The sequence below is a fragment of the Plutella xylostella genome, chromosome 16 (assembly GCF_932276165.1).
Source record: "Plutella xylostella chromosome 16, ilPluXylo3.1, whole genome shotgun sequence".
NCBI classification, from domain to species: domain Eukaryota; kingdom Metazoa; phylum Arthropoda; class Insecta; order Lepidoptera; family Plutellidae; genus Plutella; species Plutella xylostella.
The window spans coordinates 7,164,412-7,236,500 of record NC_063996.1 but is presented as its reverse complement, the minus strand read 5'-3'; positions in this window follow the sequence as shown (position 1 = coordinate 7,236,500).

Sequence of the window (72,089 nt, the reverse complement as noted above, 5' to 3'; positions counted from 1 at the left end):
GAGTAACAGACAGACAGACACATTTACTTTCGCATTTAAAATAACAGTTATAGAATTATAGGATACTTACCCCCTTATTCATAGAGAATTTATAGAACGTTTTAACTAATAAACTGTTTTGTCCCTCTCCGACAAAGAACAATTTGTTCTATGACAGAGAGGGACAAAACAGTTTATTAGTTAAAACGTCTTGTAACTTTTCTATGAATAAGGGGGTTAGGATATAAATTGAATATACGCTGTGAAGTGGGAAATTAATTGGCAGTGTGACGAACGGGGCATTCAGAGAACATCGTTAGGAAACCTGCATATCTAGATTTAGCACCTCTAGATACTCGTATTTGACCCACCAACCTGAAGATCAGCGTTGAAAATGATCCAAGCGTAGGAATGCAGTTTTAACCTTTAGGATATGCGCAAAGGTTCAATTCGATAGATGCAGGTACTTACATCCTCACAGAAAATAGAATAGAATCGCTTGCCTTTGTTGAATACTTCACTTTATGGGATGTGAGTCATACTCGTGTTGTATCGCTTTTATAGGTTGTCATTGTCACCATAATTTATTGGTCTATCTAATTGATGTGAGAATAGACTAGGTGACCTATTTTATACCTACATATAAACAGACGGTAAAAAAAAACTATTGTGAAAACTGAATAAAAGTTAAACAGATAAAATACTAGCCTTAACTAGTGTTGTTGTGACAATAGATATAAGACAATAATAAATATGATAGATTTTGCTCACGTGATCACGTCTAGTCCAAATTTCGGTGACGGCCCCCTCGATGCTTGAGAAATCCAAATAAATCTTGAGGTTCACACACAAAATTCACTTGTCCTTTTATAATTATAATAAACAAATTTGACGACCGAATAGCGTAGTGGTTAGTGACCCTGACTACTGAGCCGATGGTCCCGGGTTCGATTCCCGACTGGGGCAGATATTTGTTTAAACACAGATATTTGTTCTCGGGTCTTGGATGTGCCCGTAAAATGGCAATAGGCCCGCCCCCTATTACATTGGGACTAACATAACACTCTGGCGAAAAGTGGGTGCAGCAATGCACCTCTTCCTACCCCGCAAGGGAGTACATTAGTACAAGGCGTGAGTGCATGTGTACAAATATAATGCCTAATGGCAGCTGGTGATATTTAACTGATATTCCCCAAATTCACTATTATTCTGATAGTGGCGACCGCGCCGAGTTATAAGAGTATAACAACTAGACGAAGGCTGACAACGAGTGACTTCTTGTCAAAGTAAAATTAACCTACCCACATACAAATATTAAAAGTGTTCGACCGGTTTCGAACAGTGGTACCAAAAAATGCTTACAATCGCTAAGTTTTAGCGATGAATAAAATTTCACAACTATATAAATATTATCAATGAAGAAAGAAAATCTTAGAAACAAAGAAGTAGCTTAAATATTTGACTTTATAATTGCATACATACATAACTAATTATACTCAAGGTGAAGTCAAAGTCCGCGTTTCAGTGTAAGTAGGTATAATTATTAAATTTGTACTGTACATGTGATAGGTTGCGAGCCGTATCGCCGTATTGGAGTGAGCACAATGCTCATAGGGTAGACAGGTAGACACATCTAGAAATCTAGACGTGCAGGTTTTCTCACAATGTTTCTGTTCACCACCGTAAGAGCACTTGTGGTTTAATTGTGACAAAACCCTTATTTCTCAAGAATTCATTGGAACGTAGCCGGATTCGAACCCACTACCTGATGAGTGAAAGTCGAGATCTTATCCGTTACACCACCACAACTCCATAACACTCATACGACGACATAATTTCACTCTTCATTCACAATTTTTACATCCAACCAATGCCTGGATGACATCACTACTTCACTAGCCATTACTCGCTTCGATCAATATTCATTCATTCACTGTGACCCAGTGTTAAGTGTCGATTGCTCATTGGGAAAGTGACCGATGCGATCACAGTCCTGTGTGATCATGATCATCGCTAAATATAGACACGGTATTGCGATCACGGGGCCTACAACTGATATTGGAGGTCGTAGCTCTATTTATAGATTGTGCAATGATGCGAATTTAAGTGTTAAGGTGGCTACTAATTGGAGCATTTGCCAATAGAAGCTCTTCTAATATATTCTGATAGGGGGGCGAAGTTCCTGTACATGGCTCTCTCGAGTGGAACCTTTATACATATCCCTTTTATTTCAGCTCAGCCAGCCTAGCTCCCGAGTAAACTGGAGCAGCAAGCCTGGGTGTTGCAATAGCCGAGATAGGCGCTATGTTGGTCCAAGAATAGCTAATCTCGTTTCTGTAGTAGATTGGCAAGCTATCAGAATAATAGAGAAGCTATAGCTTCTTACTTGTCTTTATGAACGAATAAGTTATTGAATAATATGACATGAACTGACAAAAAGTGAGTCACAAGCAAAGCCAAAAAGCCCTGAAGGTCCGTTTAAAACTGAGAAAAATGCAATGTAATACATTGATAAGCGTAAAATATGTAAAATACTTCTTTTGAACAAAATAAATCACTGACAGCGTTATTTATCCAAGAAAACATCCAAATATTGGTCGCTAAACCAAGTTTCCATACAAGCCCGTGAAAAGGATGGCTCTAAAGTAAAATATCTGAAAAGTTATAGATTTACGAGCGTTCGCCACTTTTAATTACTAGAGTTTTGTTTTTAAGATTGGAAAAGTTTTGGCGGTAAATATTGGAGGTTTTTAATGTTGCTCCGAAATACATCGTTTATTTATTGGACTGGACTATTGAGGAATGGTTGCTGAACGCACCATGCCGTGTTTCAATGGGACCGTTTTTCGTGAAAGTTTCCGAACTTGTAATTAGAAAAGGATTTTTTGTTATTTTTTTTTGTTTTTATGTCCTAAGTAAGTTTTTATTGGGAGATATTCTAATCCTTACAAGTTTATGTTAACGATGATATTTATGTGGTTTTTTTTGTTATGTTAATTTCTCTGTAATTGCTGTTAAAAAGTAATTGGTAATAATAGCATGAACACTAAATAGTTTCTGCGATAAACAACAACAAAGTTGATAATAAGATAGCAGGAAATATATCGCGAAGTTATGACGAGGGAGCACTACTCAACTTAAAAAATTACTAAGTTTAACGTCATCGTGGCTAAATGATTAAGGGCTGATTTTTCAATAGTCAGATAAGTGTTATCTGAGGAATAAAATTGTTGCTGTCACATCTGAATGTTTGTATAAGACAATGACAGCAACAATTTTATTCTTCAGATAACACTTATCTGACTATTGAAAAATCAGCCCTAAGCAAGTTAAATGAGTGTGTGATATACTCCCAGCGATTCTTACTCCTTTCTCGTACCTAATTATCCCATAGATGAATTAATGAACATAGGTAAATTAGAATGTAAGTTTGAAAACGTAACTTAGGCGGACCCTAGACGTACAATAATATTGTGCAATAAGTTTTTAATCCAAGTGACGTTAGCGCAATCTTCAATATTAACCTTAAACGATATTGCGCAATATAATTGATCGCCTAGTGGCCGCCTTAATCTTATTTTTTTAACGGCATAATGCGACATTTTCCCGCGGAAACTGAAACGAAACCGAAGACGTGAAATGTCGTTAAGGCGCATCTTTTTGATCTTCTCTTAATTTCCGACTCTTTCTAATTAATACCAGTCGGAGGAAACCATCGCATTGAGAGATAAGGTCCTGAACCCGGGAAGGATAATTTTGTTTTATCGCCTTAAGGCTATAAATTAATGCGAAAAAAAAGTTTTCGCGATTTCCGAGACCGATGACTCTACGGCGTGATAAGACTGGCTGGAAAAAACGCAGCTTTAAAAAAATATGAATGACATTTGCCTAAAAAAAAATGAATCCTGGAAAACAAAGGAGCACTGCGAATGTAAGTTCCAAATTCGAAAATGGAAAAACGAATTTCACGCCAACAAGCAAGTGCAACAGTCGTGCGTTCCCAACCTATGGGTCGCAACCGCAACTATTGGCGTCGCGTGCAATTGACAGGGCCGCTCAATTTATGGCCCGCGGTGTCTGTGAACGCGCCTGTTTAATTAATTCGAGCATTCGAATTTCGAATAGTGCGAATTTTGACGCTCGTCCATTGGTCGCTGCAGTTGATGTCCGTTATTTGTTTTGTCGTTTTAATTAACGTGTGTTACCACCGTGTATTATTTCGGTTTATTTGCTCTAGGGATTTTTTTTACGGACATTTCAGTGATTGGTTTTTTAAACAGTCGTTATCGTTAGGTTAATTACGTCATGAATATTCTTCGAGTAAAATAAGCATTAAAAAATTAAAGCCAATCACAAACGCTTGGTAATCCTCCACCCTAGGCTATTTCTATTAGTAATTAAAAAAGAGAGCCCTCGAAACTTCGTTAAAAATTACCAGTGTATTTTCCGATGGCCGGCGTGAAAAATGCGGGATAAATCATCCATGAGATAAGGCAAAGAAATAATTAGCTCAGCGTCCTTATCCATTGCCATTTTCCTAATTAAAAATAAATATCAAATGAAGAGGGGGGGAGCAATCAGCTGTAAGGGCCTCGTTTGATTTTTTGAGGGGGGGGGGGAGAAAAAATTGGCGCGCTAATAAGAAAAATGATAGTAGCCGTAGGCGGCCGCCATGTTTCTTTTAATCGATTTTTCATTAAGCACTGATGAAGTTAAGGGGATCTAGGTTCTGAGGGGCCGTTTTTTACGGTTGTTTGAAGTACGAAGAGGAAATTATTGTATTTTTCTTGCGTTTTTTGATTGCGAATAAATTATTCATACGTAAGTACCTACTCACTTAGGTAAAAATTATTTCGATGATCATTAAAAATGCGACCATGTTTGTATTATGATCGGCTACATAAGATTTTACTTAGGTAAGCAGAAATTATATCCGTATTAATTATAATAAAATCGATTTATTGTTAGAGTTGTTTATTAAAAAATAAATATTTTATAATAGGTAACCTAAAATATAGTATGTATAATAATGATTAACAAAATAAAAATGCGAAAGCAGAGAATAAAAATATGCGTTAACGTTTTCAGGATTACAATTTATATGAATAAATGCATTTACATACATTTTCAAAGTGATAAAGATAAAACTAAACATCAAATACACCCTCATCCTCAATCTAGCATTGGCAGAAGTTCATTTACAAAAATAACACTCACACCTTGTACTAATGTACTCCCTTGCGGGGTAGGCAGAGGTGCATTGCTGCACCCACTTTTCGCCAGTGTTATGTTAGTCCCAATGTAATGGGGGCGGGCCTATTGTCATTTTACGGGCACATCCAAGATCCGAGAACAAATAAATATCTGTGTTTAAACAAATATCTGCCCCAGAAGGGAATCGAACCCGGGACCTTCGGCTCAGTAGTCAGGGTCACTAACCACTACGCCATACGGTCCTTAATAAATAAAAATAAATAAATACATACATTTTCAAAGTGATAAAACTAAACATCAAATGCACCCTCATCCTCAATCTAGCATTGGCAGAAGTTCATTTACCTAAAAAGTATAAGTACATAGAGCTCATCTGTATTAGATACGACTCACATTAAGGAGTTAGCCTGAGGCAGTGCTTCTTTTTAAATGGAGAGGAAAATTTTAATTTCCTATCGCGTACTCCGAAGTAGGGATGAGCCGAGCCTTGGCGTTCAAACTATCGATAGAACTTTGAAACAATTTTAGGTATTATACTCACGGGCAATGAAAACTTTCCAGTCAGAAAATCATGAAGTTTTTCCTGAACGGAAAAAACTAGCTTAATGACGCCGTCTGCAATATTGAAGTGCATTTAAAAGCTCACCCGAATACTACCAACTAAAAACGTTAAAATTTTATTAAATTTTTCTAATAAATGTATGAAACAACAATGTATGACGACCGAATGGCGTAGTGGTTAGTGACCTGACTACTGAGCCGATGGTCCCGGGTTCGATTCCCGGCTGGGGCAGATATTTGTTTTAACACAGATATTTGTTCTCGGGTCTTGGATGTGCCCGTAAAATGGCAATAGGCCCGCCCCCTATTACATTGGGACTAACATAACACTCTGGCGAAAAGTGGGTGCAGCAATGCACCTCTGCCTACCCCGCAAGGGAGTACATTAGTACAAGGCGTGAGTGCGTGTTTTTTTTTTTTTTTTTTTTAAATGTATGAAAAAATTGAGTCCATTTAGAGTCGGAATTTTGTAAGTGGAACTGTTTCTTTGCACGTGAGTGTATTATTATTGAATCCATTATTGCACAAATATAAACATAAGTACACAATGGGTGGACTTACTTAAGAATACAATGTAACTTTATGAATAAAACACAAAACATATTGTCATAATTAACAATTTACTGTGCTACCACAAAAAAACTTTAAACAGTGTTTAACTAGTGTTTAAAACGAAATTTGACAGATTTTGTAGGCTTTTGACAGCGCTAAACACCTGTTAAATACTGTCTAAGTTTTTGTGGTAAGGCCGTTAATGTTTAGTTTAATATGCGGTGTTAATGCTAAAAGCGATCTCATCCAGGCTACTTTTGGGTGGTTAAATGACATATAAAATAGATGAGGGTGGAATATTATCGGTAACAAGTGTTCTGTTCTATCTGTATACGGTGGTATCCAGTATATTAATAATAGGTATATGTAAGGACATATCATATGCTCATAAGCACAGTAAAGAGCAAGTCTACAAATAAAATGCCATTAATCGAAACCGATGATATCATCTTTAAATATACAGGATGTTTAAAAGGGTATAAACTTTAGCTGAAGGGATAAGTCTGGTCTGGGTAAGTAGATAACTTTTGTTCTACGACTTTTGAAAATTGAGGAATACAGATTTCACTTCTCTTTGACACATAATTTTTCATAATCACGTGAGTTTTTGCGAAATATGAGCAGTAGTAACCTTAATTTTTCTCTCATTTTAAAAGACAAATTTAATTATAGCACCTTTTTTCGGCATTTTATATGGCATTTTTCCAACACCCTGTAGTATCCAAAGATGTTTATCGAATTGATTGAATTGTACCACTTTGTACAAAGCAGTTCATTTATCAATGATGGTGCAGACAGCAGTGTCATAGCTCCAATTGGTTTTGTATTGCATATTGATACTTTATGATGTCACACTCATTCTATCGTGATTTTATTTTATTTATACTTTCTTTCTTATAGGCGAAGAGCGTTATGTTTTTTATGGTTTATAACAAATATTAGTGTTATTCTACTGATAAGCAAAAGTGAATTTTGAGTAGGTGGCGGTATTATGCCAACTGCACTATTAAAGTTATCTAAATTATATTTATTTGGATATTAAAAATAAACAAAACAGTGCAAAGGAGGATCTAAAGTGACATAATAATATTTCATAACATTTTCGACGCGAGAAAATGCTGATTTCAGCAATCAATACACTTAACTCTGCAAATACGTCGTTACTTAACTTCATCTTCCTTACCACTATCGATATCTACTACCCTTTATCGATATCGAATCGCTGCTACCGACACGGCCCATCCCTAATCTTAAAAATATTACTGTTTGAACGGCGAGTTCGCTTAGCGTTTTAATAAATTTGCTAAATTAAAGATTCATATCTATCCCCAGCACTAGCTGCTGCGCGCGGGCTCGCTACGACTGATGAAGCTATTAATATTGCATGGAGTTCAAAGAGCATCGAAGTTTTTTCGACTTTTTTTGCGTCTCCCGTTCCACACGAAAAGAAGTGTTTGTGTGTTTAAGTCGGATTTGAGGAATGAAATTGCTAATACGGTGTTCATGTGCTTGTTGAATTTTGTGTTTTCCTTCGATTCTTAGGTTCATTTGGTAGAAATAATATCGAATACAGTTAATTTACTATTGCCTGGCATAATAATAATACACTCACGTGCACAGAAACAGTTCCATTTACAAAAATGCAAACACCAATTGGCCCCAATTTTTAAAAACATTTAAAAGGAAATTTGTTCAAAATATTTACGTTTTTAGTTAGTTATATTCTAATGTGCCGTTAAATGTACATAAATATTGCAGAAGGCGTCGTTAAGTTTAGTTTTTTCCGTTCAGGAATACTTTTTTAATGGAACATTTTCATTGCCTGTGAGTGTTGTATTACCTAAGCACAATTTGCAGGTGTCTCCAAAGGCGTAAAGCTTAGAACTGGGTCTTGAATCTATCACGGCCACGTCCCAACAATTTGGCCGGCAATTCCTCCCGTTACCCAATTGCGTTCCGTATTTTCCCCACATGATGCTATTTCCCAGAGACCAGCACGTCCATGATGTGGTCCATTTGTCAGCGCCACGTCGGTCCATCTTTCAGACGATTGGTGGGGGCTGGTGCAAGGCACACACTTTAGTCCAGTCAAGGAATGAGGTGTAGAGTGCGTGAGCAGGTAACTCAGCGATTCCTTCAGAAACTTGTTCAGGGGGCTTAGGTTGTTAACATACCAAAAGTCCTGACTCCTAGGTGATGAGCGGGGGGGGGGAGGGGGGGATAAAGATACTAATTTTTGGTTTTTTGCTTATATCTAAAAAACGGTGCATCGGAGACATATATTACAAACTACTAAAATGAAGGTCTTAAAATTATCTAAAACTTTTATATCATATGTTTTTTTTTAATTATTAACCGTTTTCGAGCTATTAGCCTCGGAAAAAGTTAAAATTTACAAGAAAAAGTATTCATGTCAAAAAATTCATAAACATTGCATCATATTGTCTTAACCAATTCATAAACGAAAAAAATGAAGAGTAAAGAAGTTGTAGATTTTTTTATTCCCTTTTAGAATATATTACATATGCTGGTCAATGTCCAACCCGCCTAAAGTTAGAGCTATTTTAAACTTGCATTTTGGTAAAGTCACTGACATAATAATAATAATAATAATATAGCCTTTTATTTCCGAAAACTTACAAATAGTAACAAAATAAAATCTTACATAGGTATCTTATAACTACTATTTCTTAAAAACTTACACTACTATTTACAAGCATGCAGTTACAGAATGTCTCTGATTTCGGTGTGCCTTACGGCAAAGGCCTCCTCCAACTCTTTCCATTGTTGCCTGTCCATGGCTACTCTTGTCCAGTGAGCTCCTACCGTGAGTTTCAGTTCATCCTCCCACCTTCTTGCTTTCCGTCCTCTGCTCCTGACACCATCCCTTGGGTACCAAACTGTCACCTTTTTGCTCCATTTTTCCTTTTTGCATCGAAGCATATGCCCAGTCCATCTCCATTTAAGTTGATCTATACGTGATAGAATATCCGTTAGTTTGGTTTTGTGCCGTATATCTGTACTTCTGACTCTATCTTTTAGCTTCAAACCTAGCATGCTTCTTTCCATCCCTTTCTGGCATCTTTCTAGTTTTTCCCTATGGTGTTTCGTAAGGGCCCAGGTTTCACAGCCATATGTGATGCAGGGTAGGATGCAGGTATCAAAAGTCTTCTTTTTGATCTTTATGCTCAGTTCCTTACTTTTCATCACTTCTTTCAGAGCCCAGAACTTCTTCCACCCAGTCGCAATTCTTTTGTCGATTTCCTTTGACATTTGGTCATTTGGTGATATTATCTGGCCTAGATATACATATTCCTCTACATATTCGAATTTTTGTCCATTGTTTGTTATGTCTATGGGGGTTGAATTTGTCATCATTTTGGTCTTAGTTAGATTAATTTCTAGACCCACTTCACTGCTTCTGCTTATCAAAGTTTGTATCATGTATTCCAGTTTTCTTGGGTCTTCCTCCAATATAACAAGGTCATCTGCAAATCTTAGGTGATTCAGGCGTGCTCCGTCTATGTTCAGCCCCAGATGATCCCATTCCAATTTTCTGAACATTTGTTCAAGCACAGCTGTAAACAGCTTTGGTGATAGTGGGTCACCTTGTCTGACACCTCTTTCTATAGGGAAAACGTCCCCTGTGGTTTCCAGCCTAATACTAGCCTTGCTTTCTTTGTAGATGTTTTTAATGATATTTATGTAGGTGCATTCGATTCCCTGCTCTCTTAGGCTTAGCCATACATATTCATGTATGAGGCTATCAAAAGCCTTGGAGTAATCTATAAAGGCCAGGTAGATGGGCTTGTTGTATTCATTATATTTTTGTATGAGCTGTTTTATTGTGTGTATATGGTCGATTGTGCTGAAGTCTTTTCTGAATCCTGCCTGTTCCACTGGTTGGTTTTCATCGAGAATGTTTGATATTCTGTTTAGAATTACTTTTGCAAAAACTTTGTATACATTTGAAATCAGGGATATGGGTCTATAATTTCCCATATCGTCTTTTGGACCTTTTTTGTGTATAAGTATTATGTGTGATTCTGCCCAATTTTTTGGGATAATGCCTGTATATAGTGTCTCGTTAAAGACCCGTGTTAGTAACGGGCTTAACTCATTGATTGTTCCTCTCATTAGTTCGTTTGTAATTCTGTCTGGGCCGGGAGCTTTTTCCATTTTTTGACTATTTATAGCTTTTTCTACTTCGCATTGTAGTATTTGTGGTATATTTACAGTATCTTGGATTCTATCATTTTCCATAGCTTGTTCTTTTTCAGGCAGGAGTGATGGTGGTTCATCAGAACTGAGTTTTTGGTATAGTGATCGATAATAGTTAGTTGCAATATTTTTAATTTCAATGCGAGACGTTGTTGTCTGTTCTTTGTCTTTCATTTTTGGTATCCATTCTTTCCCCTTTTCTCTAAGTTCTTTGAGCGCCTTTCTTGTACCTCCTGTTTTGATTATGTGATCTTCTAGGGTTTTATTTCTTCTGTTTATTCTGTCTTTTCTCATATTTTCACGAATCTGTTTACTGAGATTAGAAATTTCATTTTGGTTTCCTTTTTTGTCTTTTTTCATTATTAAATTTCTTCTATCTTCAACCAGTTTTACAGTTTTTTCACTTAAGTAAGTTTTTTTGCTTTTGTCTATTTGTACTACTGTCTGGTTTTTAAGCTTATTTTCTATTTTCTTATATTTTTCGTTTAGGTCTATATCTGAGATTACGGCTTCCATCAAGTCTTCTGTGCTGTCTAATGAGTCCTTCTTACAATGGGTCATTTGTATTGCTTTTGGTCTAGGATTTTTTGTGCTCTTTTCTTTTAGGCAGCTGCGTACCATACGGTGGTTGGTATTGAAATTAAGGTTTTGTATTATTCCTGTGTCGCTAAATGACCTGACTTTGTTGGTAATTATGTAGTCGATTTCGTTTCTAGTCTTTCCGTCCGGGGATATCCAAGTCCATTTGTTTTTGGGTTTTTTACGGTACATGGAATTAAGAAGTGTTAAGTTTTGCTCTAGTAAGAATTCAGCCAATTTTTCTCCGTTTTTACTTCTTTTTCCTTTTCCGTACTTCCCTATTATATTTTCTTCCCCTGGTAGTCGAGCGCCTACTTGAGCGTTGAAGTCGCCCATGAGCACTATGTTATTTTCCGAGTACTTTTCCGTGATTTCTCTCAGTTTGTCGTAAAAGTTTAATATTTCCGTTTTAGTTGCTTGTTCTGTCGGCGAGTAGATTTGGATGACTGTCCACTTTTTGGGATGTTTTGGTAGGTTGAGATGCAGTAGGGCTATTCTATCCGAGATTCCTTCAAACCCTATAATGTGGTTTTTTAGTTTTATCTTTACCAAGAACCCCACTCCTCTTTGACCTGCGACTTCGCCTTTGTGGTACATGATATAGTTACTTCTCTCTTCTATTCCTTCTCCTACTCTCCGCATTTCGCTTATACCCAGAATGTCCCACTTAATGTTTTCGAGTGCTAACTCTAGCTCTTGTAAACTCTCAGGTGTTCTCAGTGTTCTTGTGTTCAGTGTACATAAATAAAGACTACTTTGTTTTTGATTCTCTTTTTTTGTACTGGTTTTAGTTGGTAAATTTGTTGGAGGGTGTTGGTCGAGGTCCCCCACGGTGACCAACCGGCTTGGGGGGTTTAAGTTTCCTTGTTTGTTATTGTTTACATTATAAATTTTCTGGTCGGTGTCAAGTATCGCCGTATTTTTGAGTGGGGGCAGGCCGTTGGATTGCTATTCCGGTCCAGTTGTCGAATTGGAATCTAACCTTGGTGCTCTTTGGTTATTATTTTCTGTTTCAACTGGCTTTGTTTCTTTGGATGCATCAGGTTTTGTTGTGTGTTTGTTCTTGCTAAAGAACGTTGTTAGGTTTGCGCTGGTCATAGATTGTTGCTCATTTTTTTGTTTTTTTCTTGGTTGATTTTTAGATGCCCCGTGGGTAGTTGTTGCCGATGATTTAGATGTTGAGTTTAATTTTTCAGTTTTTTCATTTTCAGGGCTATCCGCAAGCGTTCTCTTTTTTGTTTGATGCGTAATAGTTAATCGATCATATTGTATTCTACCTTTATTCCCTTTTTCTAACTCTTGTTTAAGTTCTGCCTGGAGGATTTTCCTTTTTTCTAGTACATCAGGCGGGAAATCTTCTTTTATGTATGCATTTACTGTGTCTAGTTTCTTCTTATTTTGCAGTATTTTAATCTTTTTCCCAAGTGTAGAAAGCGCAAAAACAATTGGTCTAGGACGATCGGTTTTCTTACCCATTCTCCGAACAAATTCTAATTCTAAAGTGTTCAGTTTAATTGCCATTTGATTTTCAATGGTTTTTTGTACTAACATTTCTAGTTCTTCGTATGATTTCTCTGTTTCTTCTATGCCAAACAATATTAAATTTCTTTTTCTGACTTCTCGTTCCAGTGTAGATAATCTTCTATCGTTTTCAAAATTTTTCTGTTTTAGCTCCTCTACTTCTGTTTGAAGATGTTGGACTTTATCATCTAGTTTTTCTAAAATTTTTGTTTCAGATTCTTTTATATCCTCTCTTATTTGGAGCCTTAGTTCTTGAAGAAGTTTGCTTATTTCACTCATCGCGTTTAATATATTTCCAAAATGCAAAAAAATATTAGCAAAAAGCTCTTCAATATAATTTGCTTCGGCTCTACACTTCGGATTTATATATCTCTACACATTTGGGGTGACTCTACATAAAATTCGGTGAGACTCTACATTAGATTATGTGTGACTCTACATTTGTTGTCTATGGTTGGCTCTACATAGATGTTGCACCCTCTGGCGGTGAGTAGCAGAATTTCGTCTTGGTACTACTTCTTGTTTTAGTTCGTGCAATCACCAGTAGGTGGCAGGATTTTGTTTACCACTAAATCAATTATTTTTTTGGATATAAAAATCGGGATATGCAATTTTATGGTTGCTTTTACATGTAGGTTTATTGCACTTACTTGTAAGTGGTAATGGGTGTTATAAATTCGTTCGGAATATGTTTATTTTCTTCGACCAATAGGTAAATGTCAATAAATTGAATATTTTGGCACTGTTCTAACGGCTGTTACGCCTGTTAGGAATTCACTATTTTTCAATATTTCACTACTGTACTGTTTCTTATGATCACTGGTATTCTGTTTTATGAACTTTTCAGCATCACACATATAAGATAGTCACTTTTGCAGTAGTTAATTGTCAATAATTTGAGTATTTTGGCACTGTTCTAACGGCTGTTACGCCTGTTAGGAATTCACTATTTTCCAATATTTCACTACTGTACTGTTTCTTATGATCACTGGTATTGTGTTTTATGAACTTTTCAGCATCACACATATAAAATAATCACTTAATTTCTAATAAAATGAAATTAGATTAACGGAGGTAAACAAACACGACAGCCCGCTTCAGTGTTGCCACACCGAAAAAAGTCACTGACATAGCTCACCGAATTAGTAAGCTTAAGTGTGAGTAAAATAGCTGTAACTTTAGGTAGGTTGGACATTAACCAGCATATGTATATATATTCTAAAAGGGAATTAAAAAATCTACAACTTCTTTTCTATTCATTTTTTTCATTTATGAATAGGTTTAGACAATATGATGCAATGTTTATGAATGATTTGACATGAATACATTTTTCTTGTAAATTTCAACTTTTTCCGAGGGTAATAGCTCGAAAACGGTTAGGAGTTAGAAAAAACATGTGATATAAAAGATTTAGATAATTTTAAGAACTTCATTTCATTAGATGAAAATATTTCTCTCCGATGCACCGTTTTCGAGATATAAGCTAAAAACCAAAATTTCGTACCTTTATCCCCCCCTCCTCCCCCCCGCTCATCACCTAGGAGTCAGGACTTTTGGTATGTTAACAACATAAGCCCCCTGAACAAGTTTCTGAAGTAATCGCTTAGTTACCTGCTCACGCACTCTACACCTCATTTTGAGTCATTTATTGACTGGACTACTTCTACATGTTTCCTATTAGTAGGGGCATCCAGTTTAGGTTATGTATATGTCGCAGGCAACTGGTTTAATCTCCTGTTTGATTGAACCACTAGCCCGTTCATTGGATGGCGCTGTTCAGTTGTATGACTAGGCCGAACGTTGATTGTACAAGCGTCACAAAACGTCCAACTAGTTAGCTGACTTAAAATCAGTCAGGTGGTGAATAAAACAAATATGGCGTCTAACAGCTAACAGCTGACACAAAAAGCACCTATATTGTTAGGTTTTTGCAAATAAATTAGCTTTAAAGTGCGTTATTTGTGTTAAAATAGTGTGACAACATGGATTTACCTATTATTACGCCGCGGGCGGATAGTTTCAAAGAAAAAAAGTGGCGAAACTGGATAATTATGAACATCAATATGAAGGTACGTTTATTGTTATTGTTTAGTTAATTTGTGAGATAAGAGCTTAGTAACATAGTCTTTTTGTTGACTCTTGTCGGGTGATGTTCACCCTAACCAGACATTACAAAGTTTCTATACTATATCCCATTCAACGACTTCGCTGAATGACGTTCAGTCAAGACGTCGAACGTTACAATCAACGACTTGACGAGTTGTCCTTTAGTCATACAACTGAATAGCGCCATCCAATGAACGGGCTAGTGGTTCAATCAAACAGGAGATTAAACCAGTTCCCTGCGACATATATAGGTTTGAAACACCGTTCCCATCCGCCAATTACCTTTCTACAATTATTTAAATATACCCCCTTATTCATAAAGAAGTTACTGGACGCTTAAAGCCTCGTATTCACTAGGCGACAAATTGTCGCAGAACCTGTCTAGGCACATGTCGTCTACGTGTCGCCGCGACGTCGCGCTCTGTTCTGCGACGTCGCACGCGACTATACAGCGACATCTACGTGTCGCAGAACAGGTTCCGTGTTTTGGCTCGCGAGACAGAACTTCCTGCGACATCAGTCTAGCGCATAGAGTATATTTTTTTTACTAGGTCTAGCGACCGCTGTTGCAGAGTGTGGACGCGTGCGCGACTTCTGTATCACGACATGTTACCAAAATGTTCTGAGAACACGCACCGTAGATGTTCTGTAACAGTCTCAGAACTTGTGCCCTAGTGAATTCAAGGCTTTAGCTATTGAACTGTTCTGTCACTCTCTGACAGAGACCAATTTGTTCTTTGGTGATATATTTGGTGCTATTGTCACTGGAACCTTTTCATTGCCCGTAGGTGTATTTCACTACAGTAATATACCTTAGACCAGCTCTAGTATTTATCACCAACACAATAAGGAGAAGAACGTCATAAGATGAATAAACGCTAGCTTCCATGACATGCGCCCGGCTCAGGGGTCAACTAGCCAAACAATTTTATCGTGAGGCGAAGTGTTTTGTCAGATCAACCCCTTAGAGAGTTCAATGCTCGTTTATTTTATTCCCGTGTTATTGGCTCATCTCAAATTGGTATGTATTAGGTGATTTGCGGGGATTCACGCCATATTTTATCGGCTGCCTTTTTGTTGAGGTATTTTTGGACTCTTTTTTATTTTTTTATAAGAAGGTTTATCTGTTGGATCTGCTGGTCATCAATGATTTTGTATGATAACTGATGGTTTAGCAGAGAGTGTACTCAGGGCCTATTTTTTTGTTATCTTCATCAACCTGTAATATTATCACTAGCTAGAAATGGCCTCTGGCAAGGCACCACCGCACCCTGTATTCGACCTCCTTCATCCAGCCACTACCATGCAGCTACCTGTCTAAGGCCGTCTATTAAAAGTAAGCTGTAAACTTATAACCTCTTACTTTTCTACACTTTTCCGATCCAGCGCTAATAAGCGCGGGAAATATATCCACAGCGTTTAAACTTCCGTGCAAAGAAACAGTTCCACTCACAAAATGCCAACTCCAAACGACCCCAATTTTTTCAAACATTTAATTTAAAAATTTAACAAACTTTTACCGTTTTTAGTTAATAATATCCTGATGCTCTGTTAAATGTACTTCAATGTGGCAGAAGGCGTCATTAAGCTAGCCTTTTCCGTTTAGAAGTTGGTGTTTTTCTTGGTGGAAACTTTTCATTGCCCGTGAGTGTATAAGTTTCTGAATTTGTGTACCAGTATAGCTTGAGTGCAAATATAGCTATAAAAGATAGGTACTTCTACCTACACATGGAAACATAACTTAACAAAACTTACTACACAAATATATCGATACATATCTAAATAGTGTGACTAGGGAGCGGAATCCAAAAACAACTTACCCTCTTAACATATCAATACCATAACTTGAGGAAACTGCCAGATATACACAAATCAGTCTGTTCCGTGATGGCAGACCTTTTAATCTTGGATTTAATGTACAAATTATGTAGACGTTTTGTTTCTTTCACAACAATATTGCAGAAATGATATATGAAATTAAGGTAACTTCAAGTAATTTGCGTATCTTCACCTACTATAAACCCTAGGACTTGAGACCTCTGTTCTCTCTATGAGTGCCAAAACACTCTGTCATCTACCTTCCTCCATCCTTCCACCTCAAGTTTTAGCAGAGAAGAAGAAGAAGGATATTTATAAGTAAGAAAAAATACTTAGTATTCTCCAGTCTACCCCACTATTGAGTAAGACATCTTTGGACAAAAAAATAAAGTAGTTCAGGCAAGACAATCCGAGAATCTTTTTATCGGACCCTTGGAAAAGGGGTCACTATAGTGAATAAATTTAGCGATAAACTTATTTTTCCAATGTGAAGATTGCCCCCGGGGCACCGGGCAAAGTGGTGCCATAAGGGTTTTTCTATCTTGTAACATGAATTTTGAGTATATCGTTTGCGTAAGATGTTATCGGTATATTTTATTGTATGTATTAGTATTTTTTGTACTGAAAATATGTAAGTATGAAATTATGGAGAGATTGAAGTGACCATTTGATGACCTATGAATTTATTGGAGAGCAACGGTAACTTTGAAAGAAAGAAAGAAAGAAAGAAAAGGATTTTATTTAGTGCTGCACAAATACACCGAAATACAATAAAACAATACAATTTAAATATAAAATTAATAATACAAAAAAATTACATAAAAATAAAAACTAAACTAAATTCCTAAAAAATAAAAATAAAAAATAACTCAAATATTGGTCAGCCTGTGTAGATGGTGCATCAGCGCAGCGCCAAAAAGGCCCCGAGCTCAGCAATTGCTGCAAGTACAAAATGTACCTGCAGCGCTGATTTTCAGCAGGGACCCTTATATGTGACTCACGGAAACTACAATCGAGACTTTAACCTAATATCTAATACATGTAATAAATAAATAAATAAGAAACAGCAAACAACGAATACTATACATACCTACATAGACAAATAACATAATACAATACAAGTATAATAATACATAATACAATAAATACAATAAAAGTCATATTCAAGTGCTGAAATTTTAAAAAGATTTTTGCATATCCAGCAGGTAACCTTTAAGTTGGCACTTAAAGGTATTTATGTACCGTACTTTGGACAGGAGTGCCTAAGACACACCTTAAATAACGTAAGCACCAAATCACTGACATAGGTATATCAGATAATAATAATCATTTCCTTAAACTTTTGGTGTTGGCAGTCTCTGTTGCTAAGACAGTAAGGGCCTTACCACTAAAACTTTGACAGTATTTAAGAGATGTTTAGCGCTGTCAAACGCCTAATAAATCTCGTAAATTTAGTTTTAAACACTTGTTAAACAGTGTTTAAAGTTTTTTTGTGGTAGTAAAGTAAGCGTTCAGTCATCATTCAATCTATGATTCTATGAACCGTATCGGTCACTTGCTACGAGAATCGTAGCACGTAGCAAAAGCCTACGACGGCGGCGTAGCAAATTAATTGCGTACGATTAAAAAAAACCGTGTAGGATTGATTCTAAGAAAAATTGTATCTTATCTAAGAACTGTGTTTGCCCATAAATTAAATTAATACCTACATAATAAAATTACCTTCTTTTGTAAATTTTATTTGAAAATGATAATGATTTATTTAAATTAAAATCTGTTCTTTCAGTAAAACCAACCTATCTTCAGTATTTTAAGGTATGTCCCTTCTTCGCTTTCATGTGACAACGCCTTCATATGTAATGCTTCAATGGTTCATCCAAGCCATGACGGTTTGGTTCTAATTGTGTACTTATCCCAAAACGGCGATATGGTTCGCAACCTATCACGTGAGTATCAATTAATGTGCTGCGAAAAGTGGGTGGCTCGCTTGTGACTACCCCTTCGGGGATTACAGTCGTGATTGCATATGTATATGTATGTATATCATATACCTAGGACTACTTTTTTCGTTTGCATCAATAAGTCATCTCAAAAAAACATATTATAGTACAGTCGAGTCCTCATTGTTCTATGCATACAATTAACGAGTAAACCATTTGGTTTAACTGGTCAACACATACCTACACTGAATTTTCTTTTTTTTTCTTTCCTGCAATAAACCAACCCTTCGTCCATAAATATCCGACTTCGGAAGTTGGTCTGTTAGTGGCTAGAGGTTTTTTTGTTGAAGCTGTCCAATTGTTATTTATCTAAGAAACATATTGTGGACTCGCAGGGGTGTTTTTGCCCGTGGCAACCCTTTTTATGGGGCATTTTGTCGGGTTAAAATTGCTCTCGACTAGGGAATGTATTGATAGGGTTGCATTGATTTGATTGTATTTCCATTTAGGTACTTACCTACACAGGGTGTTAACAAAATACTACTTACAGTAAAAAAAACTATTTAGAATGTCCCATTATCACCCTGATTCCATGCACGCATCGTTGCAAAAATTAATAAGCGACTGATTCAATATCGGTCGCGAGTGCGAAACACGTCGAACTTGCCGTGGTGTCAGTCAATACTTGGCGAGGTGTCAGTCACTGACAGGCGCTGATTGAGCTCGGCTCCCTCGTCGATTTTAGGCTAAATACTTTAGATAGCTTTAGAGCTGTTAAGGCCCCCCCGGTGGGACAATATCTCTCGATTATGTGTATTTTATTTTAAATGAAAAAACACACTCGACGGAGTAGAAAATCAAGTCAAAGCACAGTCAGTATTTTTATTGATAAAGGTAAAAAAAAATATTTAAATAAGTGTTATAAGATTGGGCACCATAGCCTAATCACAGCTAAGGTGTGTGTTACGAGACTACTATTATTTTTACCATTATTATAAAAAATACAAAAACATTTTCCAATTTGAAAAACCTATGAAAATACCGTGGATGATGCCAAAACGAAGTTATGTATGCCAAGTTATGCAAGCGGTTTTGCAAATAGTTGCCTTATTTCTATTGAGGGGGATTAGCCGCTCTCGGTCATTCCCCCTTCGAAGCTGAGACTACCGAAGACGGTCGTCTTGGTAGATAATTTGATTTGAATTTAATTAAATATCAGGTTCGATTCCCGACAGGGGCTCGTGTAATTTTACACAAGTCTGTGCGGAATGTTTATTGTTTTCGCAATCCCGTTAGCAAGTAGTTTGATTGGTTTGTTTGTTTTGTGCAAGCTGGCTGTTCTTGGGTTGGTGTGTTTTGCATAAAATTTATACTTACAGGAAATTTTATTATTGATGTTTCTGGTGCTATACTGACATACTCGTAATAATATAATACTTTAAATTATAGAACTGAAATCACGAAAAAAATATCAGCAGGATGTGATTGACAAATACTTTCACTAAGAAATTATTAATATTCGGTAAATATAATGATAACCCATGATCCAGTACAGTTAAATCATAAACTATGATATTCCCCAGAAATTGCATAAAAGCTTACAGCCACTCACTACAAAATAAATTATTTACGTAAAAAAATCACGAGCCACAAAAAGGCGGTCCCTTGTGAAAAAACGGACCATTGAAAGATTGAAAGGGGAAAATCACTTACTAGCCCAATTTATGGGGAAATTTTTCCCACGGGAAGCCAGCGGTTAGACTAACAATATTAGCTCCCGTAAACTTATAGGCTGACCGCTCAAGGAGGGCTCATAGGGGATACTTGGCTATTCAGGGACTTGACGAAATTGATCGTCGGTCGACGAAAGCAATTTTTTACACTGGCCGCCTTTGATAGTTAGTCCAGGGGGTTGCTTCGTTATAGAGATGGTGTATTATTTGTGGGTGTGGTGTGGTAAGTTTGTAGGTTTTTTTCTTTTTCGACTTGTTTAAGTGTTAGATGTATTGTTTGTTTACATGTCAGGCAATTCAATGAATATCCGGAAATTAGCTGCAACTACGTTTCATAAAAGTTGTAAGTATAAATTCTACCTGCCTAATCCCAATATGAGTATTTATAATTGATCATCAATAACTCACTTTTGATAAACAGGGTATTAACGTTAAGCGTTAAGGATCATACATAACATGAAAAATTTACGGAACACCTATATTATGTAGTTTGTAATGTACTTATCCATAAGACAAAAATATTTCCTACATTAAAATAAACAATCCCATCTAGAAACGAATCTCCGGAATTACAAAAGGACCAGCGGAATCCTACAAAAAAGGGGTTGCTTTTATAAAATTAAAAACGGTTAAGAAATTATATTAAAATTTAGCGCATGCGACGGACCTGGATGTAGACTGTGGCAAAATATTTACTTTAAGCAGCGGAGGTGTGCGGACCCCTCATAAACTTATTAAAATATTTCACTCGCTATATTTAATTAGTGTTTCTGTTCCATTTGTCCCCGGTACCCTCTCTCGGTGTATGCAAAATAGTTAAAAGTAGATTCGGATCTGCGCTGAATATTAAAAAATATTATATTATATTCATGTGAGTGTAATTAATTAGGACATTCGTTATTAGATTTTATGTGTGTTGCAGAAGAAACGTTGTTTGTGAAATTATATATTCTGATGAATATGCTTCGTTTGCTTGGCTGGCATTTGTTTGTGTATTTTCCGATGAAATGGCTTTGCATGACTCTTTCTGGTAAGTAGAAATAATTAAATAGTGATTTGATCTGACTCAGACTATTTCCGAGTTAATAAATAAATGAATACTGGAAAGGATAAGCCCCCCAATTCATAGAAAGAACTTGAAAGCGTCATCCCGATACTCAAAATTCGATTCTTTGTGTTAGAAAGAGAATCAATTTAAAAAAAAAATCGGTTTAAGAAATTCAAATACTAATAAAATCCCGTTCTTAATATAAAGTTAAAACTAAACAGGGTAATTATTTGACTAGCAACACTAATGTGACCCGAAAAAAGGGGGACCAAAACTAAAAAATTAAAAAAATAAGAACGGTAAGTACCAACGGAAAAAGCAAGGCTGGGTACACCTGCTAGCATATTATTTCATAATTTACCTGCGACCCTCAAGCTAACGATATTTTTATTTTCAGGTCGACTGTACTACTCCCGTTTGTTCGCACAAAAATGTATTGTTAAAACGTTGTGGGGGGTAATGAGTTAAACATTTTTTTTTATTATAAGAACATTTTTTGTATGTATGTAGGTATAATATGTCTTGTGTAATCTAAAGTAGGTACGACCGAAATGAAAAAACTGTGACTCAATGATTTCAAAAGGAAGGATACGCCCGTCAGAACATTTTGTTAAAAGCAAATGACACCCGTGCATCGGCCCTAATTAATACAAATTATGACAGATTTATGAGATTTTAGGGCCAACGCGAGGCCGTCCTTTTCTAGAGCGGTTAGGCCAATCAATGCTGTGACTATTCTGTGCCCCTACATACAGCTGACACAATAATGACGACGAATGGCGTAGTGGTTAGTGGCCCTGACTGCTATGCCGAAGGTCCCGGATTCGATTCCCGGCTGGGGCAGATATTTGTTTAAAGACAGATATTTGTACTCGGGTCTTGGGTGTTGATATTTATAATTAGTATCTAAAGTATCTATCTATATATGTATTTGTGTGGATATATCAGCTGTCCAACACCCATAACACAGGTTCTGCCTAGCTTGGGGTCGGATGGCCGTGTGTGAGATGTCCCCACATATTATTATTATTATTAATACGCGACGCTGGTAAATTAAGAGAAGCGTCTACCTTCCGGTATCGTACGCAACAGACGCATCGTATTCTTTGTACAGAAATTCATACAAGTGCGTCCACTTCATCGGCATTGCCGACGCCGTTTCTCTATACATTTATGTAAATATGTTTGGTCCCATACGTATAATATCGATAGGTGAAATATTACCTTTAGGCTTGTCTCATGGAATGCCACAACACCCCTTAACATTCCTAATCCCACCGAGTGACCTTGCAATGATATAATGAGGAGGTACACTAGCGACTGTTCGATTGAAGTCATCGAATATTTTTATTTATTAAATTTATGTATATTTTAACTATGTAATTTCATTTAGTGTCTGGTGGTCGGTTCGTTCCTGCGCTTTCGCAATCGGATTAATTGATAATATTCAATGAAAAGGTTATGCTTATGTGATTAAATAGTGGGCATCATTGTGCATATCATTATAAATTTCAAAAAACAGAAGTGTTAGTGATCATCAAAGTTTTGACGAATTAGTCTACCTACAAGGCGGTTCTCACGTCGCGTCGTCGTCGTGCCAGCCTGAATAATTCAAGGTATTTATATTTTAAATTGTTATTTACTTACTTTTACCATGCATAAGAAACAAGTAGTGTGATTTCAATTCGTTGTTTTCCGGAGGGCTCGCTAAGACGTGGGTCAGCGTTACTTTTTCGGTAGCAGTCGTGAAGCCTAGTCAGAAGCCTTTGGGCATCTAGAAGACATCGGACCGTGTGGTGGACTAGGCCTAAAACCCTTCCATCATTGGACGGTCCCCAGCAGTGGGGACGTGATGAATTGTGATGATAAAAGTTAGCGTTATCGGACTGCAATGATTTTATATGGATGGTAACTTTTTAAACGTTATTTTAAGCTTAGATGTAAATAGTATAAAATAGTAAGTTTTCTAAAAGAAATAAAAAAGTCATAAAAAATTGTAAGGGCGCGCACAGCCTAACGAGGCCTCAGGCCGACATACAAACACATCCCCACACACACACACACAAAATGTATAACCCCATTTTTTCGGTCAACCAATTCACAATCACGCCATCAAAAGTACCAGGCGCGCGGGAGTAGTGAAGAGGTACACGGAAGCGCGGTGGATCGTCTCCAATGGATGGGCGGCCAAGCGTTGTGGTCACAGTGACAATACGCACGTGTCAAGTGACAGCTCCTGTCAGTATATGTTATAGAGGCTGATCAGTAATATTTATGTCGTTTTATTAATTATAAGAAAAAAAATGGGTTAAGGATTAGGGTGTGGAATCAAGTCAAGTCAATAATATTTTTGGCTTGATTAAATATTGGACATTTTATTAGATCTTTTTAATAATGGTACCTACCATATACATTTGGTTTTGTGGGATGTATGTAATACCATAAGTTGTTTTTTCTTTGAATAAAGATTTATTCTATTCTATTCTATATAAGTATACACGAGGTAAGTATTGCATAAAAATAATCATAAGTGTGCCAAGAAAATAAGTAAGTAATGATGATAAATAATCGAAGAAAAATATACCTTCTACGTTTCTAATTTGCATCTTTATAATTTTATTTTCTTCCAACAAAAATCTCTGAATCTTAAAACAAGCACCCTATACCTACAGTCTCCCAATGACAAAGCTACAGCAATCTAAACGTCAAGTCAATACAACGCAGACAAGACAGGACGACATCGGTCACGCATCGCTGCCACAGACTAACAAACAGAATAGACAGACAATAGATGTTCGCCCTATTGGGTTTCTGGCACACTCCGTGACCGCTGACCATAGACATACTAGATTAGAACGCCTTAATTGTTGTTAATCTGTGGTGATTTCCGCATCTCAGGTTACTTTTAGTGTTGAGGTTTATGAGGCGTAGGTGAAAATTATGAAAAAAGATTTTTTTGTGGCTATGATAGTTCGAAATTCGACATACTTTTTTTGAGAAAATATATAATTAATTTTGTCGGTAATGACATTAAATCAAAGTTATTTCTTGTAATTCTTGAGGTATAACTGGATTATGAAGTTATTCATTAAATAGGTAAATATCATAAATCAGTTAACTGTGTAGAAAGTGTTGAACTGCATGAATTATGATTACTTCTGGGTTACCTACAATTTTATTATTTCCTCACACTATACTTTGCAATCTTTTTCACTTTCCGAAATTTCAACTTTTAAAAACAAAGAAAAACTCGACACCAAACTTTCGAAATTCGAAAATTATGTTTTTGTACTATATTCAAAAACGCGCTAAACGGCCAGTATTAAAATCACATCAGAAATCGCCACCTGCACCGCAGATTGGCTTGTGCCATAAATAAATGGGCTTAAATTTAAAATTATAATGGGATTGTATCCGGTGACACAAATGTGTGGAGTTTGTTACTAACGACTTTTGCTCCGAGATGCTTTAGATGGAGGCTAGGGAGATGCGTGGAGACGGTGTTAGTTTTGTAAAAATATCCTTTATTTCAATTGATATTTTTTTAGGTTTTCTTTTAAATATACCTGCAAACTTTGTACTTTATTACTATTATGTAATTACGCGAATTAATATGAAGATTATGTGTAACTAAAATTTACTTAAGTACTTATAAGATACATATTAGTGCTAAAATACGCAATAATTAATCTTCACAAAATTCCAAATAAATATACTTAACTAAAATATACGCATAATCACTTACCTAATAATATTATTTACATTTTCCGTAACTATTGTAGGTATAACTCCAGTATAAATCATTCTGATTGGTCTGGAGTTAAACATCCAAAGTGCAAAAACAAGAGCGCCCCAAAACCTATTTCAAAAAATATTATTTCCTAAGTCCCCCGTCCTCTCCACAGCTTTCCTAGCCGTGTAGTTTTACCTGCCATCGAGGCAACTAATTGTGAGTGCGGATAAAGTACGGCGTCTAAGGTGGCCTAAGAACAGCCACTGCATCAGCGTCCCGGAATCATCCTGTATCAGGGGGGTCATTCTATGTGAGGAAAACCACAAACCTATATGACTAGATGCCACCAATGCAGTAATTTCTATGAGAACCGGGCGTGTCAAAATTTGTGTGGGAATTATAATTTTTGACACTGATAATTACTGCTGGACGGAACTAAATGTATGAACCAAAAGTTAATCATATGATAAACCTTTTGATACGCACAGTACGTTCACTTGGGGAATCTAGTCATTAGGTTTGTGCGAAAAACGAAGTTTGGAGCGCTGCTGCGCGAGCCACGATTCTATCTCGTTTTAAACGTGCCGATTGAACGACAGCTCGCGTTCGTTCGTTTTTCGTCAATATAGAGTCACCCTCCTGGAGGAGACGGGATACTCGGGCTCAGGTTATGTCGGAAAAAGGTGCTTCTGCTTATCGTGTTAAAAAATAACCAGGTTCTTCAGATATTTCATTGGTTGTGCTCCAAATGCCAAAATGAAATTACACACACGCACTCACGCCTTGTACTAATGTACTCCCTTGCGGGGTAGGCAGAGGTGCATTGCTGCACCCACTTTTCGCCAGAGTGTTATGTTAGTCCCAATGTAATAGGGGGCGGGCCTATTGCCATTTTACGGGTACATCCAAGACCTGAGAACAAATATCTGTGTTTAAACAAATATCTGCCCCAGCCGGGAATCGAACCCGGGACCATCGGCTCAGTAGTCAGGGTCACTAACCACTACGCCATTCGGTCGTCCGTATGTTTGCGATAAGACAGCCCTTTGTGCATAATATCGACATAGTGATCTGCGTGATCTGCGTACATCATATTTCTTGAAGAAGTTGCACCACACATTATAGGTACAAACACATATACACACACAGGCTATAGTTTATGATAGAAAAATTTGATATTTCATTAAATACTTAGTGAAATAAATGCGCGTTGGCACATTTTGTCTATACATGATCCTTTTGTTGATAGTACCAAAAGCGGTGTAAAGACAAAAGTGCAAGAAAGTTTGTAGGTACAGCGAGCTTTCGCAAGCTTTTCACCTACATTTCATTGAAATTTATTGTACCTACTATTTGAGAATTGATTTTTTTAGCCGATTGCATCAGTACATATACTCAGTAGGTAATTATGTTAAAATACTGGATAAATCCTTATCCTTACTAATATTATAAATGCGAAAGTAACTGTGTCTGTCTGTCTGTCTGTCTGTCTGTCTGTCTGTCTGTCTGTCTGTCTGTCTGTTACTCTTTCACGCCAAAACTACTGAACGGATTCGAATGAAATTTGGTATACATATGGTCTAGACCCTGGGAAAGAACATAGGCTACTTTTTATCCCGGATTTCCCACGGGAAAACTTTTTAAGGCGAAGCGAAGCTCGCGGGAACAGCTAGTAGGTAATATTATGTTAAAATACTGGATAAATATTAAATAATGTAGACAGGAACCACTACTTACCGATAAAGAATACAATGTTACCCCCCGAATTCATAGAGCTTTTTGTCACTTTACTGAGCCTGACTACTGAGCCGATGGTCCCGGGTTCGATTCCCGGCTGGGGCAGATCAGAGCAGTGTTTAAACACAGATATTTGTTCTCGGGTCTTGGATGTGCCCGTAAAATGGCAATAGGCCCGCCCCCTATTACATTGCGACTAACATACACTCTGGCGAAAAGTGGGTGTAGCAATGCACCTCTGCCTACCCCGCAAGGGAGTACATTAGTACAAGGCGTGAGTGCGTGTGTGTGTTTTTGTCACTTTAAAAGAGGTTTACAAATAACGTTGTCATATAGGAATTTTGTATTTTTTTTACAGTTGAAATTCGTCTTTTTTCAAAGTCATATGTAAACCTTCTCTAAACTTCCAATAGGGTATATAAATTTGGGGGTAGGTTTGAAAGTAAGTTTGTGGTTTTTGTTTTAGCTATTCGTGTTTTTTTTTTTCATTAAGTCAGACTATTTTAATGGAGGATACCAAACTATAACTCTCTAAAATCCGAAGCACATATTGTAGAGACTACAGATAAGGTATAGTCCGATTTATCACTTAGAATATTGCATCGTTCTTGTTTCGTGTGCCGTAAGAGCTAAGTTTGCAGTGCAAATTTTGCATTTAAGGTGCACTATACTGTACAGCTTTAATCCCCCTTTAGTTATATGAACAGAGATCTGCTAATGGTTCCTGGGATTTTGTTCGGTTTTAGTATAAAGCTTAAGATAATATATATTAAAAGGTAGGTAAATACAAACGACGACCGAATGGCGTAGTGGTTAGTGACCCTGACTACTGAGCCGATAGTCCCGGGTTCGATTCCCGGCTGGGGCAGATATTTGTTTAAACACAGATATTTGTTCTCGGGTCTTGGATGTGCCCGTAAAATGGCAATAGGCCCGCCCCCTATTACATTGGGACTAACATAACACTCTGGCGAAAAGTGGGTGCAGCAATGCACCTCTGCCTACCCCGCAAGGGAGTACATTAGGTTGGTTGGAAGAAATTGCTTCTTGGCAATAAGCCCGCCTCTGTATATACTTACTAGTTTTAAGTCCATTTTTGTAACTGTGTCTATCATTATACAATAAAGTGTTTATAAATAAATAAAATAAAAATAAATAGTACAAGGCGTGAGTGCGTGTTTTTTTTTTGTGTAAATACAAACAAAAATTTGGTTAATTGCTATTTTATGTTTTAAGTCTACCAGAAAACCATTGGAGGCTAGTAAAACTACACCAAGCCATAAAAATATTATTCTGTGACCAAGCCAAAGTGGTGTAGTGGTTAGTGATCCTGATTCCTATGCCCAAGGTCCCGGGTTCGATTCCCCACAGATATTGATTTAATTTATGCAACTCTGTAGATATATCAGCTATCCGATACCCATATTACAGGCTCTGCCTAGCTTGGGGTCGGATGGCCGTGTGTGAGATGTCCCCACTTATTATTATTATAATCATAAGATTACGAGGTGCAAACTTAGCTGGGTTGATTCCTAAGAGAGAATATTATACTTCAATGTATGTCACACGTGTGGTATTAGTGGCTAAAGGGGCGGCTGGGGTAGGGTGGACATCAAAAGCGTTAAGTGCGTCTCTCCTTGCTCATCGAATCCCATTTAGCCGGACATCCCCTCGAAATAAATAAGATTATGCCTGCGTATTTATGTGTCTTGGGTTTTTTCTGATATGAAATTATTTCTGTTTATGTCGTCCCTTTTGATATCGTTAGGAAGATGTTTTGGCTAGGTGTTAATGAAATAAATACAGGATGTTCACAATTTGAGATAAAGTCAGCTCTTCCTGAACAACTTTTGTTCTACGTCTTTAAGAAATTCGTCAAAAAAGGTTATTATATACTACTTAATTGAAAAAATTAATTACCCAAAGTCAGCGAAGTAAAGTTGCTCAAAAAGATTCCGTGAATGTCCCACGCTGTATTATGAACTGATAATAACAATATAGTCTTTACTGTAATCAAAACATCGTGTATTGTACTGGTTGCCATTCTAAATAAATGTCGTACTCGTAGTAAGTGCATTCATTATCTATTCTTAATTTGTAAAATGACAGCAAAACATTCGATGCTTACTCGAATATTTTAAAAGACTGGCAACTGTCCCCTCCACCCCAAAAATCCATCTGAGAATTATCATTGGAACTTTAAAAAGTTGCATAAAAATATATTATTATCTGAATTTTTCCATGGGGGTCTCTCTATTATGAGGAAAAACTAACTGCTGCGCGATAGGACACTATCTCGTAGTATGAAACGTGCATGTTTGAACGACAGCTCTCGTTCATTAGTTTTTCGTCAGTATAGAGTAACCCTCCATGGCTTCGGGCCATTGGGAGGTAGGGATACACTCGACTAGTCCATTTCATTTTCACTTTAGCTAATTTTGGTTGTTGGCCAAAATAGCATGAGCTGTAGTGAAATAAAAACATTTCATCTACGACAGTATTCATTTGCTCAAATGAAGCACGTGATGAAAATAAGAATTTTACAAGGATCATCATAAACTGGTTCATCAAGCATTCGGTAAATTCGACACCAGAGGGCTAATTTTTAAACTGTCATTAATTTGAAAGTAAAAAAATGACGTACGTACTTCCCCCGCGCTCTATAGAAGGGTCCAATCCTGGCGTATTCTATGGTTTTTCAGTCGAAAATTTTCCTCCATTCCCTTGAATACCAGACTAATTTCGGATACATTTTTGGAGTGATTTTGAAGAATAAACCCCCAGGTCTCCACGGGACTGTTACGTAGGGTGATTAATCCGCATTTAATGTCGCACTTTAAAAAATACGTCTTGCTAATCTGCAGATGACGGAAAATTTTGTTTTTATCTGCAAAAAATCGGCTGCTATTTTGATGGTTTTTTTAAGTATTCGATGAAGAGAAATACCTACGTAACGCGAACTGAGATTTCTTATTTTCATAACCTATACAGTCACATACACAATTACACATCTATTCAGTACCAATATCAAATGTATGTAATTGAGAATTTAACAGTACTTATTATTTTCTAGAAGTACTTAGGTATTTTGAGTACTTACCTACAATGTTGTAGCTGAAATTGCCATAATTTCACCTGATCTAACCTCTATCTTCTACCTGTTTGTTTGATAGTTAGTATTATTTGTTAGTTTGATATAGACATTAAACATGTTTCTGTTTAATACTGAATAAACTAAGCACAAGTGTAGTACCCCTTATTCATAGAAAAGTTACAATACGTTTTAACTAATAAACTGTTTTGTCCCTCTCTGTCAATGAACAAATTGTTGTTTGTCGGAGAGTAAAACGTTCTGTAACTTCTTTATTAATAAGGGGGTAAATGTTCAATATTCTTAGGTACTTATATTAATTTGTTAATTTAATTACCTACTGTTAAGTTACTTTAAGTACTTACTACTAGATTGTATAACCTGCTCACGACTTTTTCCAAATATCTACCTTATTACCTACCAGTGAATATTTATTTTAATATGTTTTTCTCAACATTGTAAATAGTCGCTTGTTTTCCGAATAAAATAAATTAAATACCTAAATAAATTAAATGATAATTTAAATATTTTAAATGATTCAAATTTGGTACCTAACATTGAATGTTTTAATTTTGTGCATTCCAAGCAAAAATCCTTAATCACTCGACCTATCTATCCCATGTCAGATACAGAAAGAAAGCTAGGGGATGTTAGGGAGGCCACGCCATTTTATTTTTAATGTTTATTGCATTTCTACTGATAAATACCGTCCCTAAGGAGTGGGAGGGAGAAATCAATGCTATTCTTTCGTCTTCTTCTTCCTTAATGCCGCAATTTGGCGATAGCAGATGTTTTCTATGTTAATTTCATTGTTTTTTTGTTAATTTCATGCTCTTTTCGAGCTCGATTAAGTGCGTTCTGTCGTTAGTTACAGATTTTCATGGTGAAGATGACACCCGGGCTTATAACAGTTTCTTTTTAAGAAATTCTGATTTTATGTTTTGCTATTTGAATTAAATTGAAAGATTAAATTTATGGCTATATACGCCACTTTTTAATTTGTGCGTAGGATTATAAGTAGACGCGTACATTTCCGATGATTTTTTTACTACCCACTATTGCAACACCCTGTATGTATATTGCTCCTTTTTCCCAATAATAGCGATACCTACAAGATGACAATAATGAAGCACAATAAAATATTTAATCACGGAGTAACAGAAGGAACTAAAGTGCGATCAATACGCAATGGGGCATCTGTGAACGCGTGGTCTGAGGAGATAGGCGAGCAGTAATAACATATAATACACGTAAATAGAGACACAGGGATGTTATGCCGATTTTCAGGGCTTTTCCTGTTACACCTTCTTATGACTTAGGTACTAGAGAGAATATTAGCCGAAGTTGCAATTCTGTGAAAATAACATTGAAGGAAAATACTAGATATTTTACGGAAATTGTATTTTCATTTATATTTTTGGACTCCCGTGCAGGTACAGGAATACCTGCTGCAGGTTGATTGGAAGAAAATGATTTAAGAATTGAGTCCACCTGATTGTATATAATAATTGGGATCACAACACACAAAACAAACAACTTTGACAACAGACTTATACTTAACGTATACATTTAAGCTTAGTTTAACAACCTGAAATTCGTAACTTTGGCACACAGGAAGAACCCACCAATACCATCCCGATGCCTTTAATAACATTCTGCGACCAAAACTTCACTTAAGAACTAATACGCACGCGAAACTCGACCGAAACAAATAGAAAAACTCTGTCAATACAGCTTATTATCGCTCGGGGACAGCTTCAATAATTTCTAATAAGGTAATAATGCCCTCGCCTCCGATAGTGGACCTAATGATCTTTGCAAACAGAAATTGATGTTCGTCTGACGTCATAAATAGTATTGGGTTGAATCGTTCCTGGTGTTTTTCTTTTGTATTGTAGGGTAAAACTGCCAGTTATTGGCCAACTAAGCGGATTGGCCACTACAAAGCTGAATTATTTCATACAGATTAAACCAAAATTGACAGATGGTGTATGAATGTAATCTAGAAAAGCTACTTTTGCCTCGCAGTAAATCAATAATTTATTTAGAAAACTATAACCGATAAAAAAATATATGTTATTGCAAACCTGTATAAAATTGCAGTTATTGGCCAAAAAAATCACTTACCGGCCATCCATAGGCTGGTTATTGGCCACAGGAAATAATTTTATAAAAAAGCTTTAAACCTCAAAAAATTTAAATTAATGTTGTCTCCTTTAATAAAAACTTTATTAAAATCAGTTGCAGAATAATATTAACCACGGCTAAACTTCAAAAACAAAAAAAAACAATCAAGTTTCTAAGAATAAAATACTAGGAATATAACATTTACAATTACATATTTTTTGTATACATCATTATATAATTACTTAATAAACACCGTTCCTGCGTACTTTACATACAACCAATCAAGCAAAGCAAGATCTACCGACGCTGTACGTGCGTATTTTATTCATCGTCATAGAATCATCATCAGCCAATACTCATCCACTGCTGGACATAGGCCTCTCCCAAACATAACACTCGGTCCTCGTCCTCGGCCTTCCTCATCCAGCCACTACCATCTATCCGCCTAAGATCGTCGGTCCAGCGGGCAGGAGGGCGTCCCACGTTGCTTTTGCCTGTTCGTGGTCTCTATACGAGAGCTCGTCTAATCCAACGGTTATCGGTTCTTCGGTAGAATCGGGAGATATGACTGCCATTTTATCTAAGCACATTTTGACAGCTATATGTCGGTAACCTTAGTTCTTTGACAGATAACCCTATTTCTGATACGATCTATCAGAGCAACCCCAAGCATATAGCTCTCTCCATAGCATGTGCACTTTAAATCGGTGCACCACTCTGCACATACGTCATCACTGTGCAGGATGCAGTGGTTGACTATACTTTTGTCTTCAGGCTTTCAGGGATGCCTACAGGTTGGGAAGCAGCATTTAGGCCACTTAGCATCCAGCTGAGTTCCGGCAGACATTCTGCCATATTGACGATGTCGTCTGCGCAGCGGAGATGTGACATGTGTCCGTTCCAGTCCAACGTCTTAAAGACATCTTCTAATGCATCGGTCTTCAGTTTCTGAGATATCACATCTCCCTGTCTCACTCCTCGTTGCCTTTGGATAGGTCTTTTCTAGTGGTCTTGTACTTGGACAGTCATAGTAGCAGCATTGTATAGACACCTCAACCCCGATATAGCGACAGTTGATTTAGCATCTCCAAGGAGTCCAAAACTGCCCGTCTCGATGGAGACGACGGCTTTCTCATAGTCCTCAAAGGCTAGACACAGAGGCTGATTATACTCTTCGGTCTTCTGTATAATCTGCCTTACTGTGTAGATCTATTGTACTAAAGTCTTTTCGAAACCCAGCTTGCTCTGGGGGCTGAAACTCGTCGAGCTTTTGGGCAAGACGGTTCGTCGATCGATATCCTTCAATAAAATATTGTTGAATTTCTGAAAACTATTTTCTGTTGTCTTATGGCTTGTCTTGTCTTTTATTAATTTGAAGGCTTTATTTAAGTCATCTGAAGAAAACTGTCTTCGTTTAGGTGGCATCCCGTTGCTGATGGTTTGCGCACTGTAACAAAATACATCGGTCGGATATTGGCCACTTCACCACTAAATACTGGCCACCTATGCCAGTAACTGAATTTAATTGATAAAAGTGCGTGATATTTTGCCACACGATACTACAACTTATAAATATTGTGAAAACAGTCGATTTTCATCTAAATAGAGTACTTGCATTTTTATTTAGTTATTGGCATAGGCGGCCAGTAACAGAAAATTTGCAATATATTCATTCAATTATTGGCCACCTCCAAAAACTCACCTTCCCAAAGATAATTGCATGAAACTATAATATATTAATAAAACTTACCATTAACACCATATAAATATGCTAAAGAAATCACTTAAATTGCGTTCAATCACCAATAATGTCAATTTTGAAGAAATGTGTTTCGTTAAGAAATACGTTACTCTGAAGCGTACACGCGGAAGTCCGACCGCCAACTGCCAGAAAAAGGCGGCATAGTATGGCGCTTTTTTTCATAGTGGCAAAAAATTGTACTTAAACCAAAGTCAGTTAGATAACAAAGTTCTATTAAAAAACACAGATGGCAGGTGATGCCTCATTCCTTATTTTATGATTTTTAAGTTTATAGTGGCCAGTAACTAACGATGGCTAATAACTGGCAGTTTTACCCTATTTTTGCTCAACACCCATATATATATATATATATAATATATTATATATGTTATGGTGTTTTTCTTTTGTATTGTATTTTTGCTCAACACCCATATATATATATATATATATATATATATATATATATATAATATATTATATAATATATTATACCTCACGAGCAATTAAAAAGTTCCAGTGAGAAAGCATAAAATTACTCCTAAATGTTAAATGCTAGGTTAATAACCTCGTCTGCAATATTTAAGTACATTGAACAGCGCATCAGAATATTATACTAACTTAAAACGTAAATATTGTGTTCAAATTTTAATTAAGAGTTTAAAAAAATTGAGGATTTTTAGTGTCAACTTTTGTAAGTGATCTTTTCAGTGCACGCGAGTGTATTTTAAAGACTTCCAAAGATAGAAAACCACATCATGTAACATTTAATTCAGATTAAATTCCAGAAAGCGAAGGTAAAAATAAAGATAAAATACTCTTCATTGCACACAAACAAAACAGTTTCACAAACATAGAAATGAAAATAAATAAGTACCTAATGTAATCGGTGGTCTTATTATTTGTTTATTTCACTTTTTACTGTACAAATATTACCAAAAGTAATCTCTTCCAGACAACCGTATAGAAAGGAAAGTATATATCAGAGTATTTTTTCAAAACTCGTCGCCGAGCGTGATCCTGATTTCATAGCAAGATTAATTTCCTGTCTTGGTCCAGTTAAGTTTCCAGCTCGAGCTTACGCTACTACCGATGCACCAAAATCCCCACTGACTACGCTACTGAGGCGTTATTGTAGCTACTATTAATTTATGTGTCGGAAGACAGTAATGATCTGTGCGTCGATTACCCGGCATTATTGGAAAATATCGCCACAACCCTCGGTTATATTCGTAATAGATGTTTGTGGCCTCCAAGGCTTTGGGGCGATCGTGGGGTTTCTTTGCAACCTTAAGCTGCGTACAGACCGGTCAAACGAACGCCAACGAACGGTTTCTTTGACCTTCGTTGCTGCAATCTTCGCTGTATTTTGTATGATAAATCCATCACACAACTATAGCTATGAGTTTGTACCGGGCAACTGTCGAATAAATTGCAGTGTAAAATAAGCCTCTTAAAAGTTTTGGGCTTGTGTATAGCCTCCTGACACCTGGCGTGCTATGAGTAGGACATTGAAAAATAATAATAATATATAGTTTAAAAATACCTACATTAAAAGTTTTATGGAGTATCCCTGTTATTCCTCTAAAGTTTTATAAAGTAACTATCCCTCAAAAAATTTGTTATTTGACAAAGTGACAAAACAGTTCAGTAGTTAATATAATTATATATATTTTTTTAATTTAATAACAGTGTATACATTTATACCTCTCGGGGTCAGGAGGATAGAATAGGGTCACTTGACTTTGATGAGTCGGCAACTCGACTTTAGCTAAAATTGCTACTTTAATCATTATTCTATCTCATTGTATTAAACATACAGAAAGGTTATATACTTCAACTTGACAAAAAACTTCATATTTCGTGCCGAGAGTGACCCCTCTGATTACCTGATAGCTCTCGTTCTTTCCTTTTTACCAAGCTAGTGTAACCTTCCCCATGCTCATTGAATTTCGTTTACCCAAACAATTAAACGCAATATTCAGACACTGAATGTCCAATACTCTGCAGTATTCGGTCCCATATGCCCGGATGAGTGGGCCCACTCAATAGTCCGGCTGACCGGCGCCGGATGGAAGCTCGCACGATACGATCCGGTCGACCGGAATCACTAGTGACGGCTGGTGTATCGTTGTTTAGCGTGTCTATGGACGTTTTTGGTTGTTACTGTTGATGGATTTTTTATAATGATCGATTTTATAGTATCGATTCATGAAGGGTTAGCACGGGGCGCAAGACGAGCACATCAAAACGTGATAACAGTTTTGTATCGCGCTCACTCACATCGAGCACGACGCCGACGGAGAACTTTTGTTACTTCTTGGCTAGCTGGATAATATTTTGAGATGGTTTATGTTTGCTGATGATGACGTTACTGGCATTAAGTATTGCACCTTTGCCTACCCCACATTATCAAACATTGTTATTCGTTAATAAGTATAAGATTTATTGTATACTAGCTGTTCCCGCGAGCTTCGCTTAGCCTTATAGCCAGACAGACAGACACAGTTACTTTCGCATTTATAATATTAGTTAGGATTAGGATTAGTTAGGATTTTAATAAGATGGACACTGCATGTCAATGGTGATGATCATAATAATTCCCCATCCCTATTGGTCGAAGTGTCCATCCGACAGTCACACGTGCTACTTAATTGAAACGTATCGATTCGGAAACTATGAATTTATTTGTTTTGACGCCGTCACCGGCTGCGTACGGGGTTTTATTATTTTTAAATAATATGATTGTTAGTTATGGGGTTAGGATACGGGTCGGATTGGTAAAAGGGTTTTGATTGATTTATGTTTATTTTTTTTTCGTAATTATCATCAGCCATCATACGTCCAAAGCTTGGTTGTTTCTCCCGAGAAGCATAGTATCACGATGTAAGCCACCTTTTTTATTTAAATTATGTAAAATATATGATTTCAGTTAAAAGGTCCAAATTAAAGATACAAAAGTAGCTAGATATGTAGTCTAGCGATTTCATTACATAGCGATTCAAAATGCAATATCTGATAATTTAAATTTAAAATATATGATTACTTATTAATAAAAATAATCCTCCCTAAATAACACATCTATATGTATAATCTGAATCGGAAGACAGAACTCAATAAGAACAATATCCCCTGTTACGCACTTATCATCATTTTATCCCGGAAAAACAACAACTAATAACATATTGCAATGATCACCGAACTTTTAGCAAAACAGTGAATTGTGGCCACTGCATCGATCCATTAACAATAATTGTCCAAGTTTTTCTGAACTCAAAACCAATAACAAGACCTCTAGGAGGCACAATTTAATACACAAGCTCCAACAAATGCAGGGGTCAAGATAGCCTGGGCAGGAAACGGCTGGACACTCACTGCTGCCAAATTTACTATCTTTATTTACGCCTAGATATTATTTATTGTTTTTGTATCGAATAACTTTGTTTCCTGTTGCCAAAATGGCCATAGTTAGTGCTGCCAAAAGATGCCCCTTTTTACTTCTTTCGGGCATTGTTTAAGTATTATAACAGCTTGCTCATGTAGGTAAATTATAAGGATCGTCATCATTATCAGCCATCAGTTAGTATGTAAATACATACATACCTATTATACATAAGTAGGTACTTACTTACATTATATATGTCGACTGTAAACCCCGAATGGGTAGTCAGAGGCAACTCTCGCTATCCTTATTAAATCGGGGTATTAATTATTACCTACAAATTTTATATCAGTAATGTTAGATATCACAATGACGCCTTTTATAAATATATAATTTAAAAATTCCCTTGTCTAACCGGCCAACCAACATCCCTCGTTGACAACCCAAACTTTTTAATTCAATCCTCTTTGCCACGAATCATTCTTCTTCATCCAATCCCCCACTATCTTTATAAGCAGCCAGCGGTAATCGTCGGTTGACAAATGATACTAGTCGAGGCAAGGGTTATCTAAACAGCCAACCGGACACGGTGAGCCCCCGCGGTAGACAGCTTGGACATTGCATTTCGTTACATTGGATCTTTATGGATAGAAAACTCATGGTTTAAAAATAAATGAATTTCATTTTCATAGTCATAGCTACTTAGAACGCAGACCACTTTATCAACTGCCAGCAACATTTCCATTCCAAATTTAAAATCAGAATGTGACGCCGATTTATTGGACGAACTAAAACGTCACATTTGAAATTCGTATTCTGTGCGAGCGGCGAATTTCCTTCCCGTATTATTCATATGTGACCCATTACGGTATAGGGCGTTAATACGCCCTGACTTATTGGTCGTATACATCATATGGACCCGACTGGAAGGTTCTCGACCCTTAAGTAATGTGAGGGATGGCGAGATCTTTTGTTTTTGCTCTCGGATTCACCCGGCTTGTGTGATTTTCAACTTTAAAACTGGAAATTTAGGTGTTGACAGATACAAGTTTGTAGTAATCAGAAAGGGTACAACTTAACCCTTGAGCCCACACATTCTTATGGTTATTACAGTTAGTAACAATTATTGGCATTGCAATATTTTTTTCTATTATAGATTTACGTTGAACATTTTTGTTTCTTTTCCACTTTTATTATTTATAATACGGTTCAGGTTTCCATCTATTTATAATATGCAATAAATTATACCCCATTTCCAAATCTAATCAGTGTAACATGCTACTAAATACGAGAGTATCAAAGGATTGAGCCACAAAAACGTAACTCTATCAATCAAACTCTGTAAACAAACAAATATGGCCGCCCTCTAATCCTATTGCTACATATTATTATAATGTTGGGACTTCCAAAGGAATATTTATAGGGCTTCACTCCGCAAGACCATCATATATACAGGGTGACATTTTATTCGTGACCTTGCCGTTGGTTGGTCAATGTACCTGAGTTTTGGAACAGCGATTTTAGAGTTGGTCGCTTAACGGAAGTAGCTTAATTACTCATAATGAAGTTTAGCTATAAAAGTACACCTCGTTATTTTGAACACATAATACGTATGGTAAATGTTGAGTAGAAAATTAAATAATCAAATACTTTATGGCATGGCAAACCAGTTCTTTTAGGGCAGATTTTTCAATGGTCAGATAAATGCTATCTGAGGAATAAAATTGTTGCTGTCACTGTCAAATACGAACAATCAGTCGCGACAACATCAAAATTATCCCTCGGATAAGCCTTATCTGACCATTGAAAAATCAGACCTTAACAAAATTTAGGTCAAATAAATTGTAATTCACAATTATTTCTCGATGTTTACCTTCATAGTTTCTACACGTCACCTTATGTCACCCAACTTTTCCTACCTAACAGTTTAGAGTGAGCAGCGCGTACCCTAATCTTCAGTATCAACCCTTCCGTTGTCCATGCGTCTATCATTTATAACTGGCAAATCCCCACTATCATACGTACGCGAATCCACTGTTTCCTTAATATTACTCCTTTATTTATTGTCAAAATGCCAACTAGGAGATGGGGTAGGACGATTTGTCATTGACAAAGCTTTTTGGATATGAGGGAATATCCTTTTCAAGTGTAACCCAGGGGTATCGAGATGGATATGTCCGGGGTAGTGGGTAATCGTCCTTGCTTATGTTAATGGTCGGACGGTTGTCAGTTTTTAGGTAAGTACCTTGGTGTTTTTGACTTGAATTGGGCATTTCTTTGTATACCATATTGGGGCTTCGATAAGTTAAGTTAATATCTGTATTGAGGTCATAGAATTGTCAAATGTAGAAAGGAACATGTGAAAAGGTTTAAGAAAAAGTGTCATAAGAATCTGAGGAGGAACACCTCTAGCATTAGACGTGTAGTAGTTGATGTCAAGCTAAAACATATGCGACTTAAATTAGGTCAATTGCAAAAGCAAAATTTTTAGGAAGCGTTCTTAAAAAACTGACAATATCAAGCCAACAAAAGCCTTCCTAAGTCGTGCCCATAACAATCACCCCTTTACACAAGTAATATCAGCGACATTACCAGAATCAATATAACCACCCTCACGACACAATTCTTTGGAACCAATGCAAAATAGCCCATGAATTGGTACAAAGACGACCTAAGGAGTGACCGCTAGGGTGCCACCCTCGGCTTGACAGACGTCCATTTTGACAAGGGCCTTACCGGACATGACATTTGAACAATTTCTGGGGTTGCCACTTCGACCTAACGACAAATATTTATTGGTCACATTCTTCGGACGGATTTTATCCGGTCTTCGCCATGTTTTATTCATTTCTGTCTCGGACCTTCTTCAGATTGAATTTCCTTGTCCTTTATCTTCGAAATTCATGTAGGTACTTAGTTACTTCGGAATACTGAATCTCTTACAATCTGTGCTTCTTTATCAATTTAAAACATAAACATTGTTTACCTTATCTTCATGTTTTACCTTATATTCATAATTTGACTACAAAATTAATAATCTACATGATTTTAAAGACCTTCTTCTAAATTTCCATATTTTGCGTCAGTATCAGCCCTACTATCCTCATCAGTGAAATGACAATCGTTCAAGCGCCGGACCTCACTGCTCCCGCTGACATGATACCCAATATCCCTGACTATTATCATTGCATTAGTCAAAGGAGTGACAGTGTCCCCAGAAGGAGGTTGAGGACATGTAACAAATGTCTTTGACGGCGTGTCCGAGATAACGGACAGATGAATGATGGTTTGAAAGTATCATCAAGTTATAACTGTTGTAGCTTCAAATTCGAGTATGAGTAGGTATTGTAGGAGTTTCAACTAGGTATTGATCCCAAGTCGTTGTAGGAATACTTTCTTACTGTATTCTGTTTATTTCATAAGTAGATTTGGAATTTAGGTGGCAGGTAGCCCAAAGAGCAAACAAAATCGAGCTATGAATCACAAAATGCCTACACCAAACAACCTGATTTTTTTCAAACATTTAATTTAAAATTTGAACAAAATATTACCGTTTTAAGTGGTAATATCCTGATGCTCTGTTAAATGTACTTCAATGTTTCAGAAGGCGTCATTAAGCTAGCCTTTGGCGTTTAGGAGTAATTTGGTGCTTTTCTCGGTGGTACCTTTTCATTTCCCGTGAGTGTATTACATTGGCTAGTTCAACTATCGCTTTTCCAACATTCACTAGCTGCAGGTGAAGAAAAAATAATGATGTTGGCAACTGTATTCGACAGGCAATCAGCGATTTAATCAGTAATGCAAACATTATTGCAATGGACACACCTCGCGCCAAACATCGACATCAATTATTTATTTATTTATCCACATCAAGCGTGCTGGTTTGGATTCAAACTTGTTGGGACGACAAGTGCTTTCGATTTCAGAGCATAATTTTAACGTAGGTATATTAAATTGTATTTTAGATATATTTCCCTATATAAGATTTAAACAATACTTGGATAGATAACTTACTACTATACTGCACGTGCAATGAAATAGTTACAGTGACTTATGGAATGTCAATGGCAGATGGAATTTTTCAATGCACGTGATAAGATATGGGAGATATTTACTTAGGTACCTATTCTTTGCTAAATCGCTTTAATTCATTTTTAAATGCTCTTTATTTCTCTCTCAAATGAGTCAAAAATATTCTTTCTTTCCTTTAAGTTCTTCCAAATCAGAGGCCCAACTCTACGCTCCCGACAGAACTAGTGATGTGAGCAAATGAGCATCGATGTTTGGCGAGCGGGTCGGATCACGGCGTGTTAACTTTGCATTATTAATGATTCATTTAGTTCACACTAACCGACCGACGAGGCCCGAACCCTTTGGGTTGGAAGTAGTGTTGGGGAATCGATACGAACGTGAGAATCGAATGAAATGTTGTTTATTTGACTTAAATTTTTACAATTGTTTTAGTCATTATATTATCACTATATCGGCATAGCCGACGCCAACATTTCTCCATACATTTATGAAAATCCGTTTGGTCCGATACGTACGATACCGATAAGTGGAAGCTTACCTCAATCATTCATCATGAGAATGCCTGGAAAAGAGAATAATCGAGTTCCATGCGTACAATTTATGTAAGTGGCTAAATTATTATATGCATAGTCTATTCTATTAAAATGAACGGCAAATAATCGCTTAAACGCAACAAAACTACACAACTAACATGTTTTCATAAATTTTTAAAGTAAATAATGTGCTAGACCTGTGTACCTGTCATAAACTTGTTTTGATAACGAGTGTCAAATTCAATACATTTTAAATCCGATGATTTAAAATGTATTGAATTTGACACTAATTACTTCGTAAATGCTGTGTCGTTTTGAGTACGCGATAGCCCCTGGGTCTGTATATCATCGATATCGATAAAATCCACCCAACTCTCTCACCCGACTCTGCTCAGCCTGTGCAATCGGCGATCTGATTAATAGTGCTCCATGTGAAATGTTTAATCTTTGCCGCCGTGATTCCAGCTCCCAACGGCCGGGGGGTTAATCTATGCTGTCGAAAAGCGAACGAACGAGAGCTGTCGTGCAATCGGCACGTTTAATACAACATAGAGTCGTGGCTCGCCCAGCAGCCCTCCGAATTTTAGTTTAAACAGTATAATAATAATAAATATGTGAGGACATCTCACACACGGCCATCCGACCCCAAGCTAGGTAGAAGATAGAACCTGTGTCATGGGTGTCGGATAGCTGATATATCTACACAAATACATAGATAGATACATATTTTTTAATATATGTATAAACGTCAGACACAAGGCAAACACAAATGCTCATCAGACAAATGTTTGACCTGGGCGGGATTCGAACCTTCGGCCCTCAGTTTCAGAAGCAGCTTCTCTACCGCCTTACCTACGGTTCCGTCAAGTATAAAGTGACCCCCCTGTATTATGCATAAACTATCGATACGACACCTCCCGAGTGCGAGAAACCGCATCACTAAATTACTTGAGTTTCAGATGTTTGTTTGTTTGTTTGTTGGTTAACTTGGTTCGGTTAAGAATGAAACGAAGCTTGGTCTGTGATCAATTTATTTGTAAGTAGGTACATAGATATAATTATTATCTAGTTAAGTAGTTTAAAGTTTTGTGTTTAGTACACTGTTTTTGAAATTGTTGACTTTAACCTGCGTAGGTATACATGTGTCTGATCCAAATGACAGTCTCTGCCTAGTTCGGGGATGGATGTGTGGATGTCCCCATATATTATTATTATTATTTTGTTTTCTGAATTATTTCAGCTCCATTATTGGCGACTCGCGAACACTGTAACATTTCAAAATACAGTAATACTTACTTACAGTTTCTTAACCCTACTAACGAGCATAAAATCGAAATTCTCAAAGAACAATAAAACGTGTTTGCACAATTCATCCATACTTACATAGAGAACGGGGGAGCAATCTTGCGAAAACAACGCTAAGCCCATAAAACACCTACGTTTCATTAAAACATCTTGTGCAAACGAATCTTCCGATCTTCTTACGGTTTTGTCTTCGGAGCGCTAAAATGTCTAGGGAAGCATTTCGATATTTTAAATTTGTGTGTACGGTTTCTGAATTGTTACCGAATTTTTGTTATTGGGGTCCTATTGCGAAGTCAACACGAAGTAACATTTACGAAGTAATTACTGTCAAATTAAATACTATTTGAGTCCGAAAATCGTTCTCAAAACAAGTTCGCGATAAGGGGCCTGTTACAACTCACAACTGATTTCAGATTATATCTGAAATTAGGTAGGTATTTACTATTAAAGATTTATAGAAGAAGGTACAATGACCAATACCCAATAGTACCTACGATCTTTGTTTAATTGTAAAAAAAAAAACTGAGACACAGCAGCATTTTACCGCCCCATCTTCCCTCTGCAGGGGTGAAAGTCATGTTTTCTTTGTTCAAAGCCCTCCGTCAATATTTGACCTAATTATACACTTGATTTCACACTTGTTCCTCAGTCTGCTACTGTTTGTTCTTACACCATGTTTTTCTAGTTTTGCAGCAGCTTTGAGGAGCTTTCTTCGATTTATCTTGATCTTAGACTTTCAATATACGGACTAGGTGGAGTGTAAAAGAAACGTCTCGAAAAATAACACCCAGTTCTACCATTGAGCTCTTGTTTCGTAATAGTTCGGTTAGAAGATTTGTTACTTTATTTATTGGCACAATATGGTAGTCATCGTCACTATAGGTTAAACTTAAAACGGTTTGACAGTAAACAAAACGCGTATATATTGGTAATCTAAGGTAAGCATAAGTAACTCCTAGTCTATATTCAATTCATTTTCCCGAACAAACATGAAACCCAAGTTGGGCTGACTTCTTGAAACGTTCAATCACAAAGCTATGCAGACTACACAAGTTTGCGGCGTCTGAATCACCAACTTTACTGGTATCATCGAGTTATTAGATACGTATGTAGGTTTGCTGAGAGGGGAACCTTTTGTGTAGACCGGGATTGTTAGAAAGAAGTAAGTTTTATAAATAACCAAGGTTATATTCAAATTTGTAGATTGGGACTTCCAATGACCGCTATTCTACATATTCTACTCTACATAAGATTGGGACTCATGAAATTTTAAACATGTAGATATTATGTACCTACTGACGTTCATCGATCTATACTTACTTTGATAAACAATAGGTATACGATCTTATAAATTAATAATCATAATCATTTTTTGAAGTAAGTAATCAATAATCACGAATATCACAGCACGAATATATTAGCATTTTTCTAAATCATTTATATTCTATTTCCTACAACTTTAGTTTTTTTTTTAGTTTACGTTGTACTCGGAGTTCAATAAAGTGTATATAGTTTAGATAGTAGTGCGGTGGTAGCTCAGTCGGGTAAGCGCCCGCTTCTCACGCCAGAGATGCGGGTTCGAATCCCGGCGCTGACATGTACCAATGAGTTCTTTTCTGAATTTAAGTACAATGTATACCATCGCTCTTACGGTGAAGGAAAACATCGTGAGGAAACCTGCATATCTAGATTTAGCACAACTAGATGTGTGAACCCACCAACCCGCAGTGGACCAGCGTGGTGGGGAATGGTCCAAGCTTAGGAAGGCAGTTTAGACCTTGGGGATATAAAGGTTCCATTCGAGAGAGCCAGGTGCAGGTACTGACACCCCCACAGAGAATAGAATAGAATAGAATAGAATAAATAGATAGTAGTGTAGTTAGGCGATCAACAGAGGGCGCCGGCGACACCTCGCTAGAATGCGTCGTGAAATTACGCGAGTGTAGATTTGCGCGCCCGGTGGCGATTCGGCACTGTTGGGTTAGCGTGGATGTGGTGTACCCTCGCGAGCAGTAAATATAAATATAAATATAAATATGTGGGGACATCTCACACACGGCCATCCGACCCCAAGCTAGGCAGAACCTGTGTTATGGGTGTCGGACAGCTAATATATCTATACAAATACATAGATAGATAGATACTAAATATAAATATCAACACCCAAGACCCGAGTACAAATATCTGTCTTTAAACGAATATCTGCCCCAGCCGGGAATCGAACCCGGGACCTTCGGCTCAGTAGTCAGGGTCACTAACCACTACGCCATTCGGCCGTCAGTAAAAAAGATCCACGCAGAAAATGCCGACACCGAAACGACCCGTATTTCTTTTACAGTAGATTGTTACCCAAGTGATGAACGTGAACACCGCTTATTTAAGTAGTGCTCGAAGAGGGTTTGACGCCTAAGGGCGAGTTTTTTGATCCGTGGTCAACTTTAACCATTAGTCAAGTCACTTGTCAAGCATGACAGCTGCATACGAATTTTGTTGGTTTTTAACTAATAGTAGCAATTTTTGACCGATGGTTGAGTTAACTAGGGAAAACTAACCCTTAACTAATAAAAAAACTGGCCCTTAGCAAACTAGCGAAGCGACAATATCACAGATGACAAAACCTGTCTCTTCTTAATGATGATAATTTGAGGTGTAATTTATGTGTACAGATACTCACCTCAAAATATAATCTTCTTAACTAAACTATGCACAATTGCACAGTCAATAGTTAAATGGAACAGTGGCCTGAATCTGATCACTTTAGAAAATACAGTTCATACTGCTGGACATATGAGTGATATTTGACACCTGATAATTGTTTTTTTATAGAAATGTGTCAAACTTAAGTATGAGAATACTATGTGAACTATTTGGGCAAATTAGGCCTACTGAAAACCTAATCCACACATACATTACAAAAAAATACACACATCAATTCCAAACATTTTTGCGGTCACCCAAAACAACGCATCCATACGTTCCCCCGCAGATATTCAAAACACACGCCACCATTACTACACTGCGCAGACTATTGAATATCGGACAAAGGCGGGCTAATTGTTCGCACAGGCCCATAGACCGGCTACAGTAGAACAATCTCTACAATCTGCACAATCTGGATAATCCGGACTGCCGGGAGACTGCATTGCGCCGTGGCGACGCGTAAATGGGAGATTTTCCACCACACACCACCACATAGACAAAAACCGATTATAGATAACGCTAGTAAAACTTCATACTCAACAGCACTGCATTTTTTTTAACCGGCATGGATTCCAGTCCTTTCAGCCAATACAAAAACCCAATAGATGTGAATTTAACCACAAGCTATTAACTAGCTGTTATATATTATGCATAATATTAAGTGTTAACTAGTTTAAGACAGCTTTGTACCATTTATGACATCTTCCGTCCCCTCAGAATAATGCAGCTCATAAAAAACGACAGGCCCGATGCCATCTATTGGTGGATTTTGGAACTTTTAAACGTCAAAAGAAAATCTCCCATTCCGTCGAATTCCCGGATCGCCCGGGAATCGTCCGTTGTATGGGAACTGTCATTATTTTGAAACGCGCACGTCGCGTGTGACATCTTTATTGGGGGGAGGGGGGGGAGATTAGAGGTCTAGCATGGGTTGATAGATAGATAGAATGTCACTAACTTTTGCCCGCTTTAATGGACATTTTAGAAAAAGGTGTCTCAAGATATTTTGTACTGTGTTTGTCAAAATCGAAACATTCATTCATCACATAGTGAGTGAAGTCATTCACTTTTTCGATAATTAGGTCTTTTACCATCTCTTACAGGCAGTTTTAGGGTTAAACACAAGATGGGAGGAAAAGAAGACGGTTGATACTTCCTTAAAATATACAAGTACCAGAAGTTTTTTATGGATCCCACATCAAATACGGTACCTCATCAGAATTTTAAAGAAACAGGCGAAACAGCTCATTCTTATACCGAAACATCTTTCGTGAAACATACTTTACAAACCCACATCTGCCACACATAAAACGTACAGATTCAACAACTCTGAGATCCATCTTGAAGCACAATATTTCGACGGTAAAACCCGAAACATTCTACATTACCCCCCCTCCATACTAAGACCGATACAGAGACCAATAAATCTGCATATTAACCGACTGCTGTATGTGTGTAGTATGTAGAATTGATTGCTCCAAGGCCCTTCAGTATTCCGAGGCCTATCTGTGGCTGCCAACGTTGCGATTTATTTTAACACATTTTGTTTATAAATGATATAATGCTATACGTTGTGTGTGTTCCGCGGAAATGCTGCTGAGGAGACGGGTTAGGATCTATATGGAGCTGTAGTGTGGCAAAGTGCTTATTGGGTGTGCCAGCAAACAGCTACCATACCATTCACCGAAACATTAGCAATTTATTTACGAGCGAGTGACGCTGCTCAAGGATTGTTAATTGCTAATGTTGGGTCGTGTTACCCCACTGATCTGAATTCGTAAGTGTTCATGTTTCAATCAGATTGTTGAATGAGCGTCGCGTTGAGTTATCTCTACTTACTTAATAAAAAAATATTTAGCAATGAAACATTAAAATATGAAAACGCTTATTAATAACTCAAAATAATATTTACCTATAAACGAAGAAATCTGATTATATTCGGGTTTTAGCAGCTCCAAATAATTCCCACCCATATGGGGTGCTAAGAGAGCGCACGTACATTTTCTAGCACTCCGCGTTTTATGTCGGGCATTTATTCTTAGCCGGCATCAAACCGGGGGGTGTCACCGATAGAGGGGGGCTTAACTGCTCCCTGTGTTTATAACGAATGTTTTATCATTATATTGATATGAGTTATTAGGTGTTGCCATGTTTCGTGGAGACTGCGGAATGAGTTGAAAGTACTGCGGTAGTGATTAGTGTTTCAATGACACGTGTTTCCTAGCGATTACCGTACCTTGTATATCCGTTAGAGATATTATTATAGCTAATTGTCTTAAAACTTTAGTCTAAATATGCGCAGTGGCGGAACCACGTACATAAGCAATTAGCAACGTCGCTCGCTTTTCAAATCTGACGTAACTTGTATGTTTCTGACAGATTATTGACAGGCGGGTGACCCTAATGTGTCGATGGTGGTACGGTAGCATGGTTGGCTGAGGAAGGCTGAGGACAGGGTGTTGGTACTCCTTGCTAGAGGTCTAAGACCAGGAGGTCTACCGCGAACTAACTATGACCAACGAAGTGATTAGTGTCAATTTTTACATTTTGTTATGTAGTTGACCCTAATTTCTTCGTTTGTTTGTGGATTGTCTTCAGAGATTTTAACGTAGTGTGTCGTAGGTTATCATTCTGTTTAAATGTATGGACTGGAATACATTTAGTTTTATATTTTGCCCTTTGATAACTAATCAATTTGAGCTGGAAATCGAACGCAGGACTTCGCACTTAGTTCAGTGTTAAGTTCTACAAACATATCTATCAGAGTAAACACACCTCCTTTTTTCAAAGTTGGTTAAAAAAATACATTTATTTTTATATTCAGCTCCAGTCCGATATCGCAATTCTCGCAATTTTCGACACGCTAATATTATTCGTTGTGAAATTCACTGATAAATAGCCACCTTCCTTAGGGCACGTCTACACTCTACACCCCAGCAAGGGTTGTTTTTCTACCAACATGTGTGTATTTGTGTGTGTGTGTGTGTGTTGATATTAGGAGTAATACGCGTTGCGTTGTATGAAGAATATTAGATGCCATCTGTTTGATTGACGGTGTAGCTGTATTGGGCAAAATGTTGGTGGTAATTTATTATTTTCTTACTGTTTTCAAAGAGTCATTCTTACTCTATAAGTTATAACTAGTACTGTACGAGTATAATTATCAAAAAAGGAGCTCATGTAATCTAAAATAATTTTGGACATTTTGTTTCGAAGTGGCGATAGATTCCCTACATAGAGTTCTTCTGTTAAACAAAACACTACACTTACACTCGATTTAAGTATGGTTATCTGAGTTTTCAAATTGTGGTTAGAACATTGCATGGATTATCTGATGTCCGCAAAGTAATATTTCGTATATCTCAATGTTTTCTTCAGCTGAAATTTCTACTATAGCTGCTAGCTATTTTATCCTTTTTTTCGTTTAAGATATTCTAGGTATCATAAATTCACATCTTTCCATATTCCAAACACAATGATAAAGGGTGCTCTGAAGCAAATCCTCAAACAGCACTCCAGTGTATTAGCGAGACTATACAAGATTTATGGTTCAGAAATGTCATCCGTCCTATAATCTTAAGAATGCGCGCATAGAGTTATTTTTGCATACAAGAGGGGAATAAATATATTTGATGTCCTCCAAGACCAGTGTTGTAGAGCTTTTCTCCTTACTGTTTTCAAAAAATATACCGATGTAGGTAGGTAGCTATTTTTATCGAGAGATAGTTAAATTACCTACTGATATAATTATACATATAATTAGATAATTAAAATAATAGGACTAGCCAAAAAGATAAAAGTTCCATTGGTTTTATGCTATTATTTTTCACTCATCTAGACGTGGATGTCTGAATCTGGAAATGCAGCTTTTCTTCATCGTAAGAGCGATAGTATATGTCCTTTCGACTAATAACAACTCATGATAAAATGACAGTCCTACCAACAACCTACCGAACACTATTTCAATAAAGGTAGATACTAACTTTCTTCCCTCCATAAAATAATAGTGCGCCAAAATACAAAGATCTACCTAAACTGGTAGCCATTCCAACCACCTCCCCACTATTAAATCATAAATCATAATATTGAAATATCTTGTGAAGGTATTGCGTTTTTTTTTGCATATATTTATTTGAATTACGACTTTCTTGGTGTATTGGAGGCTTATTGAATGCTACTCTGACAAATGATGTGGTGCGCGTGAAAGATATTGAAAATCGGGGTGTTGGGATGTTATACAGGATGATTCCAAAGTGGTATACTAAACCGAATGATGGAGACTCTGAGGTCATACTGTGCAACTTTGGTTGTATAAGTCACTTGACCATCAAAATTTGTATGCTGTGTTTTGGCGAATTATCGAAATTCGTAAAACAAAAGTTCATAATGAGCCTCTGACTCATCCCTTTTTGACTTAGTATGCCAGTTTTGCAACATCCTGTATATAAGTTGGTTGGATATTGCTTTATAGAAAGATTAAATCGGGTATGGTTCTGCTTCCCGCGACGGTTCTTTAGCCTTTCCAAGATGGCGACTTATTTTAATATTTTAGTATTCAAAAATAAACTTTGTACCTATTTCTTTGAAACAAATGACTTGTCTTTGATTGCGTGCTAAGCGATTCTCCTAATTAACAAACGGTTACGAAATTCAATGAATCACAAAACGAGGTACACACATCTGCCTCTGAAGCACAGACGAAGGGTAATGCGCTAAACTAACCAGAAATAGCGAATAGATAAGTTGTAGGTGAGTCCGGGCTGGGCTAATGCGCGCACTATTCGCCTTTGAACAAACCTGCCCAAGAATTCTAGCCTTAGGCGGAATTAGGTAGAGCTACAAACGGGTAGAGCGGGCGACAGGCCAGGTCTACGTGTACCTACTCATCCCTTTTAATGTTTAACCACTAATACGAACGTATTAGTTTGCGGTTTGTATTAACATGCCTATGTGGGATTCTTTTTAATATACTAATTGAATTATGCTATGTTACACGATGTTTTGTATACTTAAATAAAGAAAAAAAAAAAAAAATCTTGGTCTAAAAAGGGTTCAGAATATTCCCTTGAGTCACCCCTTTTCGGCTTAGTATACCTTTTTCAACACCCTGTATATTAGAGACATCTCATACACGGCCATCCGACCCCAAGCTAGGCAGAGCCTGCATGTGATATAAGGGTAGGTATACTAGGTATCGGACATTATTTTTTTTTTATTATTATCGGATAAGACCAAGTCTATCTGCTCACAGCTCTACCTTGACTGGGGGTAGTTCGCGTTTGATCCCACTATTATGCTAAGTGACGTGTGGCTAACTTCTTTGTAGCGGCCATGCTGCCACGCGGGGAGTATTTTACATAGCTCACGAAGCACGGTACTGTATGACATATTAGTCTCGCAATGAGTAGCTATATGAGTGAGCAGTGTCAATATTGAGTGAGTGATAAGAATATAACTCTGTACCTATAACTAACCTATACGAATCGATGTTACATATTTTTTTTCCACTTATTACAAGGAGCATATCGCCTTTTTGTATGGCTGCCACAGTAATCAGAGATGTACGAAAGGAGCCTCTCCAAGTGACGTGGTTTGTGACATAATTATGGCGACCTTTGGCAGTCAGCGACTGGCAACTAATCAATCTGGTCAATCCTCTCTCATGAATGCAAACCCTTCAGTGGTAGCTGCAGTGTTTGTCACCGACACATTAAAAAATAAACTAAATAAAAAAACACGCACTCACGCCTTGTACTAATGTACTCCCTTGCGGGGTAGGCAGAGGTGCATTGCTACACCCACTTTTCGCCAGAGTGTTATGTTAGTCCCAATGTAATAGGGGGCGGGCCTATTGCCATTTTACGGGCTCATCCAAGACCTGAGAACAAATATCTGTGTTTAAACAAATATCTGCCCCAGCCGGGAATCGAACCCGGGACCATCGGCTCAGTAGTCAGGGTCACTAACCACTACGCCATTCGGTCGCTAAACCTCAATAGCAACGTTAAAAACCCCCAACCCTGTATGTTGTTTGTTGTAAAAGTGAATAGGTACTTACATATTTTGCTATCTATCTATATTAACAAGGCCGGTCAGGATCAATTCCTTATAAATTTTTAAAGATGCGCTCGATTTGGTTCAAATCAAATCGTTTACCGTATTAAACTAAAAGCATAAATGATTGTTAGCCCTGCGGACTCAAAACGATTCAAAAGCCATCGTTGCCAGTAAGGCTCCTAATATTCCATTATCAATGGACTTTAAGCACTATAATCTATAATGCACGCTTATCATTTTAGTTTCTATAGTTTATCTACAATGTATGCTACAGCATAAGTATACTGGAGTAGCGGTTTGGATGTTTACACATAGTTAGTACTTACATAATAAAATTATATTTTTTTTTTACCCGTGTCCAAAATACAGAAGGTTTATAAGATCTATCTGAGTTTGTTTAATTTTAGATACTTACCTCCTTACTACTAATTTATTATTCATTAAAATATGTAATGGACGTTCTCTTTCACCCAATCAAAGTTTGGCTGGAAGAAATGGCTTTTTGGCAATTGCGTTTTTTAATGTGTAACTTTGTAATGCTATACGAGTATTATGTATAACCTTATGTGTGCAATAAACCGTTACTAAATAGATTAAAAAACCGAGGCTATATAGACAGAAAGTATGATTTTATTTCATATTTATGGATCAAAATGTAAAAAATGCGCTTATTTTTTAATATTGCTTAGTAGACATAAATATATCTAACTCTTTCTTCCTCTGAGCGTGTCAGTGACTAACACTACAACATTTTGAAGAGAGACAATTTTTTGCTTCGCAAACTTCTACTATCAGTACACTACACTGTGGACTAGCGTGCCCACTCTCATCATACATTTGTTATGCCCTATCGATGGCTGCAGAGGTTACTAATATTGTTAAATTGAAGCCTGTAATACAACATTTTGCATGGATTATTATTTCTCAATGTGTTCTCTGTTTGCAGCCGACCAATGGTTTTTTAAACAGGAATAGTTATTTTTTAACTATAATAAAAGGCTGTACAAAGCTTTTAAGCAGATAAAACGAGTATACAGGGGTTTCAAAAAGGGTAAATATACACATGAGAGAGAGAGAGAGAGATTTGCATGTAAATTGTTTATAATTATTTTCTTTAGATTCGATTCTGATTGTAAAAAAATATTTACATGACATTGATGGTCGAGAGATTCTCAAGAGTTGTCAACTTTTAACGTAGCTTTAGCTGATTATTCACCTAGTCTGAAATCGAAAATTACCTATGTTACTAAACGACAGCCACCACAAAAATACGGTCAAGCACAGCATACCTTTACCAGCTAAACTTTATCTGTACTACCACAAAAAACACTGTTTAATACGAAATTTTACAGATTTTGTAGGCGTTTGACAGCGCTAAACATCTGTTAGGTAAATACCGTCTAAGTTTTTGTGGTAAAGCTCTCATGTCAAAGGGAATTTTCTATAAATTATCCTCACTCAGGCCTTACAGGCAGGTTGATGTGTCTGTGTGTGTGTGTGTGTGTAGAGGTGAGAGCCTTCGATCCCGATGTGCTATCGAAGTGGCCCGTTAACGTTCATACTGTATAGGGTTGCCACTGCTGCCGGGGAAAAATAATCACAGAAACGAAACCACAGATATGATTTATTGACTCCGCTGGCTCAGCGACCCGAAGTGGATCTTGGCCTCCGACATTAAAGTGCGCCAATCTTCTCTATTCTGTGCCAATTCTGACCAGTCGGACACTTCCAGCTCTTTCAGGTCTTTGGCGACTTCGTCCTTCCAGCGGTATCTCGGCTGCCCCACCAAATAAGGTTAACTAAAAGATAATGTTGTTAGTATTAAGTTCACTCAGGTTTTTTTTTAAACTTGTAAAAAAGGCAACACTGTGTAACGAATGTGCTACATAATTATTATTAAAAGGACGAAGTCTATTTGGGTGATGTCTATTTGGGGCATTTGTCAGTTACCTTTAGCTCCAATTTCACAATAGTCGGTTAAATCGTAACCAGGGAGAGGTTGATCAATTATACGTCATCTCTATATAAAATTCATGACAGATGTGTCAAAAGCCAAGCAATAATACCTGGTTATTCTCTATCCGACTATGGAGAAATTGGCACTTAGAGGTACTTTTTAGGTAATATTATTTTCCAATCAAATCGCCAACCCTGATCCGATCACACCTGTTGCATCGAACATTCGATATCCCTCAATGGGATGCTAGAAAGAGACCAGTATATCTAACAACACATGTGCAAGACAGGGACAGAAACAGCGCGAGGGGATCACTTTGCCCGCACGTTTCAATAGCTTCAGCAAATCTATAAATATAGTGTTTAAACTTTGATCCTACAGTGCAGGGACTGGAAAGTGGCTCTATTTAACAATTTTTAAACTCTAAAGACTTGTACTAATCTAGAATAGAATAGAAATCTAGGTGTGTTGCTGCACCCACTATTCATCGGTGTTATTTTGCATCAATTGGGCAACAGTTATAAATCACGCTTTATTCACGCAGTTATGCAACTCAGGTCACAGCCACCTCTACTTAAAAATAACTTATCTAACAGTAGGTAACCTAATTACTTAAGTAGATAGATAGAAAGAATATTCTTTATTTGTACACAAGTACTTCAATTATGAAAAACAAAAGCTAAACCTGATAATTATTATTAATAATATGTTTAATTATTGTCTATAACAGTATGCGGAACAGCTCTAAATCAATCGGCTAATAGCAGAATAAACTTACGTATCGTGTCATAAATTCGACGTAAAACTCGTGTGGATGACGTGGGTAGCCGAATCACAAGATTAAAGTGGAGATGGGTAGGACACTTGGTTAGGAGGTACGACGGCAGGTGGACCGGGGCAGTCACAGAGTGGTGGCCAAGAACTGGCAAACGAGGAATAGGCAGACCGCCTTCCCGATGGTCTGATGACATTGTTAAGGTGGCCGGTAGACACTGGACGGCGTGATAGGGAAGAGGCTTATACCCAGCAGTGGGCAGATACGGGCTGATAATGATGATAATGATGATCGTGTCTTAACAATAGGAACCAAAATAAGGTTACTGACGTAATTATTTTTCCATGTAGAGCATCATTCCACACGCGGCACTGTCCAGCGCAGGAACCACGCAACAGGACGGCGCGACGCCCGCGATAAAAAAGGTAGTAACACCCTTTTTAAAAAGAGCTCCAAAACCTATCAATAGGGAACTTTCCCGCAGTGGATTTCCCGCAACTTTCCCACGCTGCCGCCATTTTCCCGACGGGCTATCGAACAGAGGGTCACTCTATATGACGAAAAACGAAGTTTCGGAACGCTACTGCGCGAGCCACGACTCTATTTCGCTGTATTAAACGTGCCGATTGCACGACAGCTCTCGTTCGTTCGGTTTCGTCAGTGTAAAGTGACCCTCCAGGATTTTGCAGATTTGCATGAATTTGCAAATTGGTTTTTTACAGGATCATTTTCACATTGATTTTCCGAGTTTTTTTTAGGGAAGGTTAATTTGTCGTGAGTTTGCTTTCAGATTGGACGCCTTGATAAATGGTTTATTGATGATGTTAAGCTATTAATTTGAAATTGTAAATTAGCGGGTACGGTTGGGTTTTTATACTGTATATTTAAATATTTCACGTAGAAAATGTACGAAAAGATACACTGAAATAATTGTTTATTTTTGGACTTACATTATTTGAGACTTCTACAACAAACCAGCCTAAGAATTAATAACCATAACAACACAGACCACACATCCATAAATCCATTGACAAACCTTTATTGCATAAAAGAGAAATTTATGATCTTTGCAAAGAAAACAATAACTTTTCGGATCCCCTATCGAGGTAGCGGGGCACTAATGTCTCTTGGACATTGTCCAGGACTCCATTAACTATAATTCTCTTACTTTCTCCAGCCAGAATCCTTGCACTGAAGGTTGTAAGGAAAAGGTTTGGATACCCCTTAAGATAACTATCGCTAAAATTTCGTTTATTTTGTTTCAAGTTTCTGACAGAGCGAAAGAAAGGGGTAAGCACTGTTCGGGTACTAGAAAGAAAGAAAAGAAAGAAAAGACATTTATTTAGAGCTACACGAATACACCACTTACACAGAAAAACAATTTACATATACGCTTATAACACAAACACAGGATAGTACACAAAACCCAAAACAAAAAAAAAACAAAAAATAAAATAAAATAGTTAACATACATACAAAAAATACACAAGAAACAAATAAGGAATACCTGGCCAGTCTGTGTTGGTGGTGCATCAGCGCAGCGCCAAAAAGGCCCCGAGCTCAGCATATGCTACAAGTACATAAATGCACCTGCAGCGCTGATTTTCAGCAGGGACCCTTTAGTGAACTCACGGAAACGACATCGAGACATAAAAATACAACATAAGTAAATAAATTAAAATAAAAACAGAAACAAGCAGCAGTGTATAAATATTAATGTATAGTGTATAGGTAAATATTAATATATAGATAACAATAAATACAGAAGCCAAAAAGTACATGAAATTAAATTACATTATAGTCCAGTGCTGAAATTCATGTAAGAGATTTTTGCGCAGTCAGCAAATAACCTTTAAGTTGGGATTTAAAGGTGTTGATGTACCTACCATGTAGCCTTTTCAAAGGAGGGGGTAGGTCATTCCAGCACTTGGACGCCGCATATCTGAAACTGCCTCGAAAGGCGGCCGATCGATGTGGTGGCACGGACAAGCGGACCTTATACTTGTATGAATTGAACGACCATTGCAGTTTTTCATACAAGTATTTCGGGGTTTCGCGCTTGACCACACCAAACAGCAACGTTGCAAGGTGCAATCGTCTTCGTGCCGCCATTTTGAGCAGATCAGCGTTGTTCAGATACGGCGTCACATGCGTCCTGGGGGGGATACGGAAGCAGAAGCGCGCACACGCATTCTGAACTCTCTGCACCAGCCGTTCAGATCTACCGACTAGACGTTTTTTGTTTTGGTGGTGATTTATAACTTATTGCCAGCTTCAATAAATCTAGCTACCGATGACTAGTACTTTCATACTATTTTGATACATTGAAAGTTACAACCTGACAAAATCATTTTTAAACATATAAATATTTAGTTTATTATTTGATTAAAGTATTTACGTTATTAGTTGGTTACAATTATTATTATGTCCTTAACCTAGTTTTTTTCTAATTTGGTGCTGTTGTCACTGATTTTTTTTCAGACATACCTCAGTCTAGCTCTTGCGTTTATCACCTAAACGATAAGAAGAACTATCCAATACATTTCGCACATCCCTGTAACAGCTAGTTATTGTGGACAAACTAAAGTTTCGTGTGTGCGGGTAATGCACTCTTAAAACTTGATGATAAATCTTTGGGAACTAAAGTTGGATCAGGAGACTTATAGTTTCTTCGGGATGTGAATCCGATAAATATTAAATTGTTCTGCTTTAATTCAAAGTTTTGTAGGTATTGTTTTTCTTTCCGTGCCTTTTTTGGCTGGGTTAAGGAAAAGACAATAGACTACAGATACAGAATCTAAAACAATTTAATTGTTAATAGTACTTTGGTAAAGTTTCTTTGTCAGTATCAGTAATAATTTTATTCCCATGATTTTATCAGTTTCATTTAATTACATAAAAAAGTTTAACTGAGATAAATGTATTTAAGTGCTTTCTATAAGAAAAAATATATCACAAATATTCATACATAATATATAGTTACACGAGTTTTGAAGTGTAACGTTGTTTAATACGGGCAATGAAAACGTTCCACTCACAAAATTCCAATACCAAACAAACCAAATTTTTTCAAACTTTTAATTTAAGACTTGAACAAAATATTCCCGTTTTTTGTTGGTAATATCCTGATGCTCCGTTAAATTTACTTCAATGGTGCAGAAGGCGGCATTAAGCTAGCCTTTTCCGTTTAGGAGTAATTTGGTACTTTTCACAGTGGAACCTTTTCATTGCCCGTGAGTGTAGTAACAATGTCAAACTTCAAATTTACACACATACCTACCGAAACAAAAAACAACAATTCACGCTTAAAACCAACAATCGTAATACACACCAAAGAGTCCTAAACCGATAATGCGGCAAAAACGAAACGGCAAAAATAGTGAGCCACTTCGAACAGAGATCAAAAGCAACACATAATTGGAAAAGCAGAGGGAGACAATGGCTTGTGTATGAATATGCATCGGGATGTCGCATCGGCGGCGATTGAATATGGATGCCAGTGATACGGGATACAGGCAAAAATCTGCGCTCACACCCTTGGTGGAGAAGGAGGTATGTGAGTTTTTATTTTTAAGAATCATAAGTTACTGACGTTTGCAATTTTGCGTTGTTCTTTACACTTTCAGGATTTTTGACTGTATGACGTTACAACGTTCGTTTTCGTTCTTTATGATATTGACTACGAGTATAAGAACTAACTTCACAATGTATTTCTACTATGGTTGATAAGAGGCAGTAAGAAGATAGCATCTAGTAATATTATCGTGACAAACTTTCTGTATAACATATGATTCATTTCGCTAGTACCCAAATAAATATTTATTTTTGATTTATTTGCTTAAAAAATTATAAATAATGCCCCTCAGTGCATTTAGTTTTCTCTACAAAAATACACTTTCCTCCCTCCCCACTTAACGTGACAAAACTACAAAACAGAGCCACGTAAACGCAAGACTAGCTTGCATTGCGGAACCCTTTGATCTGTGCACTGATTACTAATGACAATCATCGGAGGTCGCCCGCTCTCGAGTACGCCTCTGTACTCAGTGTACTCACACGGGGCGGAAAACGGAAAATTCGAAATTCGAACTTACACCATTGTTGCCCTGAGGATGGCTAGTTTGTAGTTTAGTGATTTTCTCGGGATGGGTTTTTAACGCTATAGGTATGTGGGGTGTTATAGGTTTGACTTGTCTGTCGGATTGTGGTTTTATTATTTTCTATAATAGGTTTTAACATACAATATTTATTTAGTATTAATTATAACTTTTCATGTGTTTCAGGATTTTTTACCTAACTTTAACTTTAATGTACGATGAATGTGTGTTTGTAACGGTTCTACCTTTTTTGGCATAAGATTTATTTGCCTAATCTCGTATTGCATAGTAACGTTTGGTCAAAGTCTCGTTACGCCGAAAATCGTATGGCATAAATCTCGTTTAGTAAAAAGTTATTTCGCATAACATTGTTTAGCCTAATAATGGTATGGCCAAATCTTGAATAGCCTAATAATGCTATATTAGGTTTATAATATTCGTTTGGCTTTAACTTTGACGGAGCGTCTCCCTACATAGCGCAAACTGGTGCCTTGTATTGTTTTCGCTGATTGGATAACGCTCCGTTCCGCTTCGCTGCGCTCCGCTTTGGTTTTGATGAACATGTGCACCTAACACGCTCCTCCTCGCTTTGCTCGTCGTCGCACCTATTTTTAGGTTTCAATCTCATGGGGTTTGTAATAATTATATTGGTCGTTAACTTTCGATTTTTTGATCATACAATATCGTGATTTTCGGGATGTAGGAGAAAAATACCACAATTTGTACATTTACTACTTACTTAATATATTATGTATTAAGATAACATTACGAGAAACAAGATTTTACATAGGTATAGACGAACATAAATTTGAGCAAACGAAACTTAGGTGTTTAAAGATTGTGCTTAAAGAGTTTTAGACGAAACGAGCCTTATGCCACATAAGTCTTGGCAAAGTGATGGTTCGGCCAAAAAAGTTTAGACCATACGAGTTATGCGAAATGAGTTTTGGTCAATAAAGATTATGCGAGATGAGCGGAACCCGTTTGTAACGTTTAAATACATATAGATACTAATCAGTACTAGTGGATTCAACATATTATAATAATATCTTTATGCGTACAAAATTCAAAATATAAGCTAACATATTCAAAATCACCCAAGACAAATAAAACGAAAAAGAATAAATCGCTGAAAAGGTTACCAACCATCGAAGGAAATACAAACAGAATCCCTTTTAATCAAACATTGTTATCGAATTCAAAGCTACACAAACCTAATAATATAATAATTAAAATTCATTCGAACCGTGAAAACGTTCAGGCACAAACGATCAGCCATATTAACCGAGAAATGAATGAAAAAAAAACCGAGCTTCAAACAACACTGTCCCTTAAAGGAGTATTAAAAAAGCCGCTACGAGCGACCGAAATTAAATAATGAAAAAATATAGCCATCTCTTCCCTTGTTCAGATGAAATTTGATTAAAAAATCACGATTATTACCGAGAACCCCCCCTGCGGAATTCTCTATACTTGGGCCGTCGATTTTTATATCCCCCCCCCCCCCCTCCTTTTTCCACCCGATATGAAACCCCTGTTCAATAATTTTTCATCGTTTTGATGCTCGGCTCCTTTGTAGCGTCTCGTCTGTACTTAGATTAACAAAGTTTTAAATTAAAACGGTATCGGGCTGTGTTGCGGTGGTTTTTTTTCTCGTTGTTGAGACAAGTCAATCGCGGTATTGTCTGGGCTTTGTATTGGTCGGTGATGTCTTGCTTTGAAGTTTTTTGTCTGCGTAATTGATAATTAGAATGGGGTGGGAGGTTCTGAGGCCGGCAGATTTGCGGTTAATTTTCCACCACCAATAAGAAGAGGTGTTGTAAATTTTACAGATGTTCTCCGAAATAGGTCGTTCGATTTGTCAGCGTTATTTTTTGTAAGGTGTTTTGACCCCGTGTGCTCTAAGCTGTATGTGACTCATCATAAGTTACATTATATACGTGTATTATGTATTTTATACAAGTATGTTTTTAAAATTTATTGCTAAGAATGCCCAACCTACTCAATAAAGAATTATTAAGTATGGTAATAACAACCATTAAGTCACCGACAGACATGTACAGCGGACCATTTGGTCATAACGAGTAAAACGAGATAAGATTTGAAAACAGAATATTTTTATTGTCATTTGTTTTAAAGCATCAAATCTTAAACGTATATTTTTATTATACATAGCTACATATTTTTTTATTAAGGCTTGGCTAAAAGAGTGATGAAGAATAATATGTAGATAGGTTGGTAAAATAATTCTGTATAATATATTTTTTAAATTACCTGTCTGCTTAGGTTCAGGATTATGAATTTTACTCCTTCTGAATTTATTGCAGCCAATCATAGATCTACATGTTGTTTTTAGGTTATATTTTACTTGCAGTTCTAAGTATCAAAACTAACGTATCTTATTGAAAAGAGGTCAAAAGTACTTGATACGTACTACATACATATGCACTCACGACTGTAATCCCCGAAGGGGTAGTCAGAGGTGGCTGACAAGCCAGCCACCCACTTTTCGCAGCTCATTTGTACTCACATGATAGATTGCGAACCATATCGGCGTTTTGGATGCGTACTAGGTATATTACTAATAATCTAATAATGGTCCTTTTCCATAGACCTAAGCGTTTCCTTAAATTTTATCATACAAGATAAAACCAAAGTTCTCTGGCCATAGTCATATCTACACACCCACTTAATCTTTGCCTATTAGCTACACGGCTACTGTAAAGAAGTTTGTAATGACCGGGATTTATCGTGGAGTTCAATGAAACAAGTTGTAGATGAAGTACATCACTGTAATAAGGCGAGGATAATGACACAACGCCGGCAGAGCAGCTCTTAATCTTGTTATAGCTAAGCTTAATCTAACATGCACCTTAAAGATACGCCTATGACTGGCAATACTAATCTAAATTACTAACTAATTATTTACAACACGAATAGCCAACTAGCAAGAAGCTGATGTCTTCCCAATATTAAATTGAGTTGATGCTAAATTAAAAAAAAAACACAAAAGGAACTCTGCCCGTAGTCAGGATCGAACCAGAGTTAACCGTAGATGAGTTTATAATAAAATAAAAAAACACAAAAGGAAACTTTGCTCGAGGTGAGGATCGAACCCGAGATCAGCTATTGCTAGTCGAGCCATCTACGATTACACCCGAGAGTGACTTATCAGCAGGTGCGAATTCAGCCTTCTTATGCCGCGGTGTGATGTCGCATCACCGCGGGTTATTTGGATGACGAGAGTATTTAATTAAAATCACTCAAGAAGGGAATCTCATCAGTCATCACTTCACCAGGCACTGATCTTCTTCATTATATAAAGGGCGTTGCGATAGGCTGCAATAAAACACAAATGCTAAGTACCGAAATTACGTAGGCAACTGATTCAAAGCTACGGTGATTTCTTATGGTTTAAAACTTACCCCGTGACAGCAAATAATCACACTAAACTTTACAATGTCCAATATCCCAGATAATGGCCGATATATTACGTAAATTACAAATTATCGCACAACGTAAACTTATCGTGTCCGTTCACATTTATTTCTCCACTTAAACTCCACCTACCCGCCACTTGGCAGAATGGAATGTCTAGTCTAATTATTGATTTCAAATGTGACTACTAGCGCCATCTCTTGACGCCCACGGTTCACTACAATATCCCCTCTCCTCAGATAGAATTCGACCCGAATTCATAATATAAGTAGGATCTGATTCTCACCCAATTATTGTCATAATGGCGTTCTTTAAACAAATCTTTTTAGATCTACAGAATGCCACTTTCCCAAATCTTTACCACGTAAGCTTTTTAGCATGTAGACATCTGAAGATACTTTTTCAGTTATAACGGCCTTTTCAAATTTTGGAGCCAATTTGGCCATAAAGTTTTTGCTTTTATTTGATAAGTATTTTGTTTTTTTCCAGACAATGTCCCCGACTTGATATTGAGTTACTCTTCGTCTTGAGTTATATCTTTCTTTATTTACTTCATAAGAAGCCTTGAGCCTATGTTGTACATCTTTGTAAATTTCCTGTTTAATTTTCAAATTTTCTTCATATTTGCTTCTGTCAAATGTTAAAGGATCCTTAACGAATGACTTTCCCTGATGGCTGATTACAGATGTTTCACGCCCAAAAAACAAATATGAAGGTGTTTTCCCAGTTACTTCATGCACAGCAGTTCTAATGGCGTGTCCAATATGGGAAATGTACTTATCCCAATCTTTGTGGTTGTCTTGAACGTAAGAGGCAATAGCTGATCCAATGACTTTATTGACGCGTTCAGTCGGGTTCGCCTGAGGATGATAATATGGGGTGTACATAATTTCAGCGCCATAATTTCTAGCGAGGTCTTGAAACTGTTCGGCTACAAATTGTTTGCCATTGTCACATATTATTATTTTTGGCACTCCAAAAATAAGGAAAACCTGCTCTTCAACAATTTTTGTGATATTTGACGCTTTACCATTTCTTAAAGGGAAGAGAAGTGCAAATTTACTGAACCAACACGAGATTACCAACAACATGGTATTCCCATTTCTCGACCTTGGGAATGGTCCCATTAGATCCATTGAAATTATTTGGAACGGTTCTGTTACGTCTTTATATATGCCCATATGACCACTAGGTGCCAGTTGACTGTTTTTATGTTTAGCACATGTTTCGCATTTTCTGACATGTTCCTTTGCGTCCTTAATGAGAGAAGGCCAGTAGTATCGCTGCCTTACTCGATTTACTGTCTTTTTGACACCAAAATGTCCAGAAAGAGGATCATTGTGGCACTCAAGCAGAACATTATGTCTTAATTTTTCAGGAATGACGAGCTTCCACGAATCATTTTCATCAGGAAATTGCTTCAATTTTAAATACTTCCATAAAAGGTTATCTCTAACTAGCCAGTCTTCTTCTTGTTTGTGTTTTAACGACTCTTCTTTAGATCTATACCACTCATCTTTGTCTTCAGGTTTAATTTCAATTACATTAATTTCATCAACTAACATTGCCCTGGACAGTGCGTCGGGAACCACATTGTCTTTTCCCTTCCTGTGTATAATTTCATAGTCAAATTGCTGAAGCCGCATTGCCCAGCGGGCCAATCGACCATGAGGATCTTTTGTCTTATATAACCATTGCAGAGCACTGTGGTCTGAGATTACTTTAAAATGACTCCCTTCAACATAAGGGCGGAATTGCTCCACAGCATGCACCACGCTTAATAACTCCCTCTCGGAAGCTGAAAATTTGCATTCTCTATCTGTGAGTTTGCGACTGGTGTATGCGACTGGTTTTTCAATGCCCTGTACAACTTGGATTAAGACCGCACCAATGCCCTTGTTAGATGCATCACATTGAATAGAGAATTCCTTATTGAAATCGGGACATGACAATACAGGTGTTGTGGTAAGAGCAGTCTTTAACCTCAGGAAAGATTCTTCAGCTTCTTTGTTCCACTGTATTAAACCCCCTTTTTTACCGCCTTTCGTAAGTTCATGCAGCGGGGCTGCAATTATAGCAAAATTTTCGACGAAACGGCGATACCAGCTGGCTAAGCCAATGAACCTTTTTAACTCCGTAAAGTTATTTGGTCTAGGGTAATCAACAATTGCATTCACCTTCTCTGGATCTGTGCGTAGTCCTTCCTTGTCTATTATGTAGCCCAAGTATTTTAAGGAAGGCCGGGCAAAATGACACTTCTCCAGATTTATGGTCAGTCCCGCAGATTGCAGCTGATCTTTCACCCACCTTAAGCACTTGATGTGTTCCTCAAATGACTTATTGCAAATTACGATGTCATCCAAGTAAGTGAATATATTCCCTTCATATTCTGGAGGAAATAATCTATCCATAAGTCGTTGTTGGGTTTGAGAAGCATTGTTCAAACCAAACGGCATGACTTTAAATTGAAACAAGCCTTTTCCCGTGAGTCCAAACGCCGTTTTTTCCTTGCTTGTCTCTTCTAGTGGTATTTGCCAAAAGGCTGATTTAAGATCAATTGTAGATAAGAGTTGTGCGTTTTTTAGGTTATCTAGAATTGATGTGACCCTAGGGAGTGGATAAGAATCCTTTTTGGTTAGTTTATTTAGTTGGCGGCTGTCTAGACACAACCTATTCTTGCCTGTTGCTTTCTTGACCAGTAATACGGGTGAGCGCCAGGAGCTATAGGAAGGTTCAATTACATCTTTCTCTAGCATGTCTTCTATTTCTGCCTCTAATTCCCTCATAATGGGCGGAGAAAATGGGTATTGCCTCTGTTTCACGGGTAAAGCGTCACCTGTGTCAATCCTGTGCTCGATGAGCTTCGTTCGGCCTAACCCTATGCCAATTGTGTTTCTCATTGCCTCAATGACCTCATCCAATTCATATTTCTGTTCAGTAGACAATTCTTCCCGTGATATTACCGAATGTTTAGTAGACATTGACGTCATTTCTGAATTAGAATGAATGTCGAGACTCTCTAAGATCTCATAATTTTTTATGCCATGTCTAATGGACAAGTTGAAACATTCGAAGAAATTCATCCCTAATATAATGTCGTGTTTCAAGTTATCCATTATAAGGAATCCAACAACGTTATAACCATCACTAAATTCAACTGGTAAATAAATCATCGAGGATATCTTGTGTGCTGTACCATCGGCCGTAGAAAGAGTGGTAGTCGGTAGCTCTTGCGATATGAATCCTAATGTGATTAACTTGGCCGAGAAAGATTTAGAAATAACTGATGATGTGGCACCAGAATCCAGTAACCCAATAAATTTGTTTCCTAAAATCTTTATGTTAGCGTAGTAACGTTTGTCTCCTATTTTTGATGTGATGTTGCAAATTTCATTATATTTAAAATAATTTGATATGAATTTGAGCCAATCCTGCCAATCCTTCGTAGATGTTCTTTTACTTGAGGTTACTTCGGAAGGCATCCGGCAGGTGTTATGACTTCCTTTCTTGCGTTTCCCGACTGATTACACGTACAATTTATCGTTGTCATTCCAAATTTGCCACATCTATAGCAAAATAGCCGTTGACGGGGAATAGAACAAGTTTTGAAACTGTGCCCGGTGGATCGACAGTTCCAACATTTCATGGTGGCTGTCTTGGTGCTCTCTGGTCCACTAATGCGATTATATGGCGAATTCCGAAGAGCCTGTAGTTCTAGCTCACTGTTTGCGTGATTACTATTATAGGCTAAGTCTGGTTCCAATGAGTTAGTTTTGCTTTTCGGTTCTTGAAAGTTATCGCATAAGAGTTTGGTACGCTCAAGGATAATAAGAATCTTCGTCAGTTCTGAAACAGATTGAAATACATCCCGGCAAACAGCGAGTTGGTAATAAGGTTGTAAATTTTTTAACAAGATGTTTAATTTTTGCGTTTCGGTTAATTTCTGTGACAGACGATGAAACATGTTCTGCATGACTGCTAAATATATTGCCACGCTTTCGTTTTTCCCTTGAGTGCGTTTGCGAATTTCTTCTAGAAGTTCGTCTTCATAAAATGGCTTCTGAAATGTTGAGATTAATAAACAGGACAAGTCCTTCCAATTATCAACTTGGTCTTTATTTGCTCTAAACCAAATGAGAGCATCATTTTCAAAGAAGTCTATGGCATATGTCCACAAGTCCCTATCTTCTGCATTTCTAGCATCTTTAAGTTCTTCAACTCTTTCTAGGAATGCATTGATTGACATGTTATCCTTCCCATTGAATTTTATTCCCCAGTCCTTTATGGGTACTAGCTTTCTTTTAAATTTCTCAGTGTCTTCTGTTGAGCATCTTGCGTAATTCATTCGTCGAGATAAAACATTGTCAATATAATGGCCATGGGCTTCATTGTTATTGCGGGTTGTAGATGTGGTTGGTTGAACTTTTGCGTCTGATAATTGTAATTTTTCAATAATTTTTATGGCGTCTGAGCCTAATGATTTTTGTAAAATTTCCTTGTCGTGTTCTGAGAATTCTTCATATTCTTCCTCTTCATCATTTAATTTCTGAAAGCGATCATTATGTTCATCTAAACTAGGTACGAGTTTTATTCGATTTCGCAGATGCAAAACTCTGGCTGCTATGCGTCTAACACTAATGGCATCCGGTTTGGCGAGAATTTCTTTAAGTGAGTCGGATAAAACGCGAATTTTACTTTCACAAGTCACTATCTGAGATAAGGGGTCATCGATGCATGTTTGGGGAGTTTCAAACTTGATAGAGAGATCACCAGTAGATTCTTGAGCAATAATTTCCTTTAGTATTTTTTTCATTGGTGGTACTGTTCCAATATTGAATATGCCTCGACATGCCAATTCAAACTCAAGTTCATCCTTTAATAAATAATTTACGTCCATTTTAAACACCTATTTTTTTTTTTTTTTTAAAGTGAAATAATAATATATATTTGGCTTAATAGCTCTTAGCCAGGAAAACCAAACAACTGATCAAGGCTATGGTCATCAAACAATGTACTTAGTTACTCTTATTTCTATTACGTCACTAAAGTTATTTAACTTAAATACCATTAAATTAACATAAATTTATACGGAAAGATCACCCATACATTTTTTTAAAATATGTTTTTATGTATATATATTTATCCACTCGTCTTATTTTTTATTATAAATTGGCTTTATGACAAATAGTTAGTACTTCAACCACAAACCCGTTGGGCGCCAATGTAATGACCGGGATTTATCGTGGAGTTCAATGAAACAAGTTGTAGATGAAGTACATCACTGTAATAAGGCGAGGATAATGACACAACGCCGGCAGAGCAGCTCTTAATCTTGTTATAGCTAAGCTTAATCTAACATGCACCTTAAAGATACGCCTATGACTGGCAATACTAATCTAAATTACTAACTAATTATTTACAACACGAATAGCCAACTAGCAAGAAGCTGATGTCTTCCCAATATTAAATTGAGTTGATGCTAAATTAAAAAAAAAACACAAAAGGGAACTCTGCCCGAGGTGAGGATCGAACCCGAGTTAACTTATCATGAATGAATTTACAATAAAATAAAAAACACAAAAGGAAGCTTTGCTCGGGGTGAGGATCGAACCCGAGTTCAACTATTACAAGTAAGTTGAGTAATACTAAAAATTAAAAAACACAAAAGGAACTCTGCCCGTAGTCAGGATCGAACCAGAGTTAACCGTAGATGAGTTTATAATAAAATAAAAAAACACAAAAGGAAACTTTGCTCGAGGTGAGGATCGAACCCGAGATCAGCTATTGCTAGTCGAGCCATCTACGATTACACCCGAGAGTGACTTATCAGCAGGTGCGAATTCAGCCTTCTTATGCCGCGGTGTGATGTCGCATCACCGCGGGTTATTTGGATGACGAGAGTATTTAATTAAAATCACTCAAGAAGGGAATCTCATCAGTCATCACTTCACCAGGCACTGATCTTCTTCATTATATAAAGGGCGTTGCGATAGGCTGCAATAAAACACAAATGCTAAGTACCGAAATTACGTAGGCAACTGATTCAAAGCTACGGTGATTTCTTATGGTTTAAAACTTACCCCGTGACAGCAAATAATCACACTAAACTTTACAATGTCCAATATCCCAGATAATGGCCGATATATTACGTAAATTACAAATTATCGCACAACGTAAACTTATCGTGTCCGTTCACATTTATTTCTCCACTTAAACTCCACCTACCCGCCACTTGGCAGAATGGAATGTCTAGTCTAATTATTGATTTCAAATGTGACTACTAGCGCCATCTCTTGACGCCCACGGTTCACTACAAGTTTTTTAAACATTTTCCTTAGAAGTGATAAACTCGTATTGTTAAACGTACAAACGTTGACATACAGATGTGGTGATAAGCATTATTGTCTCTGGACAAGTTGGTTATTGTTTCAGATATAATGAGTAATCTTACCGGTTTTAGAAATCGCCTGGAGAATTATTACTTAGTTCAAACGTGGAACATTGTTTTTTTAAAGATTATTTTTGATAAGCTGAAGGTTTTGTTCTGTGGTTTGACCGATGCGGTCATGCGATAAGAATGAATGTACCATAACGTAAGTGAGAAACATGGGGCCTTACCACAAAAAAAAACTTAGACAGTATTTAACAGGTGTTTAGCGCTGTCAAACGCCTACAAAATCTGTCAAATTTCGTTTTAAACACTGTTTAAAGTTTTTTGTGATACCTAGTACAGATGTTGTTTGAACAAAGTTGAATTTGACCATTGCTTCATAATTAGATAGATCGTTAGATACATACATATTATGCGCTTAAGACTGTAATCCCCTAAGGGCTATCAGAGATAGTATTTAGATAAGAAACAGTTCAAACTTTGTCACTTCGATAGGAAACACTCAGACGCCCTACGAAATGTGTACGACTAATCCATATACGCACATTTACAAGACAAGTATTCGCATAAAATTTTAAAATAAAAAAAAGATCGCTTCCCGTTTAAGCCATTTCCTGCCTGAAGTATTTTACATCGAACATTATATTGATGATGCATTCTCTTTTATGAACTTCCTTTATTGCTCTTTACGGCACTTGTCATATTCTCCTTTATTTCTTTTAGGGTGCGAGAGAAAAATTAAATGTCACCGATTTATATTATAATCGATTTTCGGATGGCGTTGAGGGGATAGCAGTGAAAATTCCTTCGGTTTACTTATGGGTATAATTTACATAAATAATATTAAAAACTCAAGCTCAATATTTCTCTTCCGTTATTCATTTACAGGCATCAAGGCCAGTGTATGGGCATCGATCGCTTCAAAAACTACTTTTTGATGTATGTGTTTTGAAATATTCAATTAAATAATAATTCCTTAAAAAAAACATAGTAGGTAGAGTTTTGCACCACTTAATAGCATCAAGAAGCTTAATGAAAAAGGGACGTCACTAGTGGAGAGTTAAGGTACCCTATGTAGGCTAGGCAGAGCCAAATATTGATCAAAGAATTTCAAAACTATTGGTCAATACTTCTCAAAGTTTGAAGCCGGTCGTGTCCAATAGGACAATGATGATTTATGATTGGTGGGCCATCATTGGTCGTCACTCATGACATTCGATGATCGATTACGACATTCAATGTCATCCCAGCTATCTAAATTTTTACCACACTATTCAATTTTTAAACTTTGCATTGTGCCTAGGTAGTTTAGATATATGGCTGACAAAGAAACTAAAGATGAAATAAATCCACATTGTTAACGCAGAAATGCAAAATCGATCCCTTTAAGAAAGGGGAAAAGAGCTGCAAGCGTGCAAATGTCCCGAAATATGGCATTTTCCATTGAAATATATCAGAAATGAATATAAATGGGTTAGAATATGCGGAATACTGTTCGGGAGGGATGGAAGTGGGGTGTTTATTAGCTTTGTTTAGTTTTATTTTTACTTTATGATATTCACAAAGCCAGAATAATATTACTATAAATATTCAAAATAACCAAGTATATCAAATATTTCTAACAAAGACAAGGTTCGTCGTGTGGCTATATTAGAATAGAATAGAATAGAATAGAATAGAATCATTTATTTGTGAAACATAGGTTTTACAGGTTGGTGGGCTTATATTAAGTACGCTATGTTCTGTCCTATAATGGACGTACAAATTTTAGTTTTTAAATATAGTCAATATTAAAGTGGACTGTGTCTATTTACAGCATGCATTGTTAAAATTTCACAGAAACAAAAATTTCCCCTTAAAAAAATAATAACAAATCATAATCATTAATAACATAATTAAAAATTATAAATTTAAATATGTCATAAATAATTCCAATAATACCATGTACATTTTACAATTAATATAATAAATTCAATAAAATCAATCAAATAATTCAAATCATACCATGTCAATTTTGCAATTAATATAATAAATTCAATCAGAAACATAGCAGATTATAGGTAGTTATTCAGAATTATCATGAAGAAAATCATTAATATGGTAAAAACATCCTTTTACTAGAAGATTAAAGAGTTGGTTTTTAAAAACAATAATGTCAGAATTTTTTATATTTATTGGTATTTTATTATATATCTTTGGTGCCATACATAATACACTTTTGCTCAGTAGAGCAGTATTGCTTTGGTGTGAGCATAGCCTGTTCCTGTTCCGTAGATTTCTATCATGGATATCATGTGCATGGACAAAAAGATGTTCATTGTTTTTCACAAATATGGCTACTTCATAGATGTAGAGCGATGGCAGAGTCAGTATTTTGTGTTTTTTAAACAGTTGCTTACAGCTATCTGTAGTTTTTAAATTAAACATGGCTCTTATACACCGTTTTTGTGCCTTAAATATTGATTCACGGTCAGTACAGTTGCCCCAGAAAATTATACCATATCGTAGCGCTGATGCAACATACCCATGGTAAGCTGTTAAAAGGGAATCAGTTTTTACTACTTTGTTGAGTTTGAATAACATGTAGGCAAATTTACTAAGTTTTGTGCAGATTTCTTGAGCTTGTTTTTTCCATGTAAGTTTGTTATCAATATGTAGTCCTAGGAATTTAGTCTCTAATACTTGTTCAATGTTTATGTTGTCATGTTTGATATTTAAGTCTGGACAGGCTACTCGTTGATGAAATTGCATTAATTTGGTTTTTTCAAGATTTGCTTTGAGGTTATTTGTTCTTAGCCATTCTATGATCTGAGATAGAGTGTTGTTTATATTTTTTTCGTAATTATTATCATGTTCATACTCAATTATAGCTGTGCTGTCATCTGCAAATAATATCATTGGGAATCGTATATATTTTGGCATGTCATTAATATAGATTAGAAATAAAAGCGGTCCTAGTACGCTACCTTGAGGTACTCCATATACAACTCGACGGGCTTTTGATAAATATACCATTTCTGTTTTTGTCGAATGGCATATCCTAGTTATTTCCGTGTATTGTTTGCGATCTTCTAAATATGATTTTAATAACTTTAGGGTATTTCCTCGTATACCATAAAGATTAAGTTTGGCTAAAAGGGTTTTATGGTCTACACAATCAAATGCCTTAGACATATCCATATATAATGCACAAATCGGATTCCTATTGTCTATACTTTGCATGACTATATTGAGCATTTCAAATATTGCCATATTGATAGTTTTATTTTTTCTAAATCCGTACTGTTCTCTAACTAATATTTTATTTTTATCTAAGTACGAGTATATAATATTGTAGAAGTATTTTTCAAAGATTTTTGAAATTACTGAAATTAGAGCTATGGGTCTGTAATATTTCATTTGATGTCTGTCTTCTTTTTTAAAAAATGGTTTTATTATAATTGGTTTTAGCCTTTCTGGGAAAATGCCACTATCTATGCACAGATTGATTATGTGGCAAAGAATGGGTGCAATTATTTCGGCGACAGATTTAATGACCTTGGTACTTATTTCGTCATAGCCTACACTATTTGTGTTCTTCATATTTTTTATGATTTTAAAAATGTCAAAAGGTTGAGCTGGTGTCATAAATATAGAATTAACTGATGATTCAATATTAAAATGAAATTTATTAGAATTATTATCAATATTATGTCCTGAAATACTTTTTGTGTCAGTTTCGTTT